This window comes from Arvicola amphibius, chromosome 13 (assembly GCF_903992535.2).
Source record: "Arvicola amphibius chromosome 13, mArvAmp1.2, whole genome shotgun sequence".
Taxonomy (NCBI): domain Eukaryota; kingdom Metazoa; phylum Chordata; class Mammalia; order Rodentia; family Cricetidae; genus Arvicola; species Arvicola amphibius.
In genome coordinates this window covers 14,882,199-14,954,287 of record NC_052059.1, presented here as the reverse complement: position 1 = coordinate 14,954,287, position 72,089 = coordinate 14,882,199, and the positions used below count along the sequence as shown (strand labels likewise).

Genomic DNA, 72,089 nt, shown 5'->3' with positions numbered 1-72,089 from the left:
GGCAGCCTGGTCTAAAGAATGAGTTCTAGGACAGCTAGGGCTGCACTGAGTCAAAAATACTGAAAGACAGAGAAAGAAAGGAGGGAAGAAAAGAAGGAAGGAAGGAAGGAAGGAAGGAAGGAAGGAAGGAAGGAAGGAAGGAAGGAAGAAAGGAAGGAAGGAAGGAAGGAAGGGGAAGAAAGAAAACAACAAAACAAACAGCACAAAACTATCTTTTCGATTACTATAAGTACTTAAGTATAGACCTTTAAAAAGTTGCTTCACTAAATAATTTATAAAATTCTCCTGACATCACAAATGTCTTCACTTCTGCTTTGTAACTTAAAATGTTAAATATACTGGAGCTTATTGTAAACACCATTCACATTGCTCTCTCGGTCTCTGTACTTATAAGACAAAAGGTCTCTGTAGTCACCACTTGCATCTGTGATAGCTGGTTTGGCTGTGTATGATAATGCTAAGAGAATATGATCCAGAATCGTGCAGCAAACACTCAGGAAACTGAGGCAAGAAGATTGTGAACTCCAAACTAGACTGATCTATGGAATAAGATCCCACCTCAGAAAGCCCATGTAGAGAGCATAACACACTCTAGACTTTGACTGGTGGGAATAGTTCACCCACAGTGAACCAAATTATCTTTATAATAATAATAATAACAACAACAACAACAAGAGTTGAGTCAAGCATGAGGACACACGTCTTTAATCCCAGCACTTGGAAAGCAAAGACTGGTGGGTCTCTGTGAGTTTTAAGTCAGCCTGGTCAACATAGTGAGTTCCCGGTTAACAAGAGCTACATAGTGAGAACCTGTTTGAGAGAAAGAAACAGAGAGAAAGAGAGACACAGAGAGAGAGAGTCATTAATTGAAAAACAGTTTAGGGAATTTAGTAGCAGTGAATAGCTTCGCTTTAATTTGTTATTGCAATGTTGGAATCAGTGATTATAGGAAACACATTTTGGAGAACATGACATTCTAACATAATAAGAAATTTATTGCCAAATTCAAACCGCTGAATTGTATGCATGGTAGACAAAGATCAGTTGTTGCCCAGGTTTTCAGTTTGCTAATCTGTATAAAGCCTGTTTGGCTATTGTGATAGTGAGACTCTTAGGTGCTCTTCTCCTTTTGATGTCCATGTCCTTATTTGATCCCTCCCACACTGTACCATGGTGGTCTCTTCACAGATCAATTACATACTGCAGAAGTAATGGTTTGTCATTTGGGATTAGGTCATGAAAAGACATGCTTCTGCTGTGCATTTCTCTTTTTCTTTTTTCCCTCCTCACCATCATCTTACCCCACCCCTGCCTTCTTCTCTCTCCCTCTCCTTCCCCCTCCTTCTCCCACCACGTGTCCCCCACATGCATGTCTGGATTCCTACAAGCATCCATGCTACTGAGTCAGTCAATGTGAGGCAAATAATTCTGGACATATAAACAGGCAATGAGAAAATGGAGACAGTAAGTAACTATAACCGTGGACTTGTGAGCAGATGCTCTATCTCAAATATTTTCAAATTTTGACATAACTATAATCCTTCCTTTAAGGTATCCTGACTGCAACCTCTATAGAGGCCTTAAGCCAGAACTAACCAACAAGATGTTTCCTGATTCCTGACCCTTAGAAATTGTGAGATAATAAACAATTGAAACTAATTTCTTTGGTGATAATTTTCAACAAACATGGCATCTACCTCAGAAAATTGTTAAAGTGGAAAACAGAATGTCTAGAAAAAAAGATTTTTTTAAAGTACTGTTCAAAGGTCTACTTATTGAGACTCTCTCCAGTGTCTACAGAGGGATTTCATCAAAATAAATTCAGCTATAAAAATATAACTTTCAAACTTCAGTAAAGTTCAGGCTCTCAAGCCCAGGTACACATATTCACACAAAGACACAATAACTAAATACATGAATAAATGCAGGTTTTAAAAAAGAGCCCTCTGCAATATCACAAGCCATGGATCTTATTATTATCTTCCTCAATGGAAGTTAGACTAAGAGTAAATTACACCATAGGAAAATATGTATTTTCCCGACTACAAAGACCTTTTACTTTACCACTAAAAAGTTAATAATCTTTCTGACACAAAAATGGTTGATGTTAATTCATAATTTCATGACCCAGTTTCAAATAGATCTGGAATGAAAGTATCACATGTGGGCAGCCAGGAATAGCTTTTAAAGTAGCTAACATTCTAGTACGGCCATTGGTAATACCTTTAACAATTACTCTGTGAGAAACACAAACAAGAAACATGTTATTATTTAATGCAATTTTAAGAAGAAAAGCTATGGCAGCAGTTTGTCCCCTGTAGCCTGAAATAGCTGGGTTAATATATTTCAGAAGGGATTCAAACTTCAGTATTAATATGGTTATGAAAATAGTTAGAAGAAAAGCACTTCTGCTAACAGTCCACAACAATATATGCCTCATTCGCTGCTGGTTTTCACATGAAAAGAAGTTTCGACAAATATATTCAAAAGAAACAAAATGTAATAAACAAACCAAAGAAATTGAAGTGCTTTATGAAGCTGTAAAACATTATATAAATAACAGGTATTATAACACTGGCGCTCTTACTGGGAAAGCAAACCATAAAACAGCATTTGAAGGAAAAATGGGCAATGAGACAGTAGAGGCTCCATGAAAGGATGAGGGGGGAAATTGAGGCTCAGAAACGTCAAGAGCAATGTCCTTTATAATCACCAAAAAGCAACATTCCCATTAAAGAGAGTTAGCAGTTCAACACTGGAACAGGACACTCTTCCAAAAGAAAGAAAATCTATGAAACACAGATCTGCACATAATAAAGGAAAAGAAAAGAGAAAAGGGGGGAGGGAGGATAAAGAAGTAAAAACTGAGTCCAAAGATGCCTCTTCTGACAATATGATTTGAATTTAAAGCGTGGAGTCTGCTTTTGATAACTCTCTGCGTGTATTAGCTCACAATAAAGGAGCATGCTGACGCGTATTGTAAAAATGAAGTAAGAAGCTTATTAGGGGAAGGCAAAAATCCACCATCTCCAGGATAATAAAGTTTTTCTTTCACTGAAGAAGGGAACTTTTTATAGACCAGTAGCAGCTGTTCATACATTGTTCAAAGGCCATTCTTTTAAGAGAATTTAAATCACTTAGTTCATTCATCTTTGGTAACATAAAATTGACTTTATCTGTTAAGTGATGTTTGGTCTATATTTGATCTTATTTTTTTTTCAATCCTCCTGTTATTTAAGAACTTCATATAATCAAGAGAGCTCTTGGCATTTGAAGTTAATTTTTTAGTTCAGTAACCTCTCCAGATGAGTTATTAAAAATACTAAATCTTTAACCCACTGAAGAAGAAAAATCAAGATTCCAGCATTCAAGTTTCTGTGGAGGCATTCGCCTTGATCCACGGTGCTGGGGAAGCTTAGATGAAGGATTGCAAGTCTGGGGGTGGGGGGCACAAGCAGAGGGGAGAAAGGGGGAGGGAGGGAAGGAATCTTGTGACATCCTTTTTCTTCTTCAGTCCAGGCAATGAAGTTTTCTTTCAGGAGTAATTGCTAAAGAGTGTGTCAGTCCAAGTGCCACCATTAAGCTACACTTACTGAGAACTGCTGACTTATTTTCCTGTGTTTCTGTGGAATAGATACATTTCTAGAAACTTGAGACTTGAGAAGGATTCCTGCTGCAATGTTTATTCCCCGAGAATGCGCTTTCCCCACTCCTCAACACAGCAGAATTCTATTGTCTCCAACTCCTGACTGATGTTCCTACATCTGGTTATATTTATGCTTGACTTTTGTAGGTGGCAACGTTATTAGTTTCAAATTTGTTTTAACAAATCACCATTTACAATACATCTGAATCTTCTCTCGTATCTCACATGGCTCAGAAACAACTTTCCTAGGCTACGAGTAACTTTTGACTACACTAGAACTCATGGACAACCAGTTCACACCACCCGAAAGGAAAACGTGATCGTACAAGAAAGATGTATGCAGAAGAAAATAGTTAAAATGGAGAACCGGAACTCACCAACTGTAGGCACATAAAAGATTGTCAGAGCTCCACTGGCAACATTCCAGGTTGGCCTGCTGCTCTCAATTCCCCCGATACTGAGGAAGGTTTGAAATGTCTATTTTACTGTCCGAATGACTGGCAACTTTCCAAACTACAACTTTGCTTTACAAAGGACTTCTCGAGTTAAATGGAGAGTTAAGACAACTATGGGGATAATTCAATCGAACACAATCGCATTAAGAGAAACTCCGATGGTTGAACTCTCTACAATGGTAATGTGGACATGGATGACATTCTCTGTAGTTTGTGTGTTTCTTTGTATATGGTAGACCTGACTTTCATCCTGCTGTTGAATATTGAACAGTTCCCAGCTTTATTACCGCTCAACAAATTTTTTCAGAAGCATATCCATATTAACACATAAGAGAGATGGAATTTCCATTATCTGCACAGTTCTTTGTGAAGTATTGGATGGAACTATTTGAAGGTTTTGAGGATTCTTTGTTTCTGCTTTTTTTTTTTTTTTCTCTCCTCTCAATACAGGGTTTTTCTTTGTAACAGTCCTAGCTGTCCTGTAGACCAGGCTGGCCTTGAACTCACAGAGATCCACCTGCCTCTGCCTCCTGAATGCTGGGATTAAGGGCATATTCTGCCACTGCCCAGCTTTGTTTCCATTTTTAAGGGGATCTCAAATACTCCAGATAAGCCTTAAATTCTCTCAGTGTTGTTGAATATGACCTTGAACTTTTGACCTTCCAGTTTTCTTATATTTCCCTCTCCTGAGTACTGGGATGTTGCCATGCCGCTGGAGATCAAACCCAGGGTACTCCAGGCAAATATCCTCCCAACTAAGCTACGTCCCCGCTCCAACAGCCAACTCTCAGTATATAGCAGCAGTCAGCGTGGTCCTTCTAAAACGAAGAGACCGTCGAATCCCCTATTTGATTAAAGCCCCTTAGCTCTTCCTGTGTTACCAAACAATCACAATTCATTAGCGGATGCACATAAACAGCTGCATGGCATAGAGCCAGGGGACTCGGTCTTAGTTAGGATTTCCTTTGCTGGGAAGAGGCACCATGACCACCACAACTCTTGTAAAGCAAATGTCCAATTGGGATGACTTAGAGTTGCAGACATTTAGTTCCTTATTATTATGGCAGGGAACATGGCAGTGTGCAGACAGATGTGGTGCTGGAGAAGGAGCTGAGAATTCTGTACCTTGCTGATAAGAGGAAGAAGATATGTATCTTTGTATAAAAAATGTTCTTCAAGACATAAATTGGGATTATAGTACATAAATTATCTTAAATTGGGCATTTTCATTGAATGATACATATAGCATTTGTAAATATAAAATTTGCTATAGCCTATTTATTTAAGTATCTACCTACTTACCTGTACCTATTTTATCTTGAGACAGGGTTTCACTCTGCAGGACAGATCAGCCTTGTACGTCCCGTTGTCTTGCCTCAGCTTCTGAAGGGATGGTATTATAAATTTCTGCCACACCGAGAATTCTCTCATACAAACAGACCAGTGGTTTTGTTTAGTTCATTGTGATGATACACCATCCTCCTCCATGCTTCCTTCTTCAATTGTGCTAATGTGCTTTTAGGCTAAATACAAAAATAGAAAGCCACAAAACTTTAATGCAAGTCTCAATTTCAATTTAATAGTTTCAACAAAATTGATGTACAAATAAATTTTATTCATTCTCCCCCCCCCCCCAATTTTGTATTAGCTTGCCCCTGCCACCATATTTTCTCAAAAAAAATGGTTTGGAAGTAGGAAATTTTTTGTTGAATGTTTTCTAGTGCTTTAATAATGAACAAAATTGAACACTGGCTCCCATATTTTCAATCACTTATTAAGTGTTTTGTCCTATCTCGGTTTTGTGTTTTAACTGTCCTATTTCTTAAAAGTAATCCTCTTTTTCACTGATATAATACACATGTTTTAGTCCATTTATTTCAATATTAAACATGTTAAAAATCCATCCACATGCATTTGAATAACCTTTTTTTAATTGCTTCTGGATTTGGAAGGTCTCGCTTAAAACCACTTTCTCCCAACTAACGTAAGTGGATGACCTTTTAGTACTTTATTTTTAGCTATAAAATACTGAAGCAGGAGAGAGCCAGAGAGCAGACGCCCCAAAGATATTCTCTGACTTCTTCCACAAATGTGCCACAGAATGCATGCACCAGCCCTCACACAAATACACCACATATGCACAAAATAAATAAAATTAAAGATAAAATAAAATATTGAAACATAAATGCAGAAAAAGAAAATAATAACCCAGCTTTCTTTCTCTCAAATAATTAGTCCAATCATGCCTTAATCTTATGTTCATTGCTGTGATAAACTCCCTAACTGAAATCACCTTCAGGAGGAAAGTTACTTAGATTACTCTTCCAATTTCCCACCCACCATTGATAGGAACTATTAGCCACCCACCTTTCTCTTGTTTTCTGCCTTTTATTTTCAAAAACTGAATCAGACAAATGCCATGATATATGTTTCTCTTTCTACCTCCAGGTTCCATTTTATTGAGCGTTATTCCACTGCCACCCATCCGTGAAGGATACTAAATAATAGTTGTTTCTACTTGTTTTCCCTATAGCCACTGGTGGCTTTGCTCTTAGGGTAATATTGGATTCACAGAGCAAAGCAGAAAGTATTCCTTCTCTTCCTGTCTTCTGAAAGAAATTCTAGAGAAGGGATATAATTTCTTGCCCCAAAGCTCAGTTGAAATTGCTAGGTGAACTCAGTCAGGTCTGGTGTTTTCCGGTTTATAGCTCGCTGCCTTAGTTAGGGTTACAATTTCTGTGATGAAAACTATGACAAAAAGCAACCTTGGGAGGAAAGGATTTTCTAAGTATAGCTAGAAATATTGATCTCACCAATCTTTTTTAAAAATTAGCTTTGGGTTTGATTTTTCTGTATTGACTTCATGGTTTCTAATTTTTATATTTATTGTCTTCTTTTGGACTTGATATTATTTCTATCTAGTTTCCTATAGTAGTAGCTAATTGATTTAATTTTAGTTCTTTTTTAAATTTTTTTCTAATATATACATTTATGTTACAGATTTCCTTCTCAACACTGATTTCATCACAACCTACAAATATTGATAAACTTTATTTTTTGTTTGTTTAAAATATGTTTCAACTTGTCTGCAGACATGTGTCTAACCTGTGAGCTATTTAGAAGTATGTTGTTTAATCTCTTTTGGAGTATTTTTTCATTTTTTTTTCTTGCTCTCAGCTTCTGTATAACTTCTACAGAGGTTTTAGAGCAGACATTGCATGAGTTCTGTTTTTTAAAATTCTGTTGATGTATCATGATCCAGAATGTGTCATCTTAGAGAATATCCCAAAGACACTTAAGAAGAATGTGCATTCTATTGTTGTCTGGCTAAATAGTCTAGATGTCAGTTATACTTATTATGTCAGATTGAATTGAATCGAATTGGTTAATAGTGAATAGAAAGAGAGAAGGAGCAGAGACAGGCCCAGGTGCAACTGTCAGAGACATATCCCCAAAGGCCTATTTCCTTTGACCAATCTCACCTCCCAAGGAGTCTGCGGCATCCCAAAATAGTGTCACCTGCTCAGAGCAGAGCATTCAAAGCATGAGTCAATGGAAGACATTCACCTTCAGACCATCACATGTGTTTCTGTTCCTCAAAGGCTCACATACATCCCATAAATGAAAAGTGCACTTGGCCCATCTCCAAGATCTCTAAAGTTAACAGTTCTAGCAATTGATTAAAAGCCTAGCTCAAAATACGTTATGAGTCTCGCATTAACTCTTATCTGGAAGCTCCTATAAATTAAAATCAAATACATACTTTAAGGACATAATGCCACGGGAAAAAAAATACCGTCATTCCAAAACTGATGGGGTGGGAGGCTATAGAAAAAAAAAGACTAAAATACAATTGGCCAAACATATCCAACATCCAGAACAGGCAGAAACTATGTGCGCTCTGGGCCTTTTCCAACTGTAGTCCATACCACCGCCCTTGAGCTGGATTCTCTTGCTGCCTGCAGCTTTCCTAGCTGTATATTCAGCATTCTGGCATCTCCAACATGCTGTGGTCTTTGATGTGGCTTAAGCTGAACCCTTACAGGATCACACATGTCCTTTCCAGGGGCTTGTTGCAAGAAATCTGACTCTGCTCCACACTGCATGCCCTCCTCTGCCTTCCTTTGAAATCTCCAGGGAAGCCATAATCACCCCCCCCCCCAACTCTTGCATTCTGCCTGCCTGCACACCCAGCCAGGTCTTCTGCAAGCCTGAGTAATAATAGCCAAGCCTCCTCTACATAGGCCTTTCAGTAGATAAGTGTCTGTACAAAGGAAAGCACTTCCTTAGGCACCCCTGTGTGATCAGGTTATCCTGTGCTCCTCTCATCTCAAGGGAAAGGGTGTCAAATAAAGTTACAATTTTAAGCCTGGTAACTACAGTGATTGAGTAGAACTGATTCCTGAAATGCCCTCAAGGCGTTTTTTCCTATTATCCCCTTGCACTTTTGTAATTAATACATTTTGTTATAGCACTAACCTTTTCACCAACCATGTTCTCTCTTTCCACATCCTCAATCAAGTTCCTTTCCTGCCCAAATTTTCTCAATTCTTTCTACTCTCCTTTGCCTCTGAATTATCACCATAAAACTGGCTAAAAGAAGCCAGCGTTAACTGAATGTTACCGTGTATTGAAACTTCCTCTGTCAAATGAGTTAGTTTGCCATCTTTAACCTCCAGCTCTCATCAAGTTTCAGAACAGGAACAGCATGTAGACAAATTGTTTTTGCACAACATTATACAAATTGTGTCTTGTTTAATTCCCGGCCGCATTCTTGGTCTCACCGGAGACCTCATGAAGTCAGTATTTATTGTCCGTGTTTCTGTTGGCATTCTGGTATTCTGAGCTCCCACTAGAACTGCCCACTAGCTATGCTTCTAGTGTTCTAAAGCTTATATGGCCCGTATCTCCAAACCCTTTCAATTTACTTCCATAAGCCAATTCCAAATATCTAAAAACAACATGGCCAGGTTTATTCACAGTGATAAGCCTATTTTTCTAACACCAACTTTCTCTTTTAGTGTATTTAGCACTGGGGCTTTTGTGTCACTGTTGATAAGTGCTAAAGAAAGTAACTTTAAGGAGGAGAGATTTAGTTGACTCCTGTGTTTAAAGGTTTCCCTCCATGGTTGTTTGGTCCCATGCACTTGGGCAGAGCAACAGTGTAGTAGGACCACGAGGCATAGTAGCGCGCGTGTGTGTGTGTGTGTGTGTGTGTGCGTGTGTGTGTGTGTAGGAAGCAGAGCAAGAGTAGCCTGGAGACCCTGTACAACTCTCAAGGTCACACCCACCAGTGGCCCACCTTCTCAGCTTGCTCCTACCGCCTGAAGTTTCCAGTCTTTCAAAATATTACAACTAGATGTAGACTAATATTGGAAATATGGATCTATGAGGGTCATTGGTATCTAAACTGTAACACTGAACAATGTACTGCAATTAGAAGACAGTTATAGTGCCTGGCGGTGGTGGCATATGCCTTTAAACCCAGCACTTGGGAGGCAGAGGCAGGCGGATCTTTGTGAGTTCGAGGCCAGCCTAGTCTACAAGAGCTAGTTCCAGGACAGTCTCCAAAGGTAAAGAGAAACCCTGTCTCAAAAAACAAAAAACAAAAGCAAAGAAGAAGAAGAAGAAGAAGAAGAAGAAGAAGAAGAAGAAGAAGAAGAAGAAGAAGAAGAAGAAGAAGAAGAAGATAGTTATAGTCTGGGGACATTGATGGGGGACAGAAATTGGGCCGCTTATGTCTAGAGCCTCTAGACAAGAGATTATGGGGACACCCTCAAAAGCAGTAACAGAAAAAAGGTATTCTGAAGTGAGTGGTTCTCAGCAAGGCAGCCAAGGAGTTGGTTAATATAAGGTTAGTGTCTCTTTGAGGACTAGAAGAGCCATTCATTGAAACAGTTTCTATTAGGGTTCCCTGTATGTGTCAAAGTGTAAGAGTGACAAAGAGCAAGAAGTATGCGTGGATCCCAGGCTAAATACACAGTGACTTCAGGAAGAAGACCCCAGAATATCCTATGTCCATTTGTATTGTATGAAAGGTGGCCAGCGAACATTACCAGAGCTTTAATGAAAGAGTTCTAGCACTTTTCAGCACAGACGATAAATCTGTGTGATAAATTTCAGCACAGATGATAAATAATTATCATCAACTTCAAAATGCTGGACGGGAGCAATGTGTCTTGAGGAAATGTGTGGTCTTTGCCCAAAAGATGTGGGGATCATCTGACATGTGAAACTTGATACTCTCATCAACTAGGTAGCCATTCAGATTGATGTAGTCCTAAGTATCTGTCATCTTAGGCTGAAAGAAGTCTGCCAGTGGTTTATATCTTTGGTCATACATGAAGAAAAGCACCCGGACCAACAGTAATATGACCAACAATCAACAGAATGGCATGCAGATGCGCCTGTGGGATTTTCCTTTAAATGGATGCTTAAATTCAAATGAGGCTTATGGCAGGTGAGCCTGAGCTATGGGACAATCTATCATCAATGAGTCTCTGGGGGACTATCTTTTTTAAAATTTTTTTTATTATGGAGGACTATCTTAAGCTCATCCACCAGCCTTCATGAGATGGGAAGAAGAATGAGGTTTTATAAGCTACAGACAAACCTGAGAACTTTGGGTGTCAACTGAACTAGAACTGGAAAGACTTGTTGGAGACACTGTTGTCTCTCAGCTGAATCAGTTATTTAGTTAGCAGGGATGTAGGAGTTCTGCTGAATGTCCCTTTTAAGAGGGTCTCACTATGAAGCCCTGGCTGGTCTCAAATTCACAAAGGTCCACCTACCTCTGCTTCCCGAATACTGGGTTTAAATGCATGTGCTACACCACACTCAGCATAACAAAGTATTGGAATACAATTACTTAGAAGATTTTTGTTTCTGTACCTGCAGGTATTGTTCAAATATATCAGGCAAGATTCTCTAGAGGAAAAGACCTAGTAGGAAGAAAGTTTATTAAATTGGCTTCCATGATAGGGGCTGGGTGACAACTAGAGTTAATTGTCAACTTGACTGAATCTACATCACATCTACAAAGATGAGCCTTTGGGTATGTCTGTGGGAAATTATCTTGATTGTGATAACTGAGTAGGAAAAGACCAACCCACTGTGAATGGCACTCTTCCTTGACTGGAATCTAAGAATCTGTCTGGAGAAAGAGAGTTGTGCAGCCGCATGCATTCTCAACTCTCTGCATATTGTCTATGAGTGCGAAGAGACCAGCGGAATCAGTCCCTTGCTATATCTGTAATTGTGAACTAGAATAGAGCCTTCCATCCTTCAGTTCATTTTGTCAGGATGTTTTATGACAGCAACAGGTCATTTGGTCATTTTATTTATTATACCGTCTACACACTGGAAAGGAAGCAGACCTGTTCAGACCATGAAACTGGATCCTCTAGCATTCTAATCATGTGCCAAAGGCTTGGAAGATTCCCCAGGAGTCAATGGTCTTAGTGTACGTCTGAGGGCCTACAAATTGTACTCTGATTTAATTTAAGCTGCCAGCAACAACAATAGCAAAGGTAGGTGCCACTTGCTTATAAAGAAGAAAAAGAGGGAGGAAGCAATGCTTGTATTCCTTTGTCTTAGACTCCCATTGGAAAGTACACCCCCCACTCCGAAGGAGGGTCTTCTCCCATTCAACTAATACCTCACAGACACACCCAGAGGTGTGTCTCCTAGGTGATTCTAAATCCCATCAAACTGGCAATCAAGACTAACCATAGTCAGTGTTGTCCACCTGTCTTAATTTTGTCTCAAGAGTTTGGTTTCATAAATGTCAGAGGAAGTCAGATAGAATATTTGGACAAGATTTTTGCATTGTTCAAAATTATAGACTAGTTGTCTGGCTGGAAACTTTGGATAGGTTAAAAATACACTTTGGATTATATTTTGCCCCCTTTCCAACCTGAGGACATCAGGTGCAGTGTAGTTTTCCTAGAAAAAGTAGAACGATAGGCTTAGGCTTAAACTAAACCTCTTACCATAGCAAAACCTAGTATTCCAAGAAAAGGGTTTCTGTCCCATCTTTAGAGCAAATGTTCCAGGAGATCCCTCTGTTTCCCCAGTATAGACCATGCCATCAATAGCCCTTAGGTCACTTCTTTTTCTTGTCTATCACAGAAGTGACCGGATAAGTGGGTCAAGGCATTGAACACACACACACACACACACACACACACACACACACAGCTCCTTCAGTGCATAGGCTGAGAATAAGAGAATTTTTGATCTACCAACAACATAAGAAAAGCATTTGTTCCAAAGGTCTTGTTTAACAGTGTAGGAAATTGCATCAAAACTATGAACTCGGGAACCAGATCTGAGCTCTCCGGATTTCCAGACTAACTAGTCCTCTCTATTTTTGTCACCTAAAACTTCAGGGAACAAATGAAACTTTAGATGAGAGGATATTGACAAAAACTATAAAGGAAGAAATAGATCTTTTCTTTCAGGCCTTTATTCTCTGGAAACTTTTTTTCATTTCCTGCAGGCTGGAGGGTTTCACACTGACTCATCCCCAGGAAGAGAGCCTAAAACTAGATCCATTCTAAAAAGAAAGAGAGAGAGAAATAAAATGACCATCACACAAAAGGATGATTTATTGCAAAGGAAGAATGCTGAATTCCATAACGATAAGGTTTTGACACAGTAAATTCTAGGGTTTGAGGTTCTTCAGGACACCCTATGTACACAGCACAAAGTACTGACTAAGGCTTTGCACCCTTAAGAACTAACTGGTCTCCTGACCCCAGGAGAGAGAGCTTGCTGGGAACCCAGCTTTACATTCTAGGTCGCCACAAGGAGCAGATAAAGCCACCTCTTAAAGCTTCTTATTGAAGAGCGACTTATTCCTGAAAAGAGTGGTGGACCGCCAAGATGTGTCTGGCATTGCTACTCAACTGCCATAGCCGCAGCTGAGGCCAGGGAAAGCTGCTCAGCGAAGAACACTTTTCTAGCATGTGCAAGGCGCAGGATTTGATCCCACCTATCAACAACAAAACAGAAAAAAACCTTTAATATGAGTATGTAGTGGTGATTTCTGGGATCCTAGCACTTGTAAGATAAAAGCAAGAGGATCAGTGTGTGTTCAAAGCCAGCCTCCACTATGTAGCAAATTCACAAACAGTTTGGCCTACTTGAGACCCTATTCCAAAAACTAAAAAGGAAATAACCAAAAAGGTCTAGTACTCTCTTCCTTTGAGCTTCTTAGCAGTGGTAGTAATCCCTCACCAGCCACCTTCAGACCTTTGAGGAGCCCAAGATGATGTTTGTGTAGCACCAGTCAGGTGGACATGCTAAAATTAAGGGTAATTGATGAGAACACATACATACTCACAGTAGGTTGTGAAAAACATCCAAGGGCTGGATCTTAGTGCCCAGTGTTAGTTATAGTAATCACAGGAAAATAACATCTCTGCTTCTGAGACTCTAGGACATTCTTGGTCCCCAACACCAGGGAGCCAGAGGAAGCAGTGCTGTTGTCTCAACAAATCTGACCGCGCTCAAGGTTGTGGGGAGGGTGTTGCTCAATGGTACAATGTGTGTTGAACATGTTATCAGCCATGAGTTCATCTTCAGCACCAAAATAGAAACTAAATAAAATAATTTGTCCTGAGGTTGCCCAGAACTGTAAAGAATATGCATAAAAAGGTGGACATGAGAACCACCACTGTGCAGGAAAATGAATAGAAAGCTCGCACCTGTGCCTAAATAAATTCATGAGAGCTAACTAGAAATAGCAAATTAATTATTAATAGCTAAAATGGGAAAATGAAGAGGGAGGTTCTTGGTTTGTTTTGATTTTTGAGACAAGGTTTCTCTGAGTAGCCCTGGTTATCTTGGACTAGGCTGGCCTGGAATTCAGAGACCTGTCTGCCTCTGCCTCCTGATTTCTCCCATACTAAACGTGTGAGCCACCAAGCATGGCTAGCAAGAGGGAGGGTTCTGAGATGAACAAGAACCATCCCAACACACTTAGCTCAGGCCTGTTCTAGATTGGCTATGTCTTTTCATCCAAAAAAATAATTGTTATACAACCCCAGGTATATAGACATCTAGAATAGACATACTAATCAAATATTCACTACAACAAACCATTAAAAAGTTATTTTCAAACAATTCTTTGATATACACGCAATTCATCATTTACTAGTGATGGAAAAAAATTTGCATACTAATGAATATGTTTGTGCTAGTTCACTTTTTCATGAAGAATTAAATCCTGGCTGAATATTTGATACTACACGATGTAGAGCATCTTCAGCATTTTTCAGAGTTGATTGATATTTTTGATTCTCTCATCATCAGTATTGAGAACTCTCCTTTATATAAATATGTCGTACAAAATGCAAGACTATATTTAATGCCATATCAAAACTATTAGAAATAGTGTCCTAACTCCAAGCCAAAGGTTCATAACCTTTTACTATTTCATAATAACTTTTTACATAACACAAATAAACAACTCAAATAACTATTTTTAAAACCAAGTATTCTAATGTAATACAATCCCAAAATGCACTAATTTGCTCTTTACTTATTCAGGAGTAATAGAAGTACAAGATTAAAGTCTTTATTTTCTGTAACAAAACCACTGTTTCTTTAAGAGCAGAACACATTGGATGTCCACTAAAAACATTACAACACATTCAACAGTCAAAAATCTGGTTCAAGGTACTTCTACCATCCTTCGTTGCTGTTAGGAGGCCTGAGGCAAAGTGCATGTTGCATGTGTTGTATCCTCAGAATCTAGGCTGCTATGACTGCTTATCCCTTTATGACCGAGGGCTGTCAGAAACACCTCATAATTTTACAATAAAATTTAGCTATTGTACATACAGAAACATTCAATTGCTAAAAAATTGACCTGTTGCCACAGTTTAGAGTATTCAGTTCAGCAGGTGTGGTAGTGTGATTGTGTCCACGAGAGGTGTACAATATTCAAAGTTGCCTTTGCCTACATAACAAGTTTAAGGCCAGCCTGAACTACTGGAGACACTTTCTAAAAGAGTAGGGGGTGGGAGGTAGAGGAGGAAGAAAAGAAAGAGACAGAAAGAGGGAGAGGGAGAGAGAGAAAGGACACAGAGAGATAGACTGACAGAGAGAACAGAGAGGGGGAGACAGAGAGGAAAGAAAGCGAGATCCCAATTCATAAGCCAACCCAGCCGTAGGCTTCCCTTTGTATCAGGTCCCTAGAAAGGAAAATTCTACAAACCCTGGATGAGAAAGCATCCTCTGCTATGTCAGTTTGCAGACATCACTCAGGCACGACTGCGTCTTCCCAAAAGTACTGGCACTGCGCATACTATACTGCTGTGGGACAATGGTCTGTACCCTGTCACTTATAGTTTAAATAAATGCTGATTGGAAAGTAGCAAGACAGGAAGTATAGGTGGGGTGACCAGGCAGGAAGTAAAGGCGGGGCAATGAGAACTCTGGGAAGAGGATTTTGCAATCCTGACCCAGACTCAGAGGAGGTAGGATGTAACTGCCTCTCCGAATAAGCTGCCAAGCCACGTGGCTAACATAAACAAGAATAATGGGCTAAGTTATAAGACTTAATAAGAAGTCTGAGCTAACAGGCCAATCAGTTTATAACTAATGGAGACCTCTGTGTGATTTCTTTGGGACTTAACAACTGCAGGAACCGGGCAGGACAGAAAACTCAGTCAACACTTTACTAACAGAGTCATTACTTATGAAGGACTGTGACATACTTTTAAGAGATTGTCAGAAAGTGCCCAAATAACGCAAGGTAATCTAAACTTCTCATCACTTCTAATGTTCGTAAAATACAACTGTGATCGTTTTCTTTTGGAAAAATGCCTACCGTTTATGTTCCTAAAGGCCCCATTTTCCGCATAAAATTTAACTGTGATTACTCCTAAGATCTTAATTTTTTTTCATTCTCACTAAACTTCAGATTGAAAAAAATAATAATGTGAGGTATCAGTCTTTTGATAAATGTGTTTTAAAACTAGAATTATTTAGTTAAGGGTGGTGATACGTGCCTATACTACCAGCACTCCAGAGGGTGCGGCCAGAGAATCATGAGAACAACTCCAGCCTCAATTAAACAGAAAGGACCAGAATAACCTGGGCCATGGCAAGACATCATTTCATAAAGGAAAGAAAAGGGGATAAGAAACGTATCCATCAAACATTTACTAGTTTTATTCAGTCATCTTAGCTTTTATTGCACGCTCTATCTTATCAGGGTTACTCATTTTAACTGATGTCATTTTTCTCCCTCAGACCCTTACTGCTGTTTATTAGAATGACAGAATATTTTTTTCTAAGTACATCTTTCTATATTTGTTAAGCAGCATAGCCTTGTGAAACAAGTACTGTCCTTAGACTATTTGTTCAAAAAGAAGATAAACAAGTTCAGTGGGGAAGGGCTTCCTGGGACCAGGGAGAAAGGCTCAGAGCCTCGGATGCCATCACTCAGAACTGCTGACTAGTCTTGAGTTTCATTAGTGAAATGGAACATTTGCTATTCCCTATTTTCACAATACAGCCATAGAGAAAACCCCACGGCTCGCTACACACTGGCTGCACTTTCAGATGTGCAGGCTCTCCCCCTCCTATATTTTGCTGTAGAAAAATAGGTACCGGAATCTGGGCCATGAAAAGATGCCCTCACACTCCACAAAACTGAGTGAAAAACCGAAGAGCTTGTTTCCAGCCATCCCCGCCCCCTTCCCCAGTGCCCACCAGAAGGAGAAGGGGGAAAAAGAAAAAGAAAAAGAAAACCCACACAGAGCTGTTTGATTGCTTAAGCCGGGTGGTCAGACAATAGGACCAGAAAGAATGGCCGCTTCCTTCCTTCCTGTTGAGTGTTCTGCCTGAGTGAGCAAATTCAATAGCACTTTGCTTCACAGCAGAACTGGGCTCTAGCATGAGGGAAAATCAACAAAGAGCCATTCTAGGGCATTTCCAACCCCACCTAAGGCAAGCCTCTGCGTTATGGAACCAGGGGAGGGAGTTCCCGATTCAGACCCTCCAAGGGGAGTACGCCTAGAAATACACAAACACCCACGTTATTGTTTATATTAAGGGCTGTTGTTTATGCTGTGCCTTGCATTTGAAGTCTTCCAATTCAGTTTCCTCTTTCAACTTTATAATGTACAGCTCTATAACTTGGTTCAAACTGCCTTTAAATCTGCCTATTCTGGGGTAATTAACAAGTCAAAATTGGGATGGTCAACTCTGACGTCCTTGTTGTCAGAATCAGCATAAACGTCTTCCAATTAATTATCTTCCTTGTTGGCTTTTAGATCTGATTTGAGAAAACATAGTGTTTGGCAATCTGGCAGTTAAGAGTAGAAATCAGAAATGGGATGAAAGAGACAAAATGTCATTTTAAGCCATGCAATATTGCGTTACCTGTAGAAAAATCTATGCATTCGGATAGAGAGTAATTTCAAATGCCTTTAGACTATCTTGTAGTACTACATAAAAGAAATGTAATAAGGGGTATTCTCTTTATTTCAGTGTTTTTCTTAACTCATAATTTGTATAGATATACCTAGGTTACAACTATTCCCAAAAATATACCTTCAGTCTTTACAGAAACCCTACAGGAAAGTGCATTGTTAGTTTTTCCTACTGTACATGACGCATACTTAAAACTAATTGTGTTAGCCCAATACTCTTCCCTGGGATCATTCCCAATATGTCAACAGTCTGTTCCTTGGAACTTTTGAATGTGATAACATGTCACTCCTTAGTTATGCTAAATGGAACCATTGACCTTAAGAGGGGCAGATTATCGTAGAAGGCCTTAACTAATTACACAAGTTCTTCAAAAGCATAGAACTTTCTCCAAAGGTGGCATAAGAGGAATTAAGAGAGAGGCAAAGTGTGCAAAGGATTTGACCCTGAGTTTTTGGTTTGAAGATGGAAGGGGCTTTGTGAGATGAATGGTGTGCAGTCTGGTCTTGAACTAAAAGTCACCTCCAGACAACAGCAGAGAAAACAAGAGACCTCAGCCCTGTTTGCAAGGAATCGAGTCCTGCCAGCTGTCTATAAAAGCCTGGAAGGGTAGTCTCTTCTCCAGTAAAAATGCAACCCAGCACATAGCCTTGATTTTAGTCTCTTGAGATACTGAGCTCAGAGAAAAACTGAGCCCACGCGGACTTCTCCTTCACAGAACAGAACACACGGAGCTCACACAGGACTGCAGTTTTAAGATGTTAGAGGTTGTGCCGCTGAGTCACGGCAACACTTACAAAACAATTGTGTCCTCCTTCTTCTTCATCACAACAAATTCCCTCAACTGCACCCGCAACCTCACGAATATGAAAATTTGTCATTTTTTGTTGTCGATTTGGTGACATAGTCTGTCACTGTGACATCCATGTTTGACTATTTCTGCCAGTGAAATTGATTGTATTTGTACTTGAATGTTTCTATGTTCAGAACGCAGCATCAAATATTGTTAGTATAGTGGCATAATTGTACATAATATGCTTCCACTCTGTTATTCTTCTGACGGATTTTAACAAGAACACACCTGGGATTCAGAACAGATATATTTAATTGGTAATAGTATTAAATTGTTAAAGGATTCACTTCTTCTTTCAGTATAAAAAAAGCCCATCTCTACATGCATTCTACTTTGCGGTCTTTTCTATGTGAACTAATTAAATATTTTATTATAGTTAGGAAGATAAAAAAATGAAATGAGAAAGGAAAATGACTTCTAATAAAATTTTCTAATAGCTAGAGGTTATGTAAAGTTTTTAAAAATATTTTAAAATTTTCATTTATTGTTTGTGTGTATGTGTGTGCGCGTGTTTATGTATATGTGTATGATGTGACTCTAGGTGCATTTGTGCTGTGGTGTTTATATGGAGGTCGGCAGACAGTTCACAGCATCAGCTGGCCCTCGACCCAGAGATGGAACTTTGATTGACAGCCCTGGCAAAAGCCTTTACTCACTGAGCCACCTCTCTGGCTCATAAGGTTCTTTTATATTTAATATTTTCTTACCCTTTATTGATTTTCTGTGGATTTGACATCAGGCATCCCAATCCCACTTAGCTCCCCATCCCCTTGCTTCCACCCTCTGCCCACACAACTCTACCCCCCCCCCGCAAACAAAACAAAATTTAAATTTTAGAATTTTTTTTTAGTAGTTATCACTACCATTAGAATTTTCACAGGGACTCTGGCAGGTCACTCAGTGAGATTACTGAACTCACACAAACTTATCAACTAGAGCTGTTGGAGGTTGAGCCGTGGCCCAACCATAGATTCTCCCTACTTCTCATGTTTAGGAATATAAAATATCATCTTGGGCAGGGAGATAGAGATCAGTGATAGACTACATAAGGCCTTGGGTTAGTTCCCAGAATCACAAAATAAGTAAATAAAATACTATATCACCTTTAAAGCCAGTGCCAAAGAATGTCTCTGTGTTTGTTGTTGCTGTTGAAGAATATCTGTTTGTTGTTGCTGCTGCTGCTGCCTTTCTGGGTCTTCTGAGAATGCCTTCATTATTCCCTGCTATGACAGAGCATCGAGGGTTGAGTAATTTATATACACCTGATATTTGTTTCTGATAGTTTTGAAGTTTAGGAAGACCATGGTCAAGGCACAGGCGTCTTGCAAGGGTTTTTCTGTTAAAGTCTGTGAAAGTCATGTTATAGAATGTTTATTGATTGCAATTTTTGATCCTTTGTTCTTGGTGAGAATCAAGTTATTTATGTTCAATTAGCATATTACAGACACGACAATTCTCCTTGGCAGGGCTATGCCTCCTAATGCTTCCCATTTTTACCTCTGGCTAACATAGTGTCTGATAGGCTTCTCTGCTGTGGATTTATTTTGGTTTGTGTTTGTGTGTGTGTGTGTGTGTGTGTGTGTGTGTGTGTGATTAGAAGAGTTTTGTAGGGGAAGTTACTTGAGTATATGTTTTTCCTTAGACTTTCAATTTTGTTCATTGATACTGTACCTATACCATCTCATAGACTTTTATTCAGTTTATAATACATTCCTGTCTGAGCTGGAACTTGTTACTTGATGGGACACTTAAGCTGACTTTTCTCTCTGTCTAAGGTCCGAGGTCTGACCTTTGTTCCTATGTTCCACTGCAGGAACTAAAGCTGATCACTCTACTATTTTATCATTTATTCTGCTATTCACTTAATACATGTTTATTAATGTATTTTGTGCCAGATTCTATATCAGCAAGAGCTGTACTTTTAGGGTACTGCATTCTAGTAGAGCAGGCACATGGGTAAAAACTTAAGTATGAGGAATTAGAGGTAGAATCTTGGTGTCAGAGTGGGGTCCCACCATCACCAGCAAAAAATGAAACAAAACTTTCAATTAAAGTGGGATGATGAGCTGGGGAAAAAAGCTCAGTAAGTAAATTGTATTTTGTGAAAATGCAGGGATCTAGTTCTGAGAGCCGCTACTCACATAACTCCAATTTCTGAGACACTCTAACAAAAATAAGCCAAGCAGGAGAATTCCATTTCCAGTGACTATTATTTTTCCTGTCACCTCTCCTCTGTGACAGGACATCTTTCCTTTGAACAGCTCTTCGAGGTGTCAGGCAAAGTGTGACTAAGCAAGGATGACGAATTCTTTCATTCTTCACAGAACATGTTATAGACAGAAGTTTCTGTCCTGCTCGGTCCTGCAGACATTTAGTCCCAAAGAAGCACATAGAGGCTTAGATTAAGTATAAACTGTAACTCAGTTGGTAGAGCATGAGAGTCTTAATCTCAGGGTTGTGGGTTCAAGCCCCACGTTGGGTACCATTATATATACAAAGTGTGGGCTTACATTTCCTGGCTGCCCAGACCTGAATAATCACACAGAAACAATGTTAATTATAATAATGGTTGGCCAGTGGCTCAGATATATTCCTAGCTAGCTCTTACATCTTAAACCAACCCATTTGTATTCATCTATTTATTGCCACGAGGCCGTGGTTTATCAGTAATGTTCTGGTATCTTTCTCCTTCTGTGGTTACATGGTGTCACTTCAACTCCATCTACTCTCTCTATCTCTGTTCAAATTTCTGCCTGGATTTATTCTGTTAAACCATTGGCTGAAACAGCTTTATTCATTAACTAACAAAAGCAACACATACACAGAAGGACATGTCACATCATCATGCAGAGGCATTTCTTTATTTGGCTTGTCTATGTGGTACAGTTAGTATGAAGATGAAGTCCTTCATTGATAAGCTCTCTCCTGTTTGCCAAAGGCACCTCCAAGCCTGTCAGCAGATCATCATATTAGCTAATCATTTTCTTTATTCTACTTGTTTTATCATCTAATTCAGAAGTTATAGACCACATCAAATTCATCCTTGTACCCCAAGTACCTGAAAAAAATAGGCTCCCAACAGACTTTTTAGTTATTAATGATTTATGTTTTTTAGTTATTAATGATTTTATAACCATGTGAATGGTAATCACCACACATAGATGTAGTAAAATTTTTCTTTGGGCCACCAGCTCACAAATAACAACAATGAGACATTATTAATTATGAAAGCTTGGCCTTTAGCTTTGGCTTGTTTTCAACTAGCTCCTATAACTTAAATTAACCCATATTTTTATTACTCTACATTCTACCATGTAACTTTTACCTCTGTCCCATTTTGTGTGCCCATCCCACTGGTAGCTATTGTGTGCCTAGATTCATCTCGAGTTTCCTCTCTCTGCCTGGAAGTCCCACCTATCATTCCTGTCTAGTTATTGACCATTTACCTCTTTATTAAGCCAATCAGAAGGTGCCTTAGGCAGAGACACATCTTTATGAAGTAAACAAATAATCCACAACACATAACTTCTTTCAATCACATGAACTTCTTTCAATTTTTATAATACAAAACAAGTAATGGAGACTTTATGTTCGAATTTTCAGTCAGTGTGTATATATGCACACACCCATCTCACCCTGTAATACCGACAGCCTGGAAGGACAAGTGTTCCCATGTCATCATATGTTCAAAACCAATTCCTTCGCACTCTCTGGAATGTTAAGGTCTAGTCATGTCTGTGACTGATATATTCTTGTGTTTTCTTTCCCTCCTTCTACAACATAGTAGCATATAGAAGATCACCCCAAGATGAGAAAATGTAGATGAGGAAAACTCATTGTTTTTGTTCTAACAGACATACGTATGTCTTTTTGTTCTAACAGACATACATATGGTTTGTTAATGTATCAAAATTTGTGCTTTTATATGTGTTAGAAATAGATGTATTTCTAGATAAGGTAAATCTATCTCTTCTTATATCAAATTCAGTCATTTTAATGCTCTGTAAAATTTCCACTAATTGGTCATGATTCACACAGGTATAGAGAAAGTGGATATTGAACAAGACATCTTATAAAAAGGAGTATTAGCAGGAAGACACAGGTATATTTTATTATACCTTCATTAACAGTTTGGCTGGTTCCTGTGATGGAAACAAAAGCTACTATTTCAATTTATGAAAATTTTCTTAGCCCATGTTGATCCTAAACTCATGGTTTTCTTGACTCAGCTTCTCAAAAGACTGGATTATGGACATACTCTAACTCACACAGAATGAAAGAACAAATGTATGTATTTTTTCAGTTAAAATATTCTTTGAATGCTGGTAAGATATCAGGTACTTGTCACCAAGCCTGAGAAGCTACATTGAATCATGGGATCACACAATAGAAGAACTGAACTCTTACAAATGGTCATCTGACTTCCACATACTTAACATTACACGCAAGCACCCACACATATACAACACACACATACACACAATACATAATAAACATAATATCATATCTGTAAGTTCGAGGCCGAACATAGTGAGTTCCAGACCAACAAGAGTTACAACTGAGATCCTCTCTCAAAACAAACAAAAACCCTTTAGCTGAGTAGCAGTTCTTTACTAATAAAACTGGGAGTCAGATTTCAAATTTTAAAAAGATAGATATAGCAAGTATTTTAAAAGATAGTATATGAGGCTTTTATAAGGACACGTCATGACTAAACCTTAACATTCTACCCTAGTCTCCAAAGGCTCATATCCACCTCATAATTCGAGATGCATTCATTCCACCTGTATGTGTTGTCTTTAAATGGCTTTAAAATTACTCAAAAGTGCAAAATCAAGCTTTTTTTAAATGTATAGCCTCTTTCTCCTTTTACATATCCAATAATTATCACCTCTTTGACACATTAGCAAACCCAACTTTAGCTCCTCTCTCTCTCTCTCTCTCCCTCTCTCTCTCTCTCTCTCTCTCTCTCTCTCTCAGAGAAATTGTAGTACTTCTTTTTAAAATTTATTTTTTTTTATGTGCCTTGGTGATTTGCCATGGGTGCCGGGTCCCCTGGAACTGGAATTACAGACAGTTGTGAGCTGCCATGTGGGTGCTGGGAATTGAACTCAGAACCTCAGGAAGAGCAGTCAGTGATCTTAAACACTGAGTCATCTCTCCAGCCCCCCAAAATCAAGCTTTTACTAAGATTCAAATCAAACTTTTAGTTGTGAACGCCTATAAATTCAGAAAGCAGGTGATAATTTCCAAAGATGTTGTGACAGATATGAAGCCTCCCTGTTCCAAAACAGAGGAACAACATACAACAGAATCAAGGATCAGAACAATGTAAAAACAAAATCCATCAGAGCAAACATGAAGCCCTAAAGATCCTCATCTGACCTCTGTCACGTATGGTGTAAAGACGTAAACTCAAACGTATGCGGGCAGCTCTGTGCCTAAGGCCTTGCTGTTGGCATCCTATATGACTAGCCTCCCCCCCTCTGGCTTCACCTATTGTCTACAGTCTTCCTTAGCAAACATTCCATGTTCCTGGCATTGCCCATCTCCTGATGTCTCTATCACAAGTAAGGTTTCATCCTTAGAACATTACAGGTCAGTCTCTCTCCTTTCTACAAACATCCTCTGATTATCTCTTTTCTTGTTGACCAGGCCATAGAGATACTTGAATAGAATGGAAGGTCCTTCTGTCTATGTTTTATTGGTTAATGAATAAAGGAACTGGCTTGGCCTATAGCATGGGAGGAGGAAGGCAGAGTCAGAGAGAGATACCTTGGAGCTGCCAGAGTCAGACATACTGAAACTTTGCAGGTAAGCCACTGCCACATGGCGATATACAGATGAATAGAAATGGGTTAAATTAATATAAGAGTTAGCCAATAAGGAATTAGAGCTAGTGGGCCAAGCAGTGATATAATTAATACAGTTTTCTGTGTGATTATTTTGGGTCTAAACTAGCAGGGTGACTGGGACAAACAAGTGGCATCCTCCTCCAACACGTGAGAACAACTTTGGCTATGTAGGTTCAATTCTGACCAAGTGACGTGTGTGTGTGTGTGTGTGTGTGTGTGTGTGTGTGTGTGTGTATCAGGAAAGTGTGATTGCTCATTTTTACACTATTGAAGTCTCTCTGAATGACCAAACATTACTCAGATTACTGAATATTTTCCTAGGACCTTTAATCCCAGCATCTAGAAAGTATAGAGAGTTCCAGGCCAACTGGGGTTATATCGTGAAACCCTGTCAAAATAAAATAAAATAAAATAAAATAAAATAAAATAAAATAAAAACCTTCAAGGGCAGTAGGTAAGAATGTTGCCTCACACACATGAAGGAAGCCCTGAGCTCAGTCAGCACTGTGTAAAGCTGGAGTATTCACTCATGCTTGTAGTCCCAGCACACCAGGGATACAGGCATAGCTCTTCCTGACACAAAACCTATGCATAGACAGACATGTATGAAGCAAATAACAGGATAAATAATATAAGAGGTAACTGACCAGTTCCAGTTCCTGCAGTGATATGCTGGAACAGAAGACAGACCATGGGACCCAAGTCAAACACAGAGAAGTCCACTTAAGTGTCCAACCAAGTCACGAGTCCCAGTGCAGACAGGAAGGACCAAAAAAAGAAACTGTTTTTTGGGGGAGAGGGGGCAAGGACGATACTCCTGAGCTATATACATCCTCACCCCATTCAGCACTCTTGAAGACTGTGGGGTAACAGGGGACTTCAGCTTCAAGATTGTTTTCATTATCAATTAATTCTGGAGGTATTTTTTTGGCATATAGCTCACTTGTATTTTAAAATGAACTTATCAAGTACATTCTTAGGATGACAATGAGCATTATTTGGGAGACAGATAGTACATGTCAGGCTAGTAATACCAAGAAAAATTGGGAGTAAATTAAGCAACTTTTTATACTAGTAATAGCAGACAATAATCCCTTTCTCATTAAAAAAAATTAAACTTACTTAAGCCATTTAAAATTTGTTACTGTATGCCTTAGAATTAGCTGAGTGTTAAAAGAACTGAGCCAGAGTTTATTTGAGCTGTCTCTATCAAGTGGATGGATACAGAGTTTGAACACTGACCTAAGACTTCTGACCTTTCATTTCAGAACTGCTGGCTGATGGGCAACATCCGGAATAAATGCCAGTTTCCTCTGCACTCTCTTTCAGGGGTCAAAGGAGTTTGTATCTTAACCAGTTTCTTCAGAATTATAGCATTCTAAGAATGACTGCCCAGGCAATGCTAACGATATTTTACATAGTGATATTTTGTTTGTGATCTAGTAAATAAAGATCAGAGTGCAGAGCTAAACCACTTGTTAACCATAAAGGTCAGGCAGTGGGGGCACACACCTTTAATCCCAACAGTCAGGGGAGGGAGTATGCAGATGGATCTCTGTGAATTCAGTGCCACCCTGGGCTACACAAGATCGAATCTGTCTAAAAGAGAAACAGAGCCCACAAAAAGGTGATTCCAACACTTGGAATCACACACCTTTAATCCCAGCACTAGGGAGGTGGAGACAGGAAGAGATATGGCTGGGAAGAGAGAGGAATATAAGGTAGGAAGAGACAGGAGCTCAGATGCAGTCTGTCTAAGGATTCCATTCATAGAGACAGGATTGCCCTTTCAGTTTGAGCATTGGTAAAGGTAAGGACTCCCTAGTGGCTGGCCGCTCTGCTTCTCTGATCTTCAGCATTAACCCCTATATTTGACTCTGGGTTTTTATTATTAAACTAATTAGAATTCCTGCTACAATTTTACCTTTCATTAGAAGGTTGAATTTGGATAAAGCTTGAAAGAAAAAAAAAATGAATAATTCTTCCAAGTCTCTGGCAAATACATCACACTCCAGAGAGTGGACCACAGTCACCCTTTCCCCCACTAGGTCTTGGGCACTCTCTTAAAATAAATGGTAGACTACAACTACCTTTTATAAGGATGCTAACGGTTCATAATGGGCCTGTCTTCTTTGAACTGCCTGTTCTTGCTGATGAACATGAGAACACATTGTACTTCCCCTTACAAGGGGAAGATGGAAATGTTTCATTCATTTTGTTGGATTGAATTGTGTGCCCTCAGAGACAGAACCCAATAGTGGGTGGAACAAAGTCAAGATAGTACTACCCTTAAACTACAAAGATTCCTTGATAAGATTATTGCGATGAAAGTAATTTTCTATGAACATTTGTTCCACAAATGCTGTTAATAAGGAGAAAAGAATACACTGTTGGGATAAAATACTTGGCTTTTCTCTCCTTTCCTTCCTCATCCCTAAACAGAACGTTTGTTTCATTGAATACATAAGCATAAGCGGTTCAAACTCAAGCATCTTGTGTGTGTGTGTGTGTGTGTGTGTGTGTGTGTGTGTGTGTGTTACTCTGTGTGTGTGAGGGTAGGGGGCTGGGGATGGAACCCAAACCTCACTCAAGCTAGGCAAGCACTCTATCACAAAGCACGGACAGAAGGTTTTCTCATTATCAGAAAGTCTTTTTTAGATTCTCTGCAATGGTCATTCAAAGTTAAACTTCAGTAAGACTGTTGTGATTGACCTTTTACCCAGATCCCCACCCTGGGGAGTTTCCTATCCCTACCCCGTAGGGAACAGGAAGTTCATCAAGGTAAACATGTGGGTGCAAGGCAATTAGGTGAAGCTGCTCCTGGCAGTGTAGGTCACCGGGACAGACAGCACAGAAAGTTCAATCCTATACAAGCAAAGGAGGAGTAACTGAAAAAAGTGTTCTGCTGTTGCCGTTTAAAATGACATCTTTAACCCTTTACCTTCTAGGTACTATCTCTTTCACTAAGGCATATAAATATAGCAGAGACCCTAAGACAACTGAATAACTGTAGATTGCTGAAAGTTTGGGTGTGCATTTCAGATGCCCAGGGAGCAATGGTGTAGGCAGACAAGGAGCCAGGTAAAGCACCTTCTCCAGCCAAACTAGGGACCTTCAGTGCTGCCCCAGTGGTTAAAAGGGAAGCTTAAGGTAAGAAGATGCCTTATGGTCAGACAACAGAGAAACACAGGTGCGAGTATAAAGTGAACGGGGAGATCAAGTGAGACAGGAACCCACTGGCAATCTGGGCATGGGTTCCTCAATTTGTGGCCTTAGCCAGAAGCTGAAAATGTACTTTATCCTGTCCTGGCTGGAGGCAGAAATGCCAGAAGTATTTGAATTCTGGTTCCTAAATGATTTTAGGGTCTCAGTTCTTGAGACAGGAATGATAGAATAACCTTGAAGATGAACTCCTACCCGGGGTTGGTTTTGGACCACACCTCCCCTTTCTCTGATAATCTTAGCAAGGTAAAATCAGTTTTGCCACTCCCTAAACCTCTAATCTGAAAGAATAGACTCCCTCTGGCGTGTAGTGGAAACAAAACATTCCGATCTACTCCAAAGATTAAAGGACTATATACCATTGTCTCCTCTCTTAAGAGTTAAGGCGTGCTGCTCTGTCAGTCACGTGGCCAAGGGTCCCTGCCACCTGGAAGCCGAGGAGATAGGAGGAAGAATTGTTGAGTTAGTGAGATAGTGTGCTGACCCTCCCCTGGAACCCTGTCTCTGTGCGGCTGCTTGCTGGAATTTCTGTCACACAGCACTGAGGAGCCTAAACCAACCCCTCCCCCACTTTGCTTCTTTCCTATGTCCTTTTCTTTGGGATACTGGCCAAGGTCTGGGCATGCTTTTGCTGCCACTCCAGGCTTTCTCACTCGTTCTCCAGGCTCACCCCCGCCCCCTTCCTCCGTGCAGCTGCTTGCCTGCCATGTGGCTGCTTGCCAGCCTAACTCTATTGCCGGGCCTGTCTGCTTTCCTGGCCCCTAACTCAGAAGAAAAGGCTCTCCTTTCCCCTTCTTTCCTTCTCCCAGAATTTGCCAACATCAACAGCTTTGCTGGCCTGTTATTTTTCTTGAAGACTTGAATAAAATTGTCCCCAAGCTTCCTTCTGAGTCTGTTTCTAAATTCTTTTACTAACAAAACGAAGAACTCCAAAAGAGGCCTCCAGTTTCCCCCTGCAATGCAAGGCTTCTACTACGACAGTACACTTTATCAGACCTCAGACTTTCATGAGATTTTGCAAAGACGAGCGTTTAAATCTTGGCCTCATGCATACTAGGCAGGTGCTCTGTCTGTGAGCCACATCTCGAGCCCTTAACTTGCTTTTCTTTTTTTCTTTTTCTTTTCTTTTCTTTTCTTTTTATAAATTAAGAGTCCAGTTTCTAGCCCGCTGTTTCAGCAATTCGGAAGTTGAGGTAAAAGGATCATTTGAACCCAGGAATTTGAGACTACTTTGGGCAACACTCCTACCCCAAAGGCGTGAGGGCAAAAAACTGTGTTTTCTAATTCAGAAAGACCAATTGTAACTTTAACGTTGCTATGCAGCTATTAGTTAATAGTCACTTACCCTTTACCCTCCGACCTGACTTTCCCATCTCTTATCTTTAAGTTTTGATGCAATGACCTTGAACAAATTGTCGTGGCTGAAGAAAATATGACATTGAAGCAGAGGAAGGAAGTATGCGAAATAAGCCCTAAAACATTCCAAATTATCACTTACCTGACTGTATTAAGATTCAGAGAGCAGGGACATAGACAAGCTTTGGCAGATGTTGGCAGCTGTATGGATAGCACATGTTTACCTCTCTGTTGCTTTAGAGTATCCCCACTGTAAAGAAAAGCCACAGTGTGAGGTCTTTGTTTTGTTTTTATTTGAGTTGCTACTGACTGCATAATCAACAAATTATCTTGAATGCCTTTTTCTTATTTCTCTAATGAGACCCCATTTTTGAGGACAAATGATCTTAGTGGCTTCAGCAGTACTGTTGACAATATTAGTTATTATAAAACTCCTTACTAATTTAGGAGCACCATAACATAGTTCCGTGCTCCTCATCTGTGATAGAATGGTATTTACCTAACATATACCAGCTTTGGTTCGTCACACAGGTAATACGAGCGTGTTTCTATTCTGAAATCTATCAGCAGTGGTATTCACATAGGAGGCAATCACCAATACAGGCGACCGATGTAAATAACGACTTCTCCGAAAGTTCTCTTATTCAAGAAACCCGAGACTGCACACTGGAGTCTCCCCTCAGTATAAACTTCCCACCTCTTTTGTTTTACTTGTTTTTGAACATAAAAAAAACCCAAAAAACCCAAAACAAAACAAAACCTGCATCAACCCTCTGAAGACTGAGTCTAGCCTCGCTCTGTGCATTGGAGGCCAGCCTGGTCTTCATCACTATGAATGGTTCCAGGCTGGCTAAGGATACTTCGTGAGGTCTCCAAAGCAAACAAACATCCAGGATGGGTGGGTGACTCATGTCTTTAATCTCAGCACTTTGGAGGCAGAGACAGACAGATCTCTGAATTCAAGGTTAGCCATCTCTACAGAGTGAGGTCCAGGACAGCCAGGGCTACACAGAGAAACCTGTCTTGAATAATAAAACAGAAACAAAATTAAAGAGTCTATTATTATCAGCAGGCCTATGAGTAGAACCATAGTCTATCTCTGAAATAGTTTAAAAACTGTAAGAATTAATTATAATTTCTTTGTGGATTTTATAGTTAGACTATCTCAAATATATCAATAGCTGACATTTTTTCAGATGTAAATCTTTGATAATCTTCAATTGTTCTATGATTATTCATTTATGTATATCGCCTCTCCTTTAAAGATAATTTTTTACATGTATATGGGTGAGAGGAGAGAAGGAAGAGTCATGTACGCATGAGTGCAGTGCCCGAAGGAGTCAGAAGAGGGCTTCAGGTCCAGGTACAGGAGGTTGTGGGTCTGCTGTTGTGGGTGCTTAGACCCAAAAGCAACACGTGTTCTTAATCATTGAGCTGTGTTTTCAGTTCTTCTTGAATAAATATTAATTCTATTTTCCTAGAAAAGGGTGTGTTTAAATCCAGATTTCCAGACGTGTGTGTGTGTGTGTGTGTGTGTGTGTGTGTGTGGTGTGGTGTGTGTGTGTGTAGGTGAGAGGATCATCAACAACGTTGTCCTCTCACCTTTCTTTGGGTTCTGGGGCTTTACCTGCTAAGCTCTCACCAGTTCCAAATTGGTAATTAAAAAAAAAACCCAACTAAGAAAAAGTCTTTACAGGTAACATCAGTGGCTTCATCTTATGCTTAAAGCAAAGTGAGTGAAGTCACCCTAAAATCTCTCATGTATTATAAAAGATTGTTGAAGTCCTTGAAGGAATGTTTCTGAAGGGACTATGGTCTTTTTCCTTTCACGAGTTCAATTAATATGCATGAGATATGCCAGACACTGCTCAAAAAAATGAATCCATGGACTACACCAGGCTGGGCTGGGGAGTTTCTTCTTTATTCTCTGCATCAGAAGGGCGCTAACCGAGGTGCCTCGCTTATTTCCTTTATCTTCTTTCTTGTCAATGTATTGAGTACGTCCATATAGCTGTTCAAATCTTGGACAAAGGCTGGAGAAATTGATGTGGGATGCCCCTCTGTGTACTGTGAATATGTTTTATTGCCATTGGTTAATAAGGAAGCTGATTTGGCCAGTAGCCAGGCAGAATCGAGCCAGGCTGGAAATCCAAGCAAAAGAAAAAGAGGAAAGGAAAACGTGACAAGATATGGCTCAGTGGGTGAAGTGCTTGCTGCACAGGTGTGAGGACCCGAGTTGTTTTTTTTTTTTTTTTAGTTTTTCGAGACAGGGTTTCCCTGTAGTTTCTAGAGCCTGTCCTGGAGCTAGCTCTTGTAGACCAGGCTGGCCTCGAACTCAGAGATCCGCCTGCCTCTGCCTCCCGAGTGCTGGGATTAAAGGCGTGCGCCACCACAGCCCGGCAGGACCCGAGTTTTGATCCACAGCACTGCCCTCACAGATTGGCTGGGTCACTCGTCTCTAGCCCCAGGCCTAGGGTGGGAGGAGACGGATGGATCCTGTCCTGCCTTGCCCTTCTACTTGAAACTTCGAATTCCAGTCTTAAGAAGAGACTCTGGCTCAAAAAAATAAGGTGGAGAAGGGACTGGAAATGAGCAGCAGCATTGGCCTCGAGGTGTGCCAGTATGGACACACAGACAGACAGATGCATGCATGCACATGCACGTGCACACCAGTGCAATACTTTTTAAATCTTGGATAATCCACAAAGTATCAAAAAAGGAAATTACAAAAAAATACTATTCGTGTCAGGTGGTGGCGGCACATGCCTTTAATCCCAGCACTCAGGAGGCAGAGGCAGGTGGATTTCTGAGTTCGAGGCCAGCCTAGTCTACAAGAGCTAATTTCAGGACAGTCTTCAAAGGAACACAGAGAAGCCCTGTCTCGGAAATATATATATATATATATATATATATATATATATATATATATATATATGTGTGTGTGTGTGTGTGTGTGTGTGTGTGTGTATGTGTGTGTGTATGTATGTATGTGTATGTGTATGTATATGTATATGTATGTATGTTTATATATGTATCTATATATCGCAAAAAAAGGAAATTACTTAACTATTAAATCATTAACCCAATTAGGTAGAGCCCTTAGCATGAACAAAATGCTATATTGGGACTGCTGAGAAATAAAACAAACAAGAAATAAAACAAATGGTGTCTCTGCCATTTGTAGATTTAGCAGTCTGCCTAAGAAAATTTGCTTGGCACTAGTGCCAATAAAAGTCAAGATATAAAAGGGATAGAAAACACGTGTGTGTTGTGAGCACCCTCACCACAATCCCAGCCCATTTCCTGCACAATCTGTTCATCCTAGGCATTGTTTGGCTAAAGAAAGGTGATCCTGAAGAGTTGGTAACAGAACTAGGGGAAACACGGATATACAATATTAGGCACACTGTGATACTTCTTTTTCCTTTGCATATTATTTTTATTTTTCTTGTGCATTTTTTGCCAGTATCTATGCATGCACCCTACATACATGTATGGTGCATAAAGAGGTCAGAAGAAGGATACCCTGGAAATGGAATTACAAATGTTTGTAAACCACCATGTGGCTGCTGGAAAGGGAAATGGGGTCCCTGGCCAAAGCAGCCAGTGCTCTTAAGTCACCTCTCCAGCCCTTGAATTTGCTTTTTGTTTTCTTTTTTCTTTCTTTCTTTCTTTCTTTCTTTCTTTCTTTCTTCTTTCTGTCTGTCTGTCTGTCTTCCTTCCTTCCTTCCTTTTTTTTTTTTTTGAGGAAAATGTAGTTGCTGGGGATTGATTTCAGAGCTTTGCACCTCAAGCTCATGTTCTACCTACAGCTGAGCAACACCCAGAGCCTGATATGACCTGTGATAAAGTACACACAAGAGCTAAAATATGAACATGGGTAAAAGGTAAAAGGATCAATATACCTCAAGTTGAAAAGCAGATGATAAATTTAAACAATTACTGTCAAATAATCCTTCTGTCCACATCTGTACACTGTGAAGATGTGTTGCTCTCACTGTCAATAAAAAGTTGACTGGCCAATGTCTAGGTAGGATTTTCATGGCACAGAGAATGCTGAGGGGAAGAGGAGCAGAGTCAGAGGAGACTATGAGATGCAGAGTGGGCAGGGTGGGAAATATGTGCATGAGGTAGAGGAGCCTGGGACAGCACATAGATTAAGAGAAATAAGTTATTTAAGTTATCAGAGCTAGCTGAAAATGAGCCTAAGCCATCGGTTGAGCATTTCTAACAAATATTAAGTCTCTTTGTGGGTGCTGGGCGGTGGTGAAGCACGTCTTTAATCCCAGCACTTGGGAGGCAGAGGCAGGTGGATCACGTGAGTTCAAGACCAGCTGGGTCTACAGAGTGAGTTCCAGGACAGTCAGGGCTACACAGAGAAACTCTGTCTCGAAAAAAAACTTTTAAAAAGTCTCCATGTGGTTATTTGGGGAGTGGTTGGTGGGACGTAGCTGATTGGTTGTCTAGACAGAAAAGTCTGCCTACAAATAACAACAAGAGTACAGGCAAAGGGGCCGAAGTGATGGCCCCGTTTGCGGAGGACTCACTGCTGCTCTTTCGGAGGACTTGGATTTGGTTCACAGTCTGTACATGATGGCTCATAGCTATGTGTAACTCTAATTCCGGAATATTCACCAGACATGCAAACGATACACACGCATACATGCAGACAAAACACTCATACACATACAAACAAGCAAACAAACCTAAATAAAAACATAAAATAAGGTTGGAAAAGAGAAAAGAAATGGGCTAAAACTGAAATAACCTGCACAAGGTGTGTATAATACCGAACTGTGAGCATCCTATCACGGAGAGAGCCCGGGCTCACAGACTCCACGCCTCCTTGAGGATTTACAGCAGTTAATGGCTGCTGAGGGAAGGAGACACATCTTCAAAATTGTAGCTACTGGTAAATTATCCAAGTTCCTAGAAATAACCTCTCACCCATGCTGCATAAGAAATGCTAATAAAACTGCTTTAAAGAAGGAGGGGACAAGAAGTGGGAGAAAGAGAAACACAGAGTAGAATGGGAAGGGACCGTTTAGAAAGAGGAAGGGGTCGGTGGGAGGAAGGCAGAAGAGCATGAGAAGAATGGGGACATCATCAAAGCACATTATGTACTTGTAGAGAATGTCACATGAAACCTATATGTACGATTAATATATATTAATAGAAAGAGTAGAGTTTTTCACAAAAAGGAATAACAGATAGCTGTAGTTGTACTTCAGTGATAGAATGCTCACCTCATATGTATAAGGCTTTATAGGTTTAATCAAAACACAAATAGAATAAGGGAGGTGGGGGATAAATGTGTGCGTGTACTAGTGGGAAATCGGATGTGTGTCAAAGGTAATCTGGCCCTGTGAGATGCTAAGGAAGTCGGTTGCAGCCTGGCTGAGGAAACGGGAAAGGTCTCTTCCAGAAAAGGGAGAGTCACGTAGGAGTTTAAAGGTATCCAGCTGAACGCGAAACACCAAGAAGAGAAGGGTCTGGATAACAGCTGAGAAATGTTGCCCCAGGAAGTGACGGGCAGGAAGGATCGACGGAGCAGCTGCGTTTCGAGGGGTCAGCTTGTGGAGCACATGGACTCCTTGGGGAGAACCCTGTGCAGCCAAGTCTCAAATATCAGCTCTGAGTCTGAGGAAGAAAGCTTGCAGAAACCCTCTGTGGGAATGGAGAGGCTCCGTCCCTTTCCAGGTCAGATCTCCAAATGACCGCGGTGTTAGAGAACTGGGAGAAACGTCTAAGCCTTGCTTACGCAGGAGAAAGAGATGGGAGGATATGGTTTCTTTCTCACAGACCCTAGGAAATCTTTAACTGAGACCCCTATCTGACCCATAAGCTAAAGAAACACTCATTAATCATCTAATTATGAAAACTCTGGCTTCTAACTTGAACAAATTTATAAACTAGTTATGACAGCTTTTCAGGAGAAAAATACCTTTCTCCATCCTGTAAATTAAAGAACGGGGTCTTAAGTTATGGATATTTACAATGAGAAAAACTTGGAAATCATTCAAAAGCTTAACACAGAGGAAGAAATTAGTTGTGACTTTATAATTATTTGCATTTCAGATATGATATGTTTGTTCTTACAAGCAGATAAATTTAAAAACGGTATTTTTCTACCATAGGAATTTCTGAAGCTTCCGTTATTTACCCATCTCAGTGATTTGTGAGACACATTTTTATGCTCTTATTTTTTTAAGGCAAAAACAAAAAAAAAGTTGAGGAATTGTTATTCTTGGAAATAGTTCTGTTCACTAAAGGGTAGTGAGCTTTCTTAAAAAATGCTTAAACAAGTTCTTCCACTATATTTGGCTTCTGATTACATATTTTATACATTTTTTTTCAAGAAACATTAGTGACAGAATTCTTTTGGTTGTAAAAACAAACAAATAAACCAAAAACAGGTTCAAGGAACAATTTAAGTAATGTTCATGTTCTCTGTTCTTTGCAGGAAGGGTTGAAAGTTTTCCTAGCAAGTGCTGGCAAAAGTTTGTATAGGCTAATGGGAGGAAGTAGGACTTTCTCAACGGATGAAGAGAGGGGTGTCTGCTGTCCAACATCGACGAGTGGGGCAGCAGTGCCACACATGAAGGTTGGTTCTTCTCAACACTGCACCTTTACCCCGGACAACCTGTCATTAAACATGCACAGCCTCGTTCATGCTAGATCTATGCTCAGTCAAAGGCAGGTCAAGAAATTCTAAAGTTTATCTTAACAGATTAAGAAGTTGAGTGGGATAAGAAATGCCTTCCCATATCCCCCACCACCACCCATCTCCCACTTCCTCCCACCTGCTTCAGAGTTGCTGTGCTGCAGTTTAAATCGTGTCGGTATCTTATATAACAGTATGGAAGATCAATAAAGAGCTATTTGTGGAAATTCAACTCAAAACTCCCTTCTTAAGCAGAGTTTGTTTTGAGTGGGAACCTGAACCCTGAGGCTTTCCGTCAACCAGCTTTAACTGCATCGTGGATAGATCACATTAATGTCAGAGTAGCTTCATCACAAATACCCTTTACTATGGTCTGAAATATGTTCACATCCTTGAAAGAAAATATAATATTTCCATAAAAACAAATATTGTTGTAAGAGAATATGAAAAGTTCGTATGATTTTGGATCCAATATTACACCTTCAGAAATTACCAGGGTGGGGCATGGTAATACAAGGCTTTAATCCCAGCATTGGGGAGGCAGAGGCAGGTGGATTTCTGTGAGTTCCAGGTCAACCTGAACTACATAGTGAGACCCTGCTTTTATTTTTTTTTTTTAATATTTATTTAGTTAGTTAGTTTACAATATTCTGTGTGTATGCCTGCAGGCCAGAAGAGGGCACCAGACCTCATTACAGATGGTTGTGAGCCACCATGTGGTTGCTGGGAGTTGAACTCAGGACCTTTGGAAGAGCAGGCAGTGCTCTTAACCTTTGAGCCATCTCTCCAGTCCCCAGAGACCCTGCTTTTAAAAAGAAAGAAAGGGTGAAAGAAAAGAGAAAGAGAAAAAAAAAGGAACTCCCAGGCATCAGATTCTGGGGGTAGCATTATAGGAAAACCACGATTTTCTTAAAATGCTGTTTTAGAATTTCTACTGTTTCAAACTACTTATCTATATAAGGCCTTAGAACAAACAAACAAAAAATGATTTCAACCTAAACATTTGACAATAGACTATGGTTGAAGGTGTGAGAATCAAGTCACTAAGACAGGCAGTAAGAGATTTGAGAAAAAAATGGTTAAAAAAAAAAAAAAAAGGCCACTTCTCTTTCTTCTTAATGTGTTCGGTTGTTTGCCTGCATGGCTGTCTGTGTACCATGTGTGTGCAAAGAGGGCATCAGAGCCCCTGGAACTGGAGTTACAGATAGTTTTGAGCCATCAGGTGGATGCTGAGACTAGAACTCAGATTCTTGGAACGAGCAGCCAGGACTCTTAAACACTCAGCCCTCTCTCCAGCTCAAGGCCACTTTTCCTCACGGGGCAGGCAACATTTTTGTGCCATGCTAATGGATTTGCTACAGTTATTTAAATTAAACTAGTTAATTTATAAGCTCAAAACTATGCTTGGGGTAACGTGTTTTTAAAATAGAATTAAGTAAAGTTGAGCCAGTTCCTTCACTTCAGGAAGCCTCAAAACTCTTGGGGCGGCGGGTGATTTTGCAACTCCCCAAGAAAAGATAACGTAGCTTTGTTCAAATGTGCACAGACACTTTTCCAGAAAAGTGCTGGAATGAAGCTGGGGAATGGCAGTGACAACAGCAATCAACAGATAAATGAAGCCTAGCATGCTGGGCCAGGGAGATGACTCAGCAGTAAAAGCATTGAGCTGCCCACCTGAGTTCAATCCCCAGGATCCACGTGGTGGAAGAAGAGAACCAACTCCTGCAGGTTGTCCTCTGACCTCTACTTGCACATGCATGTGCACACACGCGCAGACACACACACATGCACACGCACACGCACACTGAGCATACCAACATCATGTGTACTATTTGGGAAGTTTTTAATTTTTCACATGGGTTCTGAAGATTTGAACTCAAGTCCTCATGCTTATACAGCATCTGCTCTTGCCCACTGAGCTGTCTACTCAGCCCCTTGATCAGCACTTTCTACACACACACACACACACACACACACACACACACACACGCTCGCGTGCGCGCGCATGTGTTTTAAAAATATCACATGTGTTAGATGTTATTATCCATAGTATTTAGTAGGAGAAACTAAAGGTGGCTCCCAATACCTCATTTACGGTGACACTTCCTCCCAGTTGTGTTCTATTTTTTCCCTAACTCAGTAATAATTAAATATATTTGTTTATAAATCTGTCACTAAAAGTTTAGAGTGTACTGTGTAACAAATTATGAATGTGCAAATGTTGTTACAGTAACACATTGTCTCTATAATAAATATAACAAAAATGAAAATATGATGAAATAGAATGGTAACTGTTTTAAAATAATTCTTGATGAGTTGTGCTACAAAAACACATGTTCTTTTTTTTTTTTTCCATTTTTCTTTTGAAGCAAAGTCTCACCGTGGAGCCCAGCCCTTAAACTCATGATTCTCCTGACTGCTCTGCCTTTGAAACACTGGAATTAAAGGGTTGTGCTGTTATACTTGGGCCACATTTGTTCTTCCTAAAGATATTACCAATGAATAGACTTAATTTTAATTCTAATCTAATGATTCGTTGGAGGAGGCCTCTTGTTTATTCCAGGCTGCTCAGCCCCAAAATAACCACACAAAAACTGATTAATTAAATCACTGCTTGGCCAATCACTATAGCATATTCCTAGCAACCTCTTACACATTAAATTAACCTATTTCTATTATTTTATATTTTACCACAAGACTCGTGGCCTACCAGCAAGGTTCCAGCTGACAGCTCACATCTTTCCCCTCTGGCAGCTCACTGACTCCGCCTTCTTTCTCCCAGCATTCAGTTTAGTTTTCCCCACCTAGCTCCACTCTTCCAAGCCATTGGCCTAAAGCAGCTTCTTTATTTATTAACCAGTAAAAGCAACACACATACATAAGGATTTTCCACACCATTTTGTGGTGCAGTGTTTTAAAAAGCTGATTCTAGGCTCAGCTCATATTGATAGTTAGATACCTTTAAGTCTTGGGATGAGGGAGAGGTGTCAAATACTATTAAGGCAATATTTTAGATGTGTTTCACATTGCTAATGATAGCAAATGGTTTCATAGTTCCGATAAACTTTCCAAGCCCCTAGCCCCTGATTCTCTCTCACATTGTTCTTTGCTCTTCATTTCAGATGCAGTTCCTTCATTTTCTTATGACTTACCTGGACTTAGGTCATGATGGTTAAGTATTCCAGTCATTGCTCAGCTGTGGGCGTGAGGTTAGGCCAGATGAAAGTTAGCTATGTATGCCCAAGCCAGAACATGTAACCCTAAAGCTCCAGTCTATGCTGTAAGCAAAACTCCCATGAGAGTGGTCGTGGCATTGACCAGAGGTGACACGGGTTCCGTCTGGTAGAGCAGAGCTCCCAAGCTGGTATTAGTGACGTCAGAGCTTGTATGCTTTCTAGAACACTGCATCAGTGAATACGTAGAATAAATAAATAAACTGGATGGTTTATTTTGTAGGAAATTACTCCCTTGGCAAAACAAACAATTATACCAATAAATGGAATGACTCAGACACGTCCTTGTTAGAGGCGTGCTCCCAGCTTGCACGTAGGATTCTCGCAAAGGCTCTGCCAACACAAATGATGCTCAGAGCGTCTGTGACAACCCCGCAATGTGATTGGTTCTTACTCCTTGTGGAGGAACTGGAGTGAAGACTAACTCAGTGAAGAGGGGGAGGGAAGTGGGCATCTGTCCTTTCCTTCCTAGCTACCTTCTTCAGGACCGAGTAAGGCACACCATAACTCTCATGATGTCATGTTTGGAGCAGTGACTCCTTCCTATTTGTCCCAGAACCTTATTTCACTTTGTTTTTCCCCCCATCGTAGTTAACACTTTCTTTTCAGCTATAGTTATATGGCATGAGAAACTCCTAAATTTTTTTTCTTTAAATTCAATATCTTGTGGTTTTATATTTGTAGAACAAACAAAGGTCAAGATTCCGCTGAAAGTGTAAGTGTATATATACATGTGTGTGTGTACACAAATATACATACACACACATACACACACACACACACATATGTGTATATATAATACATACACACAAACCATCCCAGCCAGTACTCCGGAGGTAGAGATAAATTTTAACATTTAGATTATTTCAAAATCCTGTCAACTTTTCTTCCTATTAATAATCGAAAAAGGAGTTGTGCAATAAAACTCTAAACTGGTACAAACAATCTTCAGTAAAATACCCCAATTTTCTTCTCTGCTCTTGAGTGATGCTTGTCAGGATGCTGGGTGGGCGGACTCTGGCGGTACTAGACAATGTGAAGGAGGAGGAGAGTGAGCCCACCCCTGGCTCTTGGAAGGCCCATCTGTGAAGGTCTGGGAGGGAAGGATTTGAATTCTGTGATTCTATAACAAGGGCTGAGCTCAGCCTTTTTGTGTGTCTAAACAAGAGATAAATTATTGTTAAGTTAAAACAGAATGTGGTGATTTAGCAAGGCTTTAATTGGATTAGGGCTATAAAAGTACCTTTTGCTACTAAAAAAAGGAGATTCAAAATTTGAAAATGGAGGTTATACAGCTCCGTATGGCAAAAGAGCAGTGTTTTGAAAGGTTGTCATCCTCACAATAGAAGCTGGTTTTATATTCCTAATGAGGCATGGGAGACAAAAATCTGTTCTTGAAACGTCCCGGCTCTCTCCAGTGTTCTCTATTTAATTAGAATCGCTCCCTATACTAATCTCCCCAGCTAGCAATCTAATAGCCATTAGCAGAATTTATTTACTGTTTAACCTGCTACTTAAAGCTTAGGCTTCATTCCAAGGCTTTAGGCAGGTAACCAAGAGGTTCGGCCTTTCAAGTAAAACCATGCCTCATCTTTTTAAATATGTGTATGAGAATTCCCTTGGAAGCAAAAAAAGAGAATAAATACATACATAAATTCACAGGAGACATTTGCGGGGAGAGGGGGCAAGTCAGGTGACTGAGAAGACAAGCAGATAACAATATACATACCTCAGTGAACCTGCAAATCTGTTGAACTGAGAAGTTTAAGCAGACCCATTTTTGCAGGGTCTGCTTAAGCTGTGTGAATCATAGAGTTTCATAGTCTATAAGGCAGGTAAATGAATGCAAAAACAAAAAAAAAAAACAGATCTGGCATACTCAAAAGGTTAGCCTTTTGTTCTTTCCCTACACTGGAAGAAAGAGCCCTCTGGGAGTTACAGTCACCGTCTGGTGTGTACGGCGACGACAATACTTGAGACCAGGCCCTTTATCTAGGAAAACAGCTTTGGACCAAGGGATCTGGAGGCTGTGCTGCATCACAGCAGCAGATGGACTCTCGTACCTGGAGCACAAGTGGAGACAGTGCTCTGGAAAAGGACGCACTCTGAAAGATCAGGGGAGCAGGTTGAGGTATCCACATGTGGACAATAACAACCGACTTTCAAGATAACCAGTGCAGCCTGGAGAGATCGCCACTCATCCCAGCAGGCCAGGATGGCAGCCCCAGGTGACACAATCACCTCCCACTTCTTACAGGTCTTGTAGTATCCTGAGCTTGAAAACTAAGGGTTCATTACCTGAGCCTCTGGGTCAGAAATCACATCTAAGACCATAGCAGTAACTAGCTTAGAACTTGGGAGTTCACTATTATAACTTCAGAGTATTCCTTAGGCAACCCTGCATAAAGTTCTATTAAAGTTCAATAAAGCATAAAATTTAGTTTTGTGTCTTTTATACTCACAATTCTTTTTTCTATTTTCACATCTACTCAATCGGACTAACTAGAAAAGAATTACATCATTTCTTGATATAATAATGAAATAAAATATAATCAGGCAAAACTAACACATTGGAATTGGACAAAAACAACAAACAGAAGGGAAAGATAGCAAGACAAGGCACAAGAAACAGAGACCCACTTTTTCAAACACTCAGGAATCCTATAAAAATACTTAACTGGAAGTCATAGTACATCAGTGCCCTGCTCAGCCCTCATCCAAGAAGCCGCCTCCCGCAGCTGCTGGGAATAAAGGTAAAGACCCACAGCCACCCGATATGCACAGCGTGAGAGACCTTGGAATGCTCAGCTAGGAACAGCAAATTCCTGCCTTCAGGGTTTAGGGAGCCCCGCAGAAGAGAACACAGAAGGAGGATAGTCAGAGGGGATGGACAACACTAAGAAAACAATACCCTTTTAAATGAACATGAGCAAAGCTCATATGGAGTCCGAGGCAGCACGCATAGGGCCTGCACCAGGTCCTTTGTTTATACATCCATCACTTCTAAGATTAGCATGTTCATGTCCTTTCTCAGTTCTGGTTCATTAAAAGAAAGCACACACAGGGCGCATGAAAGAGATACTCATGGCGTTCCCTTTAAATACGTTTCCAAATTACATAGTGAATCTATAAAATACGAAGGTCCTGTGTAGTCAGAAGCCGTAGGATGAGACCTGTTTCCGTTGAAGGAATAGCATTGGTAGGAATGACAGTTACAACAGCAAAGTAGCACTAGAGTTTGTGTAGATAGCGTGGAACGGCCTCAGTTAAGGAGCTACTTACTGCCCGTGGGTGAAGCTGCCGGAGCAGAAGCATCATCAGTGCAGAATGCAGATGCCGGAGCAGAAGCATCATCAGTGCAGAATGCCTTCAGATGTGTTGCTTGGAAGCATCGGTGAGAAGAATCATGAGTGACGCCATAAGCACGGAACTTGGAACTAAGGGGCCAAGTCTGAAACTGGCTGAAGCCACAGCCTCCACTTTCTAGGGCTGTTTAAGAGTACGCTCTTGTGCCACAGATCCGAGGCGCATGCTAGAGGGGAGGATAAAATACCTCTTTCAGGGGGTTTTAAGAAGCAATGCAAAAAAGACAGTAGCAACAGAGCAGAGTTTTAATTATGAAGCAACCCACAGGGTTAAAACAGTTTTAATCCCTTCTTTATGTGAGAGTAAATTGATGCTCAGAGACGTTAAGTAATCACACCACAGGCCGTTCAGTCAGGAAATGGTGGCGCCGGGAGGAGATGCTATCTTTTACGTTGCAAAGTCAGTGATTTGGGCTGTTTATATTGCAACAAGATTAATTTTTTGTGTTTTCCTATTAAAGCTTCCACGAGGTAGCTTAAGACAACAAAATTATTCTTTTAGAAATTTATAGAAGTGGATGTACTGATGAAAGTATCAGTTTTCATAATAGAAGTATAGATTCTATAAGCTTTAATATGACTTACTGTTTAATACAGGAAATTTAATATCTCAACTGTTGAAATCCCATACAGTTGTCATCAGACAATTAATTTATAATACAATGGCAAACCCCTAAAGACAGGGCAAATAAAATGTAGTGTAGCTAGCTGTTCTAAGTATTATTACATGATTCCTTGGCTTCTTGCCGCAGCTGGCTAATTTTTTTTTTAATGATTTCTTCATTTTTATTTTGTGTACATTGTTGTTTTGCCTGCATGTATGTCTGTGTGAGGATGTTGAATGCCCTGGAACTGGAGTTACACACAGTAGTTAGTGCTGGAATTGAACCCAGGTCCTCCGCAAAAGCAGTGAGTGCTCCTAACTGCTGAGTCATCTCTCCAGCCCAACTGCTAGCTAATTTTATCTGACAAGTGGAATGGGTCACAGCACTCATAGAACATTCTGGATGTTTCTACAAGAATGAAGTACGATTAATATATTTAAATTGGTAAACATTTTATAATGCAGATTGCCCACTATAGTGTAGGTGGGCCCTATTTAATCAATCAAATGCTGTAAAGGAATAAAGATTGTGCTCCTCTGAGCAAATAAGAAGGAATTCTGGGTCTTAAATTGGTATATTGGCTCTTCCTGGGTCTCCAGCCATCCAGTCTCTTCGGCAGATTTTGAATCTGCTAGACTCTCTATATATCATCACAAGAACCAATTTCTGAAAATCAAATCACTCTCTCACTCCCTCAAACACAGCACTGCCCAGCTCCAGGCTGTGCTGATCCAAATCTGCAGATCAACTACAGGTGACTACAGCGCAGGGGAAACTTAGGGAATGTGCCCCCCCCCCCCCCCCCGTTTTCCCTTTTATGTTTAAAAGTGGATCAGATTTTTGAACTTTGTGTCTGCCTTCCCAGTGCATGCAGATCCATGTGTTGCGGGCTATTCAAACATTCTCCCACAGGGAAGGGGTTAAGAAGGAAACCTGTTGTTGGCTAGATTTCACTGCCATACAGTGTTCAAACGAATTCTAACTCGTCATTTAATTTATATCAGCAAAGAACACTAGTCCACACTTCTTGATTTTTGTTTGTTTGTTTGCATGTTTTTGTTTGGTTTCCTTGAGTCTGTAGCCCAGGGTGGCCTGGAACTGATGATCCTCTTGCCTCTGTCTCCCGAGTGATGTGAATACAGGCATGAGCCACCATTCCTGGCTCTTTCGCTAAGCTTCCAATTGAAATCATTAAATGGGTATAGAGTACTGATAGCCTAGGAGGAGAAAGTTAAGGATCTTGTATCTAAGAAAAAGGAATACATAAAAAAATGACAGCTGACCAATCTAGAGAATGGCTGTAATGTGGCCAGTGAAACTCCATTTATTCAGGTAACATTTAGGGAGCATCTAATGTCTGCCAGGCATTTGATATTGAGAAGTCTTCGTCCCTTCCTTAAAACTCTCACAATCAGATAAGGCAGATGAGCAATTCCTGCTACTCTAAATCATTACTCCTTAGTGATCAGTTAAATGATTCAGACTAGTCACTTTTTCAGATCTTTGCTTTCTTAGGCACTGTCGGTATCTTCTCTTTCATCGAACCCATTCATCAAATGCTAAATATCAACTCTGCGCCAGATGATGGGCCTAATCTAGAGAATCAAAATGTAAACCGAATACAAAAGGTTTAATCGTGAAAAAGACACTTAATAAATAATCACACCGAAAACCGATGCACGATGTATGCTTTGATATAGAAAGACCGAGCAACAGGACAGCAAACCATCAGGAGACCTCACGTCTACTAGGAGTTCCTAGGGGCTGTGGATATGTTTCATTGCTTGCCTAGTACATGCAACGCCCTGAGCTCAGTCCCTGGTGTGACACACACACACACACACACACACACACACACACACGCGGGCGCGGGGGAGTCTTGTCAGAGCAGAGACAGCTTAAAGGATGAACAAACATTTTCCAGGTGAACGCATAGGGAGGTGATGGGGGAAAACTCCGCTTAAAGGTACAGTGGTCACGAAGGATGTGTGTAGGAAGGAGGAGACTGGATGACACCAGGAAGAGAGGCAGGAATGACGCCGGGGACAGGTGTTGAGTCTAGCTGGGCAGTGGTGGCACGGTGCATGCCTTTAATCTCAGCTCTCCGGAGGCAGAGGCAGGCGAATCTCTGTGAGTTCAAGGCCAGCCTTGTCTACAAGAGCTACTTCCAGGACAGGCTCCAAAGCTACACAGAGAAACCCTGTCTCGAAAAACAAAACAAAACGAAAATAATAAAATAAATAAAAGAAATCAGAAAGAAAGAAAAGAAAAGAAAAAGACCTTGTCTGTCAAGACTCTTCCCAGAAATGGACCACTGCTCTGAAAATAAAGGAATATATCGAATACGTTTTGAACTCCCAGGTTGATTGTTACAGTAAAGTGCAGGCCTTTTAGTTCCTTGGAAGAGAGGCTGTCCCTCCCTTCCCAGTGCTCTTTCATTTCTCCCTTAGATGAATAAACCACCTAGCTGGCCTGGCCCCTCCATCTGCTGAACAGGATTTTGTTTAATTTTTACTTGTCTTTTCCCAAGATCACTATCTGCTCCTCAAGTCCCAAGCAAATTTTATCTTTTTTCAATATCTTTGTTGCCCATGCCAGCTTTTCTCAGAATATCTAAAATGACTCTTTTTTGTTTGTTTTTGTTTTTTGAGACAGGGTTTCTCTGTGTAGCCCTGGCTGTCCTGGAACTAGTTTTGTATGCACCTTGAACTAACAGATCCATATGCCTCTGCCTCCTCAGTGCTGGGATTAAAGGCCTGGGCCATCACAGACCAAGTCTCTTATTTTTGAACATCTGAAACACAACAGAAGTCTGGAGAGAGAATTCAGTAGTTAAACATACTTGCCGTTCTTGTGGAGGCCCAAGGTTCACAATGGCCCATAACTACAGTGCCAAGCAATCCAACTGTCTTCGAATGTTAGAGGAACCAAGCATGTGTGTCGTATACTTACACACATGCAGGCAAAACACCCATACACATAAGATCAAATAAATTCATTTAAAATACAATGGATTGTAAGAGACACTATTACCATGAACCACGAAGAAAGTAAAAGCATTGCTGAGAAATCTGTGCACAAATCTCTTAGTTCTCTCTATGTAGCCCTGAATGACCTGGAACTTGTTTGTGTAGACCAGGCTGGTCTTCAACTCCCATGGATTCATTTGCTTCTGCCCCCCAAGTGCTGGGATTAAAGGCATGTGCCACCATGCTGGAATTTTCTTAGTTCTTATAAAACGGTTGTTTTTCTGTTTGTTTTACATGAGAATTGGATTGCAATAATTTCTCCAATAACTATTTTTCCTGTGGAATTTAAGCCGAATAAAATATTCTTGATTTTAGAATACTAACAGCAGTTAAATTTAAAACTGCATACCTGCTCAATGAAGGCAGGACATTATGATTAAGTTCACGCACTGTAGACAGGATCAAGCTGCTATGGTTACTCTGTCACCAATGGCAACTGTAAAGCGCCTGTGACTGTAAAACATACTCTAACTTTAGAAATAAATAAATGAAGGTGATAGAACTGGATAATCCTTTTTATATGAACAATACCCCCGACTCTACTATGTTATTTCTTTAACAACTGCTATTTCTATTTTGCTATATGTCCTTATTCATACTTTTAGAAACCACTAGTATACTTTTATTCTTCGTTGAATGCATTCATTCATCGGCGTTCATTAAGCATCTACAGAGATATGATATGTATGAGGTTCTGCTCCCACAAACCATCGCCAATATAACCTACCTCCTCCCACCCGCAAAACCACAGATTGATGATACCATCGAAAACTCACTTGGGAAGTTATTAATTAAAGATCCAACTCCTGGCACTGCGAATGAATTCCTAAAATTCTCTTCCTGGCAGAATTCTCAAAGCAACTCTTGATAAAGCTAAAGTGTTGCTAACAAAGTTAACTGCAAAAAAAGTATGCACAAAGGCAGGTGGCACATGCCTGCAAGCTCAACGCTGGGAAGGCTGAGGCAGAACTGGTACACGTTTGAGACTGGACTTGTCTATGAATATACAGTTAGTTACGGGGCCAACCTGGATTACATACTGACCCCCTGCTTAAAAACCAACCAAACAACACAACACATGCACGCAAGCATGAATGCCTGTACGCACACATGCATGCATGCGTGCACACAGTGAACCACAGTAGCCAGATTTAAGGTTGGAGTTTCGTAAACATTCTTCGTAAACATTCTTTTGTAAACATTTTAATTTAAGAATTCCATATACTTGCAGCTGGAATGAAAATCTCAAAGAGATGGTCACAGTCTTCTCCACATATTGGAACTCTCATTCACCTGACAGCCTTCCTGGCCACGTCCTGGGGAGACAGGCAACAGAATCCCCACTATTCTCTCAGCTTTCTCTATAGCAGGGAGGATGACTTCAACTTGACTTAGCTGGTATGCAGGGCTAGGTAGTTCTTGGTTATTGGGAGAGGTCCTAGGTCTACTGCAGCCTGCTTGGCGTTGTCCCAAGCCTTTCCCTTTCTACTGCTGCCGGGAGTGAAATCCAAAAGTGTTCAAGATCTTGCCAAATGGGCCCTGAGAGGTGGGGTCAGACACGCAAGGAAGGAAGGGGAGAATGTGGTCAACCCTTTTCTAAGATTTAGTACCTCGGGTTTTAGATCATCAGCTTTGGACGTGCAGTAGACATTTCCCCCTCTCTCATCTGTGGTAACAGGATTTACAGCTCAAACACAAAAATAGGAGTGAGGTAAGAATTCAGTCAGTGACAGGGCCTTGTGCCCTGGGCCTGCAGGCTTTTTGGTTTTGCAGTACTGCGGACCCAACCCGAGGCCTCTCACATGCTAGGCAAGTGCTCCACACCTGAGCGACATCAGCTCTACCACTCTCCATGGAAAAGCGTTTCACTTAATGAGTGATACCAATTTTGTTGCAATTCCCATAGTAAAATCTTTCCTACGTATCTGCAGCCACAGCACAGATGTGTGGTGGAAACCAAGCCCACTGTGAGACTATATCCTTACTTCTTTCTTCCTGTGCTCTTACAACACAAGGCTTGTTAGAACTGCAGTTGCTAGCCTTCGCATCAGATTGCCTAGCCCTGATTCCTATGCAGTAGGCATTCAGAAATCAACTGACCAGGCTGTGGGCAGTAATTCCAGCCCTCCAGAGAGTTACACAGAACTAAGAATCTGAGACCAGTTTGGGGTGGAGTCTATGTCTCAATAAATGAAGGAATAAAATTGAACTGCCATGTGGTTTGCCTTCATCCATGTTGAATGAATGCTTTACTAATCAGCGCAATTCCTGCGTATCAGCAACTGTTTTGAGAAATAAACTGCAGATATGATAAAGCAATAAATGCCTCCATCCAGCCAAGCAAGAGGCCATAGCTCCATTCTAATTTCCTTTATTTCTAACAGGGAGTTATCAAAGACAGACTAAATCAATCAAAATATCCCCTGGCCATTGATAGATGTGTGAGCTCGCTCAAATACTTAACTGCTCCTTCTGTGAGCTACCACATTCCATCCCCATTATATTTTTGTCGGTGTCTGTGTCAGGCTACGTTGCAAGCGTCCCTTATGAAGCCCAGCTTAGCTTCACATTAGCAGTCTTCTTTCTGGGATTGCAGGCATGGTCACCATGGTAGAACTGTTGTGTGTGTGCGCGTGCGCGCCAGGTGTGTACACACATGTGCATACGTGTTCATGTGTGTCCACGCACCTGTGAGGTCTGAAGTGAAAGCTGAGTATCTTCCTTAATCACTCTTCCCCATACATACTGAGACAGACCTGACCTAGAGGTCCCATCTCTGCATCTCTGTTCAGGGATTACAGGTTGCAGCCACACCTTCCTTGCCTGACTTCTGGGTACCTGAATTACAGCCCCCAAGTGAGTGGGGCAAACACTATCTACTGAGCCCACCTCAGTCCTCTTGGTGTTTTTGGACCCCTAGTTAATAACTACTTATTCTGACCTGAGGCATAGTGCTATTGGTAAATATTTCCAGTATTCACAGGTGATGGAAGCAAGTTGGGGAGGCCTGGCTTCTGAGCCAGTTTGTAGGACTGTGTACCTCCAGCCTAATTGCTTTCTCTTTTGATGAATAGCCAAACCAGTGATGAAATACCTCAGAAGTGTATCTTCACCAGGATGACCACTGTTCAGCCAAACCAGGCAGACCTTGATACAATTCTGACCTGGCTTCCTCAATGGTGAGAAAAGATGCATTCCTCCAAGTCAAAATAGAATTTAATATGCTGTTAATCTTGATAGTCAATAGTCACTGACAAAATAACACAACTTCCTAATAACTGATTTTCCTACTTGTTTTGCTTGAGATAGGGTTTCCTGTGTGCTAGACTGGCTTTGAACTCAGTGTGTAGCCAAACTCTGAACTTCTGATCCTCCTGTCTCAACTACCGAGTGCCAAAATTATGAGTTTGTACACTCATAATGTCTCATTTGTGTTATTCTAGAGGTTGAAGCCAGGGCTTTTTGTAGGACACCAAGTACTCTGCCAGTTAAGTTACACCTCTTAAGATGTCCTTACTAAACAGTCCAAAATATCAGTAAGATTAAAAAATGTGGTTTTTGTGTGTATCTGGGTCTCTCTCACACACATTAAACACGCTATCCTGTGCTAGATCTTGAGTTCAAAACAAATGACTCTTTGATCTAGAATTTAATCATTATCAAAACTGACTTTCCACCCATGCTGTGGTCCTTTTGGGCACTTAGAAGAGAAGGCAAAGGGTCACTTGTGGCTATAACAACTGAAATCCCAAGTCCAGTAAACCTTTGATTACACACACAATAAATGACAGCCAGCCTACTTCTCAGCACTGTGCAGCGAACAAACTCCTTTATCTGACATCACCAATCCCTTAGGTACTCTAGAGCTGAGCAGTCCTTGGGACAGACATGTACTGGAGAAAGACGTTATGCCAACAGTTGGGTTTGGCTTGTTTCTTTCAGACAATCCCCAGAGCATGCTCCAACATGGCAGAAATTTGGCAAGGCCTTTAAATCTCCTCCTCAAAACACATAAATGAATGTTTCAAATAGCAACAGTCAAGTTGTCATTGGTAAGTGAATCTCAAAGGCAGAGTAGGCACAGGCTTATGAAAAATTTTAGGACAAAATATTTTGTGTAGCTGTCTCAAGACTTAGCAGTTATTTTTGCCTATATTGTTACTTTTCATCTATTATACCAAAATGTGGTCACTGAACCCACCAACTCACTGTATTTTACTGGGATCTTCAAGTGCCAATAGAAAACTGATACTTTGAGATTATTATGACTCCCTATCTGCTCCCAAGTGATTACATTTAACTCTTAGCAAAAAGAATGTTAGATCCAACTATTTTTAATCTACTAGTCATGAACATTTAATTTTCATATGCTAAGAATGAATTCTATACTGGCATATATAAATTCAACACTGAAGAGGTCAGTTAGAAACTCCTTGAGGAATCCAAGTTCCCTTTGTACTTTGAATTAATTCCACCAGTACTTAACCTATTTATGTATCAAGTCCTCTATTTGAAATTCAGCTATCATTTACTATCCAGTGAATATGTTTGCTATCAGAGTTCGTTAAAAGCATGCTCCACAAGAACCCAGTCCCTAGGTCAGCGGCCCCAGGCTGCAGAGAGCTTGCTGCTGTGGAATGGTGGCAGATGCAAATCTCGGGGCCATGTCAGAGATTCTGATTTGGTAATTAAAGTTTTTAATCTAACTTCAGTAACACTCGATGGCATCTGCTGCAACTTGCGTACAGAATACTCTGAAAACTGCTTACACAGGCCAAGAAAATTTCAACTTTCACAATTTTTTCTCTCCCCCAAAAAAGCTCGGTCTATGCATAAGGCATTATGATGAACAATGCTAATTAGTCAGAATTATTGCGCTTCACAGATCTTTTAAGACTACCATGAGTAAGAAACCTTGCTTCATTTTCCAACTTTCTAATTCTTCCTTAAATCACCAGTGAGACATTTAAGAACGCACATTAAACCCAGCATTCCATGAACGTTCAGTATCTCCAAGTTGAAGCTAAAAGTAAACAAGCAAGCTCTAAATTAATTGAATCTTGTGTTGTTTGGAGGAAGTTCAGAAGACTGAAGTTCCCCAGAGGTTAGGCAGCCATAGGGTTCCTTGAAAGCCCATTTTAAAAAACAAAACAGAAGACAGCTTGTCCTAAGACCTCTTCACACAAGAGAACAGGAAATAAGAGATTAAACTATAATGGCAGGTAAATAATTTCCTAGACTTCCGGGGATTCTTGGCAGCAAAATGCTATGCTTTTGGGAAAAAAAAAAAAAAATCACCAACCACAAAGTGACTAATATTTGTCAAGATGGGCTTGCAGCAGCTTGAGGTGTCTTTGTTCCCCAAGGTCAGCTCTGAGCACAGACTTTTTGCCATATGCACCTTTTACACGGGAGTTAATATTGAGTAACTTCCTATGTAATTTGATTCAGTAGGTCAGAGATAGAAAATGGCATACTTGGATTTGAATTACTTGACCAACGGGGTATGAAAAGTCCTTCCTACCGAATACCTGAATCCAAACAGCATTTTTTAATGTTTTTTTCCCCCAACACCAAGAATCTGGTGTGACGGTGATAAACTGCAGAATCTAAACCAAATATACACTAAAAAACCAGCCATGACCAGCTAAGTCAAGGAAACATTTGTTCCACTATAAGGATCCATCTGGGTATAGGTATGTTCCACGTTTGACACTCAGTACTTGAACAAACTTGTTCCTCTAGTTTTGAGGATCTTTGACGTTCATTTTTAATACTGTACGTTAGGAAAAAATTCTAACCATTAATCTTTTTTTGGAATGTCTTCTAAAGAAGCTCAAAATAACAGCACAGAAATGCCCTGTAGAACCAGGGCAAGCCAACAGGTCTGGAAAGAAACTGGGAATGGGCCCGCAAAGACAAAGGACGTTCTCATAAACATAAAGCAAGTCAGACTCTAACCCTCGGTTTTCTGTCTTGAAGCATCATCTCTGAAAGCCCCTGGACTCGCCTACTTTAAAGCAGCTGTTGTAAAGGGGCCTTGTCCAGAGAGGCAAACTATTGTAGAATGTCTTGACAGAAAACGTGGCTTCTTGCATTTGAAAGAAACAAAAAAAAAACAAACAAAAAAAAACAGGTAAAATAAGATAAAACAAGCTCAGTTTAATTTCAAACGTTAATATATTTTCTATTTTATATTGAACATATGCATCTGTAACCCCTCATTCGCAGCAACCGTCACATCCTCATAGAAGGGGCAAAATTTATGATGCCTCTTAAAATAAATATTCTTTTTTATAAAATAATAAAACTTCAAATAAATATTCTTTACACTAAACAATATGTTGAAAAAATTAGAAAATAAAGGTTGAATTTTACTGTAACTGTACAATATACATCAAGTCCAAAAGGAAGATCAGAGTCTTACAGCAAAGGCTTCCTGTAAGGCAAAATACAATCTAAAAACACACTGACTGATTCACATTCTTCCGAATGTACAACATATTAGTATAATATTTTGTGACTGTGCTATGGAGTACAGCACAACTTGTTTTTCACAGTTGCAAATATTATCATATATACAAAAATATAGCACATTATCTCTGGAGAAAACAATGGGGGTGGGGGAGTCATCTGCTAACTTACAAATTTTGCCAAGGACTACTCACAAACAAGAAACTTTGCCTAGGAGTGTCTGCTGCTTTAGCTTCTGCAGTATGTGGGTCACCAACTTCCACTGCCTCCCCTCAGAGCTCCATTAGCTGAGTTCTAGCAAGCATATCAGTTAAAATGGCACATGAACAAAAAAAAAGCATCTCACTGCAAACGACAAATACTCTATCCCTCTATTAACAGTGCCGAGATTACAGCTGTTTATTTAGTTGGTTGCATATGTGTGTTAAAAAAAAAGGTGGAGAAACAATCCTTATTACGGTAATATTCCTGATTAATAATGCTATGTTGGCTTTTCAAAGTTCCTGGGGGGGACAGTGGGAACTTTGCAGCAAACCGTGTTTGAGTTTTTACAACGGCATCCGGGCCTGTTCACGCGATCATAACACCCCTGGCAGAGTTTAAGGCAACCCTTGGCTGGAAGGTAACACCATAAACAAGGCAGAAAGAGAGACATGACACCCATCGCCGACCATCGAGTACAACAATGAGACTGGCTGCAAGAACACGGGTTGTCAGCACAATTGTCCTCATCATCGTTGGAGCAGTGATAGAAGAGACCTTTCACACAGCACACACAAGTCCCATAGTCAATGACGTTCTGGGCTGAGCAAAGGCACTGCTTGTCACAGATCCAGTCTGATGGCAGGGGCCTCGGGTAGGTGCATTCCTTACACTTGCACTTGCCACAGTCCTCACACCTGTAGGCGTGCAGACCCAAGTCTTCCTTGCTCAGTGGCTTAAGCTCACCAGGTTTGAGCTCAGACTTAGGCTGCACCCGGATTATCCCATCAGCAGCAAGCCCCGGGGAGAAGGAAGATCCTAACAGCCTCTGTTCTGAGGAGCTGCTGCTGGTACTTGTCCTTGTACTGCTCCGAGACCCTGAGCTGACGGTGCTGATGGACCTGGACAGAGGGGCCCTAGAAGAATGAACCTGCGAGGGCGGGAGCCTGGGAGGCTGGCGGTGCTCCGGCAGACCGTGGAGTCTTTCATGCTTGTGCTGAGTGGAGGAGCGAGGAACAGGCTTGAGCCCAGGTCTTGGGACCACGGTGGGCCCCTCTGTGTACTCATTGGTGTTTCGGATGGCTCTGATCTGATCCAGAGACAAGACGTGTACCTGCTGCATGAGGGCATCTCTGGGGTCCGGCTCCCCACGCTGCCTGCCACTGTCATGGGGCGCCTGCAGCAGAGGCTGCGACCCGCTGCCACTCTGAGCTCTGGCCTCCATCAGGTCTTGGCAGTGCGTTCACTCCAGCAGGCTTAGAACACATCTGAACTCCTGGGGAAACCAAGAGGAAAGAAAATGGTTTACACTCTTAAGACTTCCCACTCTCCACCCACCAGAGTTGACTCTTCACTTCCCACACGCCCCGGAGAAATGGGACTGGAAACGCACCAGCAAGGAGTGAGGCAGAAGAGCCAAATGGTCAGCGCAAGTACTCAAAAGTGAAAATCATGGCCGGACACTCACACTCCTGGAATCTCAAAATGTGCAGTGACACAAAGCTAATCTTTGTAGGGTCACTTAAGTAACAATCCTTTAATCAAATAAACACGCAATTTAGAAGGCTCAGGTTCGATGTAAAAACTGGAAGAAAGCAAACGCTGGGGCCTTGCAGGGAGTCCTACCAACATTTTCAGAGGCCAAACACCTTTCAGATTTCCAAACGGGTTTAAATTTGTCATGATCGTTCTTACATTCAACAGAAGTACCTACAACGGTCTCGCTTTAAGTCAGCTTTTTACGTCACGAAGCACGAGTTTAGTCTAGGCAGTTCCCAGCCTTTTCCCAACCCCATATGATATGAAAGTATATTCTGAGGACAATTAAGGTTACATTTTTAAATAAAGTAGTACAACGTTATAGAATTAAAAGAAGTCATTTCGATTCCCATTAGGTATCACAACAAACTCCTAACAGCAAAATATATTTCCCACAGCTCGAGAATTAAATATCCTACAGGCCTATAGTTCTAGCCTTTGATTCTCAATCCCAGTTACTCCTCCTGTTTCATAAAGAAAGCATGCAACAAAACAAAACACGTTATTTCCTCGTTTTGAAAAATACCCATCAACACAAAGCAGTAACAGCAGTAGGGAAAGCTTTAGAAATCCGTAGAGTCATGGCTGGAACCTGTCATTCTGTCAAGTAATCGCTTAAATTACAATCAGACTTAGTTTAAAAAGTACCACCCTCTCCCAAGCCCTCATGAAAATACGGAGGAAAATAAGCAAAAACGGACTTTTAATCCAACCTTTGCTTTTTTGGAAAAGGACAGCGAACAAGGCAGGTGACAAACGCCTCCTAATTCAGAACTAGGCAGAGCTGGAAACCGATCTGCTCACCTCCAACTGCCAGGTACACAAGGCTGTTCCTTGCTTTCACTCCGTTTATCGGCTCTATCTGCGCCCCCACAGTCCTAGCAGGTGGGACTCAGCCAGAAGCCCGGGGACTTTTCTCCGGGCCGACTGACGCTTCGAGGGGCCAGGCCGGCCCCTCCTGCGTGCAAACCCCAGAAACTCAGGCAGGCAGGGGGCGCGGGCGCCTCCGAAGGGGACGTGTAGTGAAATGCACGAGCACACTTTCCCCTCCTCCACCACCTCAGCTAAAATTTCCCCCAACCCGAGAGAACTGCCAGCCAGTCCCAAGTGGGGGGGGGGGGGGGAGAGGCCACTCCAACACGCCCACCCCTGCAGCAAGGTCACCACAAGGTGTTTCTGCGAAGGCCCTCAAAACGCCTGTCCCCACAAGTTTTCAAATCCGATGCCTGGAGGAAGGGAGCCAGGCCGGGACGCACAGCTGGCAGAGTCTATGCACCCACGCTCCCAAAGAAACTCCAACGTGCAATGACCGAAGCGAGCACTGTCTGCAATGTGCACACGCCTACCTCCTTTTAGATCAAGAAAAAGACATATTTCTTAAACCGAAAGAAAAAAGCTTTATCCAGAACCCACTGCACACGCCAGTCTTGCAGGACTCGGACCCCTGGGATTGGAAACTTTCCGAGAGGACTTGCCGTGGAAGTAGTAGCATCTTTCGGGTGGGGGAAAAAAAGTGATTTCTACCGCTCCCTGGCCGTCTCCCCCGCAGGCCCCCTCCACCCCTCTGCGCTCTCCCAGTTCCTCTCCCTCCCCCTCTGAGTGCTTTGAAACCCCCATTAAGAACAGTGTGTGAGTAGACTAAGGATTAGGGGAAAAGGACTTCAGCACTAGGGTGGGGCAAACCGACACAGAAACCCCTTTGTAAAAAACGCGTTAAGATTCCAAATCTTAAAAAACAGTAACACAAAGGAGGGAGGGAGGAAACTAGCCTTTTTCTTTCTTTTTTTTTTTTAAAGTCACCTACTTTCAGGTAATGGAAAACGATCGCGACCACTTGATAACTCTCTTCCTGTGCTAGGTCAGCCCAAGCGTCCAAAAGAAAAAAAGCATGACCCAGGCCGACCATGAAGAACGGAAAAAAGAGAAAGCCGCACTTCCGAACCGCAGAGACGCGGCGCCAGGCTGGGCGACGCTCCCACCCGCACCGGGCTAGACTTTCCACACCGGGCAGAGGCGGGGACTCCCTCCGCCTGGCAACCTACCCTCTGCTTGTCCGCCGGGTCTTCTGCCCCGGTGAGGTGAGGTGAGGTGAGAAACCCAGTACCCCAGCCCCACAGGGGCCCCCCGTCGCAGGATGGGCTTTCCTATAACTTGGCCTTATACCGAGAGGAGGAACAGGTTAGCAAATATTAGAGCCTGCAACAGCGACCAGGATAAACCAAGGTACTCAGCGACTAGATCGCCGCCAAGGCAGGGGTAGAAGCAGGAGGCAATGGAGCCGTCCTCCGCCCCGAACCCCTAAGGGAGAGCGGTGTCGCGGGGTGGAGGTCACTGCACGGATGCACCCTGCAGCCCGGCCGTGGCCGAACCCCTGTCCTAGGCGAAACGGATCCGCAAGACTGATTCCCGATCCTCCCGGGAAGCCTATGGGTTTAGGAGAGAAGAACCCTGACCCCGCTGGCGGCTGTCTGCGGTTCCAGGAGGGGGAAAGCCAAACGCTCCTCACCGTGATCGCGGCTCTGCACCAACCCCTCTCCCCTGTATTCTCTTCTTTTCTGCGTTGTGCAAATAAATCCAGTCCCGATGCAAACTTTTTCCTTCTTTCCGAACTCCGCTTCAGTCCAACTTCCAAGTAATCGGTGGGAGGAGAAAAACAACCACGGGAGAATTTGGAACCCAATCCTCCACCGTAGGAACCTTCCCGGATTTCGGGTAGAGAGATGACCTCTCTTCCAGAAGCGCACGCGGAGTATTTCCTTTTTTTTCCCCTTTTCTTTTTTTTTTTTTTTTTTTCTCAATGAACAAGAGGCCGAAGCGCCGGGATTGGCGAGTCTTTTTCCTGGTCGACGAGAGAAAAGAGAGGCGAAGACGGCCTTACAAAGAACCCAAGGCCAGCTCGCCAAGCCGTGGGGGCCCCGGGCTGCTTCCGAGCGGAGGCTGGCGCGGGGCCGCGGGCCGGGCCGGGCGCGCGCGGGGGCCTGGGCGCTGCGCGCTCCGCCGGCCCCTGTCCTCCGCTCGCACTGCGGCGCGCAGCTCTAGCTCGTGCAGACTGGGCGTTTCGGAGGCGCGGCGGCGAGGCCGAAGCGGGGGCGGGGGTGCGGGGGGGAGGAGGAGGCGGTGGGGGAGGAGGAGGAGGAGGGTCTGGGGCCCGGCCGGGGATGGGGATGGGGGGGCGCGCCGCTGGCCTGCGCCCTCGCCTTTCCGGAGGAGGCAGGGAGCTCTGCAGCGGCCGCGGCAGCAGTAAATGGCGTCATGTGGATCCGAGGCGGAACAGAACAGTTGTTGTCCCAGAGGATATATCGCATCCGGTCCCAGCTCATTGGCTCCGCGGGGCTACATTCACTCACACTCCAGCGCCCGCCAGCGCTCCGAGCCGCAGGAGGCATTCAAAAGGGCAACCGCGCCGCCCCGCGCGTCGCTAGTCGCTCCTGCAGCCGGGGCGCCGTCACGCGGGGCGCCCGCGGGGCCGCTCTGGCCACCGCGAGGTCAGTTTATCTAGTTTCAAGGAAACACTGACCTTAAGGCTCCCCCCCAGCCCCCACCCCCGGAGGCCACGAGCGCGAGCCGGAGGCTAGGCTCGCTTAGGGAACTTTCTCCCTCGCCACCGGGAGAGGAGGAGGGACGTTGCAAACTCACCCGGCCGCACAGGGTTAGCGTGGAAAGCGAGTGGCAAGCTTTTGGATTCGATTCGGAATCCATTTCGGTTCTACCTTCTTGTCTCCTTCGCCCGCCCCACCCCCCTCCAATGCCCGGGGGGCGAAGCCGGTGGGGGGGGGGGAGCAGGAGCGGGAGGGAAAGGGAGCGGGAAGTGAGGTGGGAGGGCTATTGGTTTATTCTTTGTCTACTGGATTAACCCGATTATACACCGGGCACCAGCACAAACCGCCTCCCCCACCTCCGAGCCTTGTACGGGAGGGACGGAATGCAGATTCGGGTTTCAAGTCCCTTCTCCTCTGACTGGGATTGGCTTTTGACTGTGTGGTCTTGTAGTTTGTTAGAATTTCATTTTTAAGAGGGATTATCTATAGATGGAGGCCTTTTGAAGACTTTTTTGTATTGTTTTGCTCGATGCAAAAGCCTTTTAAATTAATTCAGTAATACCCACGCGATTACTCACGGCGACATCATGGACTTCCGAAATAGGGAGAGGGGGGAGAAGCTGACTGTTCCCCTGCAGAACTGAATTCCTCCTTCGGGAAGCCGTAAATAAAACAAGAGTCATCTTTCAAATCCCACTATTTGTCACCTAGAACATTCTCAGGAGGTTCCTCTCGTTCGTGTTGGGAGTGGACTATGGTGAACCACTTAAAATAAGAAAATACATAGGCTCTGGCCGTTGCTGGACTAAGAAAGGTGCCTGCACGTGGAAGCACCCAGCTGGTAACTGAAACAGCCACACATTAATGTTGCAATTTTAGCCCAGAATTTACTGGATGTTTTGTCTTTTCCGGAAAGTACCTGCTGGAAGGTCAAAATTCCCGCACAGCACCTGCGACCTTGCGCCAGGCGAGGTTCGAGCCGCTGAAAGCCGGCGCTAGAGAAACGTGGAGTTTGATTTCTCTCGCCCCAGCCCTCATCTGTTCGCTGCTACCGTGGCCTTCAGCACTTTTTGGGGGGACGTATCTCTCCAGATAGTCCCTGTCACGTCATTTGCCTCGCTTGCGCTCTTGCCCTGCCCTCTCCGTGTTTCTTCACGCTCGTCTCTTTCGCCTGGGCTTTGGAACTAGAGATGGCAGGGGAAGTGGCATGCGTTATTTCCGGGCGCTGGGCTACGTGCCCCCACCCCACGGCCGAGAGTGGAAGAGCCTCGGTCGGCCGGCTCCTTCGCGTCCCCGAGACTTTGGGCTCTGGACAGCTGGGCCTCTTGGGCCGCCGCTGCTTGCGCGGCGTCCGAAACCGTGGAGTCTCTAGCAAGCGAGCGCAGTAGTCGCTGCGCTTCCCTTTGGAGCCACCAGGGGGCGTGCGCCAGGCACCCGGCTCGAGTTGCTTTCTTCTTTAGGACTCAGAGTGGGCTGGAGGGGTTTGCCTTCCAAACCAGCCAGGGGTCTGGCTGGCCTCAGGATTTTTAAGAGATGTGTAGTATAATCGCCACGCAAGGTGGCATTTCTTGCCACCGTCTTAGTCATGTTCCCTTTGAGACCGAGCTGCTTCGATTCCGAAGTGTTCATTCAGCCCAGGAGCTTGTGAGGTCAAAAGCAGGTTGTGGCAAGGCTGCTGGTGTGTGACCAGCAAGGGGCTGAAGCAGAGCTGGCCAGAGAAACACCTCCTCTCACACCCTCGCACCCGGTGGCTGCTTCTAGGGAGCCATTTGCCCCATGCCATTTCCTCCAGAGCTGCAGGAGCTCTGCCAAGAGGTCATTAGGAATCAAAGCATAAAACAGAATTTAAACCAGGAACTTCCGGATGCTTGGGGAAGAATCTAAGAATGCATACTTAGAACGCATAAATCAGAAAGGGATTTTAAGTAATAATCTTCTTGCCTTTTTTTCTCTCCAATAACCCCCGCATTGCTGCTTAGGAAAACATTTTACCTGAAACTTAAGACCAAAATGAATGTAGAAATCTATTGGAATCTTTTAAATTATTCCTTAGTCTTTCTTTATCTTACTTAGTAATACTGTTTATCAGTCAGTGAAGTGTGTAAGCTACCATATTGTGCTTCCAAAGACTACTGTTAAAATAGAAAAGACGTTTTGTCTTTGTGCACACATTGTATACGCACAATGTGGTGTTTCATGAAACCATTGTTCCTCATAATCAGTTATGCACACAAATTAAAACTGGCGTTAATTGTGGAAGAGAATCCAGGATAATGGCAGAGCTCAGACGAACAAGAGAAAGCTCATTTTCAGAATGTTGTGGAAAGTTCTAGAAAGACAATCCTGATACAAGCGCCGATTTTACCACTTGCCAAACGCTGTAAAACAAAAGACAGAACAATCACAAACAAGTCCCGGGATCTCCACGGTGCACTGATGCTCAACCCCCGGATCCCAGAACTCGTCAAGTAGCATACTTGCCCAGTGCTGGCCGTGGATGAGACTCTGTTGTGTGCCAGTGAATTCTCAGCTCTGGCTTCGTTTCTTGAATTCATTTATTTGTAATTCATCACTACTGTCTTCTCCATTTGTTGTTTTTTAAGGAGGCAGAATATAAACATCGGTGAATTTCACCTCCTCCAGCCTTTGCTAGAGGGTAGTGAAGAAGATTGGGACAGTCTGATTGGAGTTGTGTTGAGTGAGTTGAAACCTTGTTAGGATTGTCCCTGCCAACTGACCTAAGTTGTTGGGTTTTCTTTAAATGGGAAAGTATGTCTTTAGACGGCTCTCCATCCAGTTTCTTTCTGAGAGTTGAATAAAGCTTGACCTTCCTAGCTTTAGTCTTAGTTTTGAAAACCTAAGAGAAATCTTTCAAACATACAGTGTCTATTGAGACCAAGAATTAATAAGTACCTAGACATTTTGTCCTGTTACCAAAGGAGGTGGGTATTTTGATTGTTTGCTTTGTATTCATAGGAGAAGACAGTACAGAACACAACAGTGTATACTCTTTCCAGGGGTTACAGTTTGGACCTTTAAGCCATCATTTCTCTTTACAGTCCAACTGGGACAATCAAATTCATCTGTGCAAGGACTCTTCCGCGACCTTCCTGTAGCAAAGGACTTTGCAGTGGGGACCTTTTGATTTGGCAGCCAGGACTGTTATCATTTTACATTTTGAATTTCTTTGATTCCTCACATTCTGTTGGTATTGCCTCCAGGAGGGGAATTGGGAGTGGCTTCAATAAAGAAACAAAGGCATTCAAAATAGACCACTTGATGTCTTATCTAGATTGCTTAGAGGACTGGAAGCAGTTTATCTCTGAATCTGACCTCCTTTGCTGACGTCCTTTCTCCCTAACTGAACTGGGTGCTCTGGCTAAGATCAAAGGTTACAGGGGCAAGGGGAGTGGTCTTGATAAATGACCTTGAGCAGCAGTCTCCACGGGACTGGTGTTTTTCAGAGCTCTTTACCTAGCTGAAATCTACCTGTAGTTCTTACTGGTTAATGAATGAGTATTCCTGCTAGATGCTTACCCATTGTTTACAAATAATGCAAAGTCAGACGGGGGCTGAAGGCAGGAAAGGATTCTACGGCTGACCTCATGAGTTTTCCCGTTGCTTTTTCAATATATTTGTCCTTTGAATTAAAGATTAAACTTCTTCCTTTGTGGGACTAATCTAGTCCTCTGTCCTTCCCTCTTTACGTTTACTTTTCTATGTGTTCCTTAACATTTGATCCTTTTCGTTGTAGAACCTTAAAAAAAAAAAATAGATGCTAAAGCCTAATATGAATACATGAGAATCAGTAGTGGACATTAGTCTTCAGATATCATTGGTAATGTTAGTAGTGTAAGGAAGATTTGGTTTCTGAATACGTAGGATTTTTTTAAAAATTTGTTTATTATGTATGCAGCAATCCGCCTGCATGTATACCCTCAGGCCAGAAGAGGGCACCAGATTTCATTACAGATGGTTGTGAGCTAACACCTGTTGCTGGGAATTTAACTCAGGACCTCTGGAAGAGCAGCCAGTGCTTTTAGCCTCTGAGCCATCTCACCAGAGGATATTTTAGTTTGACTTTTAGACAAGGTCTCACTAGGTAGCTAAGCCTGCCCTGCGACTCTGAAGACTAGAGCTTGTGCCTCCCAAGTGCTTAGATTACAGGCAGGCACGGGGTCCAATCCATGGATATTTTAATCTTATACTTCTCATTGTGTGCGTATTTGATCCAAGGGCGCAGGAAGTTCAGACCGTTCTCTAGGGAAGATGTAGTCCAAAAATTCCCACCACCATGGTTATTTTAGTATAGACATCAAAATATTAAGGCCAACAGCCAGTTTCAAATCTCAGTGCATGGGTTACGTCTAAATATGTCTGGCTTGAAAAGCAGCTGTATACAGATTTAGGTTATTCTCATGGGGAGGAAATGTCTTCAAGTTGCAGTCATTGAAATACTGAGAGTTCTATAAAACAGCTTTTAGAGTTATGCTGGAAAGACCAGATTATGCCAAAAATCTTGAGTTTTTTTGTTTGGGTGCTGGAATTGAAACAGAGTTTCTTGGATTTTTGTTTGTTTTGTTTTCTGTTTTTCAAGACAGGGTTTCTCTGTGTAGTCCTGGCTGCCCTAGAGTTCTGCAGACCAGGGTAACCTGGAACGCAGAGATCACCTACCTCTGCCTCCCAAGTGCTGGGATTAAAGGCGTGTGCCACCACTACCTGGCCAGCTTCTTAGGTTCTAACAAGAATACATCAATAGCTTAAATGTGTGATAAATATTGTGGAGTTTTTCTTTTCTCTCTTTTTTTTTCTCCAGAAAGGAGAGTTTTTGTGTGTGTGTGTGTTTGTTTGGTTTGGTTTTACTGATTCTTTAAAAGAAAATATTCCAGTTCTATTTTCAATAAATTAAATTTAAAAATTTACTTTTAATTTTTTTCAACTTTTAATTTTGGAAAAGCAAGTGTCTGGGAGCTGGAGAGATGGCTCAGCAGTGAAGAGCACTTCCGGCTCTTGCAGAGCATCTGGGTGTGGTTTCCAGTACCCACATCGCAACCCACAAGCTCCTGTGACTCTAGTTCCAGGAGATCTGATGCCATCTTCTGGCCTCTGAAAGGATCAGATGATGCCTATATAAGATGCACATATATACCTGCAGGCAAAGCAACCATCCATGTAAAATAAAAATGAATACATTTTTTCTTTTAAAGTATTTGTTTAATTTTTTTTCTTTTCTCTGTTTTTTAGACAAAATCTCAGTGGTACCAGGGTGGCATGTGGCCAGAGGATGACATGGAACATCTGTGCCTTTCCCGTGGAGTGCTGGGATTTTACAAGTATAAACTGCCACCTCCCATTTATATGCATTTATATCCTCTGCCCTGGATTCTCCCCCACCCCCCAAACAGGGTCTCACTATGTAACCCTAGTTGGTTTCGAACTCACTGTAGATCATGCTGACTCTGCCTCTTGGTTGCTGGGATTATACACTTGCTCCGCCACACCCAACTGAATTTGGGGAAGGAGTCACAGAATTGAAGTCATTTTGCTACTGTGAGAATATTATTACTGTGTCTTGCATAAAATGACGGAAGCAGGTTTGATTAACGCCATGATTTCTTTTTCTTTCCTTTCCTCCCCTCTTTGGCTCCCTCTTCCTCTTTCCTTTTCCTTTCCTCTTTTCTAAGATGGTCTTTTTATGAAATAAACCATGTTCTCAACCTCCTCTGCTGAAATATATACATATACATACATATACATACACACATACATATATATATATTTTTCTGTGTGTCTCTGGCTCTCCTGGAACTCATTCTGTAGACCAGGCTGGCCTCGAATTCACAGAGACCCACCTGCCTCTGCCTCCCTGAGTGCTGGGTTTAAAGGCGTGCGCCACCACCACTCAGCTTGAATTATGTATATATATTTTGATGCTGGTTAAAAAAAAAACAATTAAAACTTTCACAGTACTGAACTGTAACTTGAAATGAAGACAGTAGCGCTTCAGTTAATGTTCAAGGATAAATTTGGAACGTAACTAGAAGAGTTGCATCATGGGCAGCACTGTAGCTTGGACAAGTCAAGCCAGAACAGCACTGTCATGTGCATGGCCTGTAAGCATGGAAGCGGCATCAAAGAAGCTGTGCGGTTGCTACCGAATGACCACACGCGCATCCGGATGAAGATGGTTCAGCTCCAAAGCCTAGACTGCACTTCTGAAAAAAGCTACATTTATTTGTTTATTTATTACTGGAGTGGGGAATGACGTGTGAGTCCCACAGCGCACATGGTCAGAGGACAACTTCTGGAGTTGGCTTTCTCCCTCCGTTCTGTGGGTGGGGGATTTTGCTCAGGCGCTCAGGCAGGCTTGTGCCACAGAATGTGCAAAAGCATGGCAGGCACCTTTTCCCCGCTCTCGGGGAGGGGGGGGGGCTGCAGAATGGATTTGTATCTGGCAAAAATCAAGGATGTATGTAATATTTGTCATATAAACTGATGAAATAAAGAAAGAGTAGCAGAAAGGGCCGGGTGTGGGGCATACGCCTTTAATTCCTCCCCCCCCCCCAACACACACAGGAGACAGGTGGATCCAAGTTCGAGGTCAGCCTGTTTAGCAGAGCTAGTTCCCAGACAACCAGGACCACACAGACAAACCCTGTCTCCACCCTTCCCCTGAAATAAATGAGTAACAGAAAAAGTCACCAAGCACTGGACAGTTTTTGCAGTTTCTGTTCTCTGTGAGTACCCTTTACTAATTTTGAGAAATAAACTTTTCACCCTTGTTTTATTGCGGAGACATATTTGCCTTATATTCTCTAAGATGTTGAACTCATCCATGGGCAGCTTAGGAACACAGCTTGTAGAGTGTTTGTTTGCCTGGCATGTGTGAGGCCTCAAATACAGTTCCTAACAATGAAAAAGAAGTCCGTGGGAAAATTAGAAATTATATTATTATTTGTATATTTTAACTCATAACATCCTCCTCTCACCTCACCCTATTAAACTAAACAACAACAACAACAAAAAAAAAAACTCCAAACAAGACAAACCCCTATCTCATGGCCAAGGTTGAAGTATTCTCAAAGTTCCATAGGTTACAGAGGCCAAGACATCTGGATTTGGACTCAGCTGATGGCACTGTGAGCTAATCTGATTACAAACCTCCGTTGCCTAAATTCTTGAGTCTTGTCGCTCTTGATAAAGGTCCAAGTTCTCCACGTACCCTCCAGGCCCTACCACCCAGCCTCTTTCCCTCTCCAGCCTCCTGTCCCAACACACTCCCGCTTTCTGCCTCCCGGCTATGAAGGCTGCCGCTGAGTTGCTCAAAGAGTGCCCCTCTCTTGCAACAGGGCCTTGAACGTGCTATTCTCTGATGTGCTCTGGACGACTTCTCTTGTCTTTGCACTCCTGTTTACCTTTCAAATCCCTGTTGTCAGATTCTCAGGAAAGTCTTCTTTGACCTTTTTGGAGATCAGTCTTTTTTTGTCTCATGGCTGTGTCAAAAGAAACAGTACTTGGAATCAGCCAATCCTTTAACCTATGACTGTCTCCACTCTATTTAAATTCCTGAGTCATTTTTGCATACCGCTTTATAGTCCCAGAGCCTGGTGTGAATACGGACTTGAAAACTATCTTTCCATCAGATGAATGAGAGAAGGGGTGAAATAATGAATGGCTGTGTAGGGCTGTTGTGGGGATAGCATGGCAGTGTGTCTAGACAGCCTGCATGAAGCTCTAAAAAGGCAAAGTGATACTTTTAGTTAAATTGGGTTTGGTCATTTTCTTGAGAAAATTAGCTATTCTGCTAATGTAGTTTTTAAAATTAACTTTAATAAATACAATCTGATTATTTAAACATATTTGTTTGTATTTGCACCCAAATAACACTGTAGAAAGTTTGGATAAGTTCCTATAACACACACACACACATATTAAGGTAAAGGTTTTCTGTATAGCCCTGGCTGTCCTGGAACACACTCTATAGACCAGGCTGGCCTAGAAATCAGAGATCTCCTGCCTCTGCTTCCCGGAGTGCTGAGTCTATAACTATTATTAATAGCATGTATTAATATTCAATGTTTCTGTGGGAATACTAACCATATATTGACTTTTACTTTCACCTATGACCTATCCAAAGTATAAAAAGTACTTTAGAGAAGAAAGAACCCACATAGATGAAATTGTTTTTCTGATGGAAATGTCTCATTGAGTTGTTTGCTCAAGACAATTGGCTGGGTGCAATACACAAGTCTGAAATTGCAGGTACTGAGAATGCTGAGGTGAGGCAGGAGGCTAGCTCTGAAGGCCAGCCTGTAAAGAGCAAGATAATGTAAGCACCTTCTTGTCTGAGTGGCTGTGGTCCTTTGTACTGTGCTGCACTGGGTTTGGCTGCACGTTTTGAGGCCTGAGCCCTGTGTCTGGAATGTGATTATACAGACTCCGAACCTGTTAAAGGAAAACACATATTCATTTACACTAAATTGTGTGTAGGTATTTATTGTTACTAGGATGCATGATATTTTATAGTTCCACATTATTTGAAGTTACTATGATTCTGTAAAGGCGAATTTACACATGATTTAGAATAACAGTGTCCATAATTATTGGGTTTAGAACCTTGGTTGGGTAAACGCTGGCTCCCTCACTTTGTTCAGTGATTTGTGGAATAAGAAATGGTTTGTGGCAGCTGGAGAGATGGCTCAAAGGTTAAGAGCATTGACTGCTCTTCCAGAGGTTTTGAGTTCAATTCCCAGCAACCACGTTGTCATTCACAACCATCTGTAATGAGATCTGATGCCCTCTTCTGGTGTTCAGGCAAACATGCCGACGGAAAACCGTATAGACAATGAATAAATAATTTTTTTTAAAAAAAAAGGAAAGAAAGAAAGGAAATAGCTTCTGATTGAAAGTAGCCTGTAATCTCCGTGGAGAGAAGAGAAACCAGTCATAAGGAAGTTCCTCATTTTCAAGTCTGAGTTATCACTCCTGGAGGGAGTGCTGGCCCACCAGAGTAAAGGTGGCCATGCTTGTGAATCAAAACCCCCGTGGATCTTTGAATCTTATAAGTCTCTACCATTCTCTTATTTGAGTAGTATAAATGGTTGTTGTTTTTTAGTGTTACTATAAGAATCTGAAATGACCCCACAGGTTCATGTTGGAACATTTGCTTCCCAGATGGTAGTCATATTTTTGGAGACTGTGGATCCCCCTTTAGAAGCATGGTTCTCAACTTTTTTATGCTTTGACCTTTTAATACAGTTCCTCATGTTGTGGTGATCCCCAACCATAAAAGTATTTTGTTTCTACTTCATAACTGTGATTTTGTTACTGTTATGAATGATAATATAAATATCAGATATGCAACCCCAAAGGGGTTGCGACCCATAGGTTGAGAGCCACTGCATTAGATGATGGGGCCTACCTGGCAGAAGGAGTTAGTGAGGGTGAGATCCTAATTCTGGCCACTCCCTACATCCTGGTCCCCTATGGATGAATAGCTGTTCTCTACCGTTGGCTAATCGTGATGGACTGAAATACTCTGAAGCCCTGCACTGAGTGGTTCTGTAACACAGTCTGTCAGTAGCAACATTAGAACCTAATACAACTATGAACATCAAATTCTCTGGGTGTGGTACAGAGGGGGTTGAAGAGAATTGATGTTTGTAGTACTTTAACTTTGCAATGAAATTCAAATCCTGCTAGACAAGAGATAAAATATTTGAGTATTTAAGTTTTAAAAAAAGAATTCTGTAAGTATGTTTGAGGCATGACATAAATGATATTTTGGCTTCTAGAAGGACTAGGACTTGTGACAGTAAGTGAAAAAAGAGCATTTTCCTCTTGTACTTGGCAGATACTTCCCAAGGCCATACAATTGATAGCAAAAGAGTTCTTCCTTCCTTCCTCTCTCCCTCCTTCCCCCTTCCCCCTTCTTCCTTCCTTCCTTCCTTCCTTCCTTCCTTCCTTCCTTCCTTCCTTCCTTTCTTTCTTTCTTTCTTTCTTTCTTTCTTTCTTTCTTTCTTTCTTTCTTTCTTTCGTCTAGACAGAATTTCTCGTAGTTTTGGAGCCTGTCCTGGAACTCACTCTGTAGAACAGGCTGGCCTCGAACTCACAGTGTGTTCTGCCTCTGCCTCCTGAGTGCTGAGATCAAAGGTATGCGCCACCACCGCCCAGGAAAAGTGAGGTTTTTTTAAAAACTGAATTTAAGTGTGCGTGCCTGTGTGAGTATATGTGTGCCACATGCATGTGGATACCTGCAAAGGACAGAGGACTCTAGTATATTATTATGATAAATTTCAATCAGTTTATATTGAGATTTTGCATTCCAGAGATCACTGACAATTTTTATTCCTATCGACAATATCCCTTGATGATTGGCAAGTGGATTTATTTGTTTGTTTTTATGAGTCCCTTCCTACTCCATGCTAGAACTAAAGTAATGGGAATTTTGTTGACATAAAATTCTATGTTGCTTATGGGCACATTCATGAGGAAAATTTGATAGATGGACAAGTCAGGATGATGGGAAAAGCTAAAGGAAGCCAACTTCATATGACACTTTATTAACTGTGTCACAACTCTGACCCTCAACTTCATCTGTAGCTACTAGAGTTAACAAACACAAACATACAGAACACTCAATTTATATTTCAGATTAACAATTTACTTTCAGTGTAGCTAATACATGGCCTATGGGGGTCATTTGCATTCAAACCACCACATACATTCTTATTCTGTCTCTATCATGGTATTTTTTTCAGGTTCATATATTTTTATTGCATATGGATGAGTTTTAGGCCTGTGTACCACATGCATGCTGTGCCTATGGCAACCAGAAGAGGAGGCTGTCAGATAACCTGAACTTGAGTGATAGATAAATGGTTGTGAACCACCTGATGTGGAGCTGATCCTGAGTCCTCTGCAAGAGCATCAAGTGTTTTTAACAACTATATTACCACTCCAACCCTTATAGAAATGTATCTCTGTGCAATGCAATACAGTTATGAATTTAGCTTTATCGAAAACTTAATAGAGGTTGATGTAAGATGGGCCTCTATAAATTTAACCTGGTGACCCCACAGTTTCTTCTCTTACAATGTGGAAATAAAAATATTTCCAGCATCAGAGCATCATAGTAAGGATTGAGAAGTAATACATGTAGCTGTAGAAGAGGTCTGACTTATAATAACTCTTACTGAACAGAGTCAGTATTGCATTCATCATCATTATTAATCATGTGAGAGATCTACAGCCAGCTCACTGAAGACAGAATAGAAAATGGAGGACACATCAAAGTGTGGGGAGGTGGAGGTGGGTGGGTGCTCATACCTGCATGCTAGATTAGCCAGGCATCTTCTGCTTTCTTCGATTGGAAAATCAGCTACAGTGAGCACACACAACACAAAATGATACTGAAGTCATAGAGTACAGCCCCATCCAAGAGCCAGTCAGTAACACGGAGAGTGTAGGGGAAGCTCTCAGAAAGTTTCAAATGACATCCAAAACTAACCTTCATTAGCTTCATGATACGGTTACTCTGGGCCAGTGCTAGCGTCTGTCTTTTCTGGGGTTGTGGCCTGAGCCTCAGGTCCCAAAGATTCACAGATGGAAGAGCACGCTATGTCTAGCCTGTTTCTGAATATAGAATCCCCAGGATATGATTAAATTGCCAACCAATTTTAAGTTAGGGCCTTGGGGAAAGTTATTTAATTCTGTTCTCAAAAACTCACAGATGTGTGAAGATATGCCAGCGAGCACAAGAAGCTACAAGATAAACGTGGTCCATCAAATTTTATTTTGGCTTATGTACAGGCTTGGCACAAACAGCAAGTAAAGAAATAAATAAGATAATTAAATATGGCATTCAATACCTACTTTGGATTAGTTCTGGAACTTTCCAGGAATGTGTTCACATGTCTGTCTATACCTTGTTGAGTATTGAGGTGGAAATGGATAGAAAGTACTAGAAAAGCCAGGGGTGGTGCACCCTGCCCTGTCTTATCAGTCCAGCAGTTGGGAGCCAGGAGTATCAGGAGTTTCAAATCATCCTCAGTTGTGCAGCAAGCTTGAGGTCAGCCTGGGCTACCTGAGGTCCTACCTTAAACAAACAAACAAACCCCCCAAACAAATTAGCCTCCACCCCAACACACACACAATGAGCAACAACATTATAAGAAAGTGCTGGAACATCTTAATGCCTTGGTTTCCCCACTGAAGAGTGGAACGCTTAAGATGAAGTGAAAACCAAGTGTGGTAGGACATGCCTGGTGGTCTTAGCACTCTGGAGGCTGAGCAGGAGGATGGTGGTTTGGGTGAGCGTGGACTAGAGAATGAGATCTTGTCTCAAAGCAGAATGTGATGGAATATGGCCCTTAACCACGCAGTACTTGTAGCTGCTTCCTGAACTTTAACAAAGCATTTTGTTTCAATTTACGACTGAAGAACTTAGAGAAATATACAGACACAACTGCTGATCTGAACTTTGACCTCCATCCTCAGTCCCTCCATGTGCTCCCTATGAACACTAGTCCTGCTGGGCGGGGAGGCACACATCTTTGGTTCCGACATTTGGGAGGCAGAGGTAGGCTAGCTTCGGCTACATGAGTTCCAGCACGGATAGAGCTATATAGAGAGACAGCCTGTCTAAAGACAACAACAGACGCACCAATTTTATAAAGGAAATCAAGTTCCACTTTTATTAGTTGTTACCAAATTACCAAAATTAGCATTTTATGCAATTAGATTGATTTTTAAAAAGCAGGTAACCAAGACACACAAAGGAATTATTTCTTTTGTGAAAGCTAATCGGGGCACATGCTTTCTGTTTCTCTCCTTTTGGTAGGACAGTCCCGAAGGCTGAGAACTGACCTAGAGCCCCTGGCATATTAGTCAAGCACCCAACCACTGAACTATAGAATGCATTGCCTGTCTGACGACTTGCGCTTCTCAACTTAAAAAAAAAAAAAAAAACCCAAACCACAGTTTTACTATTTCAACAATAAAAATAAGTCCCCAAAATGTTCAACCAGAAATTTACATTTTTGCAAATTCAGTTCTTTGGAAACATGGCTTATGCAAGATTGTGTAGCACGGTCATAACGAGGCACACAAATGCGACAACAGACCCCTCATGGAGACTTCTGGGAACCCAGACCTGATTATCACCCTGGAAGGAAAACCTTCCTTTTCCAAGTGTATGAAAGCCACCGAAGGAGAGGGAAAACATTTTCCTGAAAAAAAATTTTAAAAAAGTTTCTGCAGGACAATCATCAGCAGAAGAAAAGATGGCTTCCTCTCTAATCACTCTGTCAAAGGCTTGGTGGAGGGGGGGGGGAATTTAAGCCCAAAGCAGATGAAATCCTGTCTTGAGTCCCTTGCCTTCCTTCCTGTTTCTATCTTTTTAAGAGTCTCACCTTTAAAACCTCGATTTGTATTTGTATACACGTGTGATCCTCTGACCGTCGCTTTTTACCCTTGCCCGCACCCACATCCTCAGCTTCCTCTTTTTGGCAGCCAATGGTGCATCCTCCTGCCTTGAATACTGCGTTCCCTAGTTATTCAAGCTCAGTCATTAGCACCCTGTCCCCCTACTAAAATTATGAATGAAAAGCCTTGTTGTTCTTTACAAATGACTCAGGCTGCCTCAGTCAGTCAAATTCGAATGGAAGTGACTGCCAGACAAAGGGGCAGGATGATGGACAGTCCTCACAGCAAGTCGTCAATGCGCACAGGAAGTTTTCTGAGCCACAATATAGGTAGAAAGGCCTGGGCGTTGTGACCGGACGAGCCAGCAGAACGGGGCTGGGAGCCCGGAGGCTCTTTGTGTCCTTGTGGATCTCAGAAAAAGAAAACTTCTTCGAAGTTCCGAGGTAACTTTGTCCAGAATCTGTTTGCCCTAGCGAGAATTTGAAAACCCATCCATGGGGATGCCCACACCTGGCATCAACTCTGGACTGAACTGACACACACAAACAATAGTGAAGGCACCAACCATTTACTGGGTTTTCAATGCTGCGAGAGTGGGTCACAAACTCCGAGCTGCACGGCTCCCCGCTGAGAAGTTGCATTGTCCTGGGCCCCTCTTTCACAACAGGGGAAAAGGTAATTGACAGCCCGATTGTTCAGCCGGGACCCCTGCTGTTTTAAAATCCTGGAAGGCCCCAGTCACACGTCGTCAATAATAGCCCTCGGAGGTGAGGAGCGAAGGAGGGCTGTTCAGGAAACAGTTTGAGCTCTTCAAGTGGACAGGCCTCAGTGACTTCTGCGCTCTGCCTGGCACAAGCAGCTCATTCAAAAATAACCTTAAAGTAATAAATCAAACTTGCTTCCTGAACTATACAAGGAACAGCTGCTTATTTTCCTCACGTTTTTCAAGAGAGAGAGAGAGAGAGAGAGAGAGAGAGAGAGAGAGAGAGAGAGAGAGAGAGAGAGAGAGAGAGAGAGAGAGAGACTTATTTTTTTAAAAAAAAAACTTACTTTTTAACTACAGGAAACCAAGCATGTCAAAATTTGGCAAAGCAATTTGGATGATTTAACAAACGCTTGTCTTTCCAATGCTAGGCTTTCACCAGTGTGTTTTTTTTTCTTCGTATTTGAATGTTTCAGTTT

At 41.9% G+C, this 72,089-nt stretch overlaps 1 protein-coding gene across 1 annotated transcript; it reads right to left on the bottom strand.

The window, feature by feature from the left end:
* Window positions 1-51,871: 51,871 nt before the first annotated feature.
* Spry2 (sprouty RTK signaling antagonist 2) lies at window positions 51,872-56,710 on the bottom strand. The gene is made up of 2 exons (XM_038310266.1): window positions 56,450-56,710; window positions 51,872-53,680 (listed from the first exon to the last, which is right to left on the bottom strand). The coding sequence occupies exon 2, from the start codon at window positions 53,627-53,629 to the stop codon at window positions 52,685-52,687; it is 945 nt and encodes a 314-aa protein (XP_038166194.1). The 5' UTR covers window positions 53,630-53,680; window positions 56,450-56,710; the 3' UTR covers window positions 51,872-52,684.
* Window positions 56,711-72,089: the final 15,379 nt, after the last annotated feature.

Coding starts and splice junctions, on each gene's coding strand:
- Spry2 (XM_038310266.1), bottom strand. CDS start 53,629: ATGGAGGCCAGAGCTCAGAGTGGCAGCGGGTCGCAGCCTCTGCTGCAG.